This window comes from Triticum urartu, chromosome 2 (genome assembly GCF_003073215.2).
Source record: "Triticum urartu cultivar G1812 chromosome 2, Tu2.1, whole genome shotgun sequence".
Taxonomy (NCBI): domain Eukaryota; kingdom Viridiplantae; phylum Streptophyta; class Magnoliopsida; order Poales; family Poaceae; genus Triticum; species Triticum urartu.
Genome location: NC_053023.1, coordinates 539,035,711 through 539,107,799, shown reverse-complemented (window position 1 = coordinate 539,107,799; position 72,089 = coordinate 539,035,711). Strand labels below are relative to the sequence as shown.

Genomic DNA, 72,089 nt, shown 5'->3' with positions numbered 1-72,089 from the left:
CCGACCACAACAGAAAATAGAAAGAGAATGAAAAGTCATTCCCTATGCCTCAGTCATAGGTTCTATAAAGTATGCTATGCTGTTTACCAGTCCTATGGTATACCTTAGCATGATTCTCGCAAGGGAATACAATAGTGATCTAGGAGTAGATCACTGGACAGCGTTCAAAATTATCCTTAGAGGACTAAGGAAATATTTCTCGGTTATGGAGGTGATAAAAGAGTTCATCGTAAAGAGTTACGTCGATGCAAGATTTTTACATCAATCTAGATGACTCTAAGTCTCGATCTGGATACATATTGAAAGTGCGAGCAATTAGCTAGAGTAGCTCCGTGCAGAGCATTGTAGACATAAAAATTTGCGAAATACACACGGATCTGAATGTTGCAGACCTGTAGACTAAACTTCTCTCACAAGAAAAACATGATCACTCTTTAGGTGTTAATCACACAACGATGTGAACTAGATTATTGACTCTAGTAAACCCTTTGGGTATTAGTCACATGGAGATGTGAAACTAATCACATAAAGATGTGAACTAGATTATTGACTCTAGTGCAAGTGGGAGACTGAAGGAAATATGCCCTAGAGGCAATAATAAAGTTATTATTTATTTCCTTATATCATGATAAATGTTTATTATTCATGCTAGAATTGTATTAACCGGAAACTTAGTACATGTGTGAATACATAGACAAACAAAGTATCACTAGTATGCCTCTACTTGACTAGCTCGTTGAATCAAAGATGGTTAAGTTTCCTAGCCATAGACATGAGTTGTCATTTGATTAACGGGACCACATCATTAGAGAATGATGTGATTGACTTGACCCATTCCGTTAGCTTAGCACGATGATCGTTTAGTTTGTTGCTACTGCTTTCTTCATGACTTATACATGTTCCTCTGACTATGAGATTATGCAACTCCCGAATACCGGAGTAACACTTTGTGTGCTACCAAACATCACAAGTAACTGCGTGATTATAAAGGTGCTCTACAGGTGTCTCAGATGGTACTTGTTGAGTTGGCATAGATCGAGATTAGGATTTGTCACTCCGATTGTCGAAGAGGTATCTCTGGGCCCTCTCGGTAATGCATATCACTATAAGCCTTGCAAGCAATGTGACTAATGAGTTAGTTGCGGGATGATACATTACAGAACGAGTAAAGAGACTTGCCGGTAACGAGATTGAACTAGGTATTGAGATACCGACGATTGAATCTCGGGCAAGTAACATACCGATGACAAAGGGAACAACGTATGTTGTTATGCGGTTTGACCGATAAAGATCTTCGTAGAATATGTAGGAGCCAATATGAACATCCAGTTTCCGCTATTGGTTATTGACTGGAGACGTGTCTCGGTCATGTCTACAAAGTTCTCGAACCCGTAGGGTCCGCATGCTTAATGTTCGGTGACGATCGGTATTATGAGTTTGTGTGATTTGATGAACCTAAGGTAGTTTGGAGTCCCGGATGAGACCGGTACATGACGAGGAGTCTCAAAATGGTCGAGACGTAAATATCGATATATTGGTCAACTATATTCGGACATCGAAAAGGTTCTGAGTGATTCGGGTATTTTTCGAAGTACCGAGGAGTTACGGGAATACGGGGAAGAAGTATTGGGCCTCATGGGCCAAGTGGTGGAAGAGAGGAGGCAGGGCGCGCGGCCCCCTAGCCCAAACCGAATTGGACTAGGGGGCCGACCCCCTTTCCTCCTCTCCTTCCTTCTCCTCTTCCCCTTCCTTTCCTCCTCCTAGTAGGAGTAGGAAAGGGGAGTCCTACTCCTACTAGGAGGAGGACTCCTCTTCCTGGCACGCCCTACACGGGCCGACCGGCCTCCCCCTACCTTGCTCCTTTATATACGGGGGCATGGGGCACCCTAGAACACACAAGTTGATTGTTCCAAGCCGTGTGCGGTGCCCCCCTCCACCATAATCCACCTCGATCATATCGTAGCGGTGCTTAGGCGAAGCCCTGCGTCGGTCGCAATATCATCACCGTCATCATGCCGTCGTGCTGAAGGAACTCTCCTGTGAAGCTTTGCTGGATCAGAGTTCGTGGGACGTCATCGAGCTGAACGTGTGCTGAACTCGGAGGTGCCATACGTTTGGTACTTGGATCGGTCGGATCGTGAAGATGTACGACTACATCAACCGCGTTCTCATAACGCTTCCACGTACGGTCTATGAGGGTACGTGGATGATACTCTTCCCTCTCATTGCTATGCATCACCATGATCTTGTGTGTGCATAGGAAAGTTTTGAAATTACTGTGTTCCCCAACATAATGAATACATGAGCTCCTCAAATTACAATCATCACCGGGAGTGGTCCCGATTATTGTCACTTCGGGGTTACCAGATCATAACACATAATAGGTGAGTATTGACTTGCAAGATAGGATAAATAACTCACATATATTCATGAAAACATAATAGGTTCAGATCTGAAATCATGGCACTCGGGCCCTAGTGACAAGCATTAAGCATAGCAAAGTCAAAGCAACATCAATCTCAGAACATAGTGGATACTAGGGATCAAACCCTAACAAAACTAACTTGATTACATGATAAATCTCATCCTACCCATCACTGTCTAGCTAACATACGATGGAATTACTCACGCATGGCGGTGAGCATCATGAAATTGGTGATGGAGGAAGGTTGATGATGACGACGGCGACAAATTCCCCTCTCAGGAGCCCCGAACGGACTCCATATCAGCCCTCTAAAGAGAGATTAGGGCTTGATACGTCCATTTTGCATCATGCTTTTATATCGATATCTATTGCATTATGGGCTGTTATTACACATTATGTCACAATACTTATGCCCATTCTCTCTTATTTTACAAGGTTTACATGAAGAGGGGGAATGCTGACAGCTGGAATTCTGGGCTGGAAAAGGAGCAAATATTAGAGACCTATTCTGCACATCTCCGAAAGTCCTGAAACTCCACGGGAGTTATTTTCAAAATATATAAAAAATACTGAGCGAAGAAAGTACCAAAGGGGGTCCACCCACCATCCACGAGGGTGGGGGCGCGCCCTACCCCCCTGGGCGCGCCCCCTGCCTCGTGGGCCCCCTGTTGGCCCTCTAATGCCCATCTTTGGCTATATGGAGTCTTTCATCGAGGGAAAAATCATAAGCAAGCTTTCAAGAAGAAACTCCGCCGCCACGAGGCGGAACCTTGCCGAAACCAATCTAGGGCTCCGGCAGAGCTGTTCTGCCGGGGAAACTTCCCTCCGGGAGGGGGAAATCATCACCATCGTCATCACCAACGATCCTCTCATTGGGAGGGGGTCAATCTCCATCGACATCTTCACCAGCACCATCTCATATCAAACCCTAGTTCATCTCTTGTATCCAATCTTTGTATCCAAACCTCAGATTGGTACCTGTGGGTTGCTAGTAGTGTTGATTACTCCTTGTAGTTGATGCTAGTTGGTTTTCTTGGTGGAAGATCATATGTTCAGATCCATTATGCATATTAATACCCCTCTGATTATGAACATGAATATGCTTTGTGGGTAGTTACGTTTGTTTCTGAGGACATGGGAGAAGTCTTGCTATAAGTAGTCATGTGAATTTGGTATTCGTTCGATATTATGATGAGATGTATGTTGTCATCCCTCTAGTGGTGTCATGTGAACGTCGACTACATGAAACTTCACCATTAGTTGGGCCTAGAGGGAGGTATTAGGAAGTAATAAGTAGATGATGGGTTTCTAGAGTGACAGAAGCTTAAACCCTAGTTTATGCGTTGCTTCGTAAGGGGCTGATTTGGATCCATATGTTTCATGCTATGGTTAGGATTACCTTAATACTTCTATTGTAGTTGCGAATGCTTGCAATGGGGGTTAATAATAAGTGGGATGCTTGTCCAAGTAAGGACAGTACCCAAGCACCGGTCCACCCACATATCAAATTATCAAAGTACCGAACACGAATCATATGAACATGATGAAAACTAGCTTGACGATAATTCCCATGTGTCCTCGAGAGTGCTTTCCTTCATATAAGAGTTCGTACAGGCTTGTCCTTTGCTACAAAAAGGATTGGGCCATCTTGCTGCACCTTATTTACTTTTATTACTTGCTACTCGTTACAAATTACCTTATCACAAAACTATCTGTTACCGATAATTTCAGTGCTTGCAGAGAATACCTTACTGAAAACTGCTTATCATTTCCTTCTGCTCCTCGTTGGGTTCGACACTCTTACTTATTGAAAAGGCTACTATAGACCCCCTACACTTGTGGGTCATCAAGACTCTTTTCTGGCGCCGTTGCCGGGGAGTGAAGCGCCTTTGGTAGGTGGAATTTGGTAAGGAAACTTTATATAGTATGCTGAAATTTACTGTCACTTGTTACCATGGAACATAATCCTTTGAGGGGCTTGTTCGGGGTATCTTCACCCCGACCAGTAGAGCAAATAGTTGCTCCTCAACCTACTGAACCTACTAAAAATGTTTACTTTGAAATTCCTTCGGGTATGATAGAGAAACTGCTAGCTAATCCTTTTGCAGGAGATGGAACATTGCATCCCGATTTACACTTAATCTATGTGGATGAAGTTTGTGGATTATTTAAGCTTGCAGGTATGCCCGATGATGTTATCAAGAAGAAGGTCTTCCCTTTATCTTTGAAGGGAGAGGCATCGACATGGTATAGGCTATGTGATGATATTGGATCATGGAATTACCAACGATTGAAATTGGAATTTCATCAGAAGTTTTATCCTATGCATCTTGTTCACCGTGATCGTAATTATATATATAATTTTTGGCCTCACGAAGGAGAAAGCATCTCTAAAGCTTGGGGGAGGCTTAAGTCAATGTTATATTCATGCCCCAATCATGAGCTCTCAAAAGAAATGATCATTCAAAATTTTTATGCTCGGCTTTCTCTCAGTAATCGCTCCATGCTCGATACTTCTTGTACTGGATCTTTTATGATGAAGACTATTGAATTCAAATGGGATTTATTGGAAAGAATTAAATGCAACTCTGAAGATTGGGACCTCGACAAAGGTAAGGAGTCAGGAATAACACCTAAGGTTGATTGTGTTAAATCTTTTATGGATACCGACGCTTTCCGTGAATTTAGCACTAAATATGGACTTGACTCTGAGATAATAGCTTCTTTCTGTGAATTCTTTGCTACTCATGTTAATCTCCCTAAGGAGAAGTTGTTTAAATATAATCCTCCCATTGAATTAAAAGTAGTTTCACCTATTAAAGTTGAAGAAAATACTATCACTTATAATGATCCTGTTGTTCCTACTGCTTATATTGAGAAACCACCTTTCCCTGTTAGAATAAAGGATCATGCTAAAGCTTCAACTGTAGTCAACAAAAGTAATATTAAGACACCTAAACCCCCTGAGCAAATTAAAGTTGAACCTAGTATTGCTATGCTTAAAGGTCTCTTGGCCGATAATATTGATGGGCATGTTATTTACTTCTGCAATGAATCTGCTAGAATTGCTAGACCTAATACTAAAAATAAACATAGACCTGTTGTAGGCATGCTTGTTATTTCTGTTAAAATAGGATATCATTGCTATCATGGCTTATGTGATATGGTTGCTAGTGCGAGTGCAATACCTCATTCCTTATACCAAGAAATTATGCATGATATTGCACCTTCTGAGATAGAAGAGATTGCTGTTACAATTAAGCTTGCCAATAGAGATACTATTTCACCAGTTGGGATTGTTAGAGATGTTGAAGTCTTGTGTGGGAAAGTTAAATACCCTACTGATTTTCTTGTTCTCGGTTCCCCACAAGATGACTTTTGTCCCATTATATTTGGTAGCCCCTTCTTGAATACTGTTAATGCTAAGATAGACTGCAATAAGGATATTGTTTCTGTTGGTTTAGGGGATATGTCTCATGAGTTTAATTTTCCTAAATTTCATAGACAACCCCATGATAAAGAATTTCCTAGTAAAAATGAAATTATTGGTCTTGCTTCTATTGTCGTGCCTCCTACTGACCCTTTAGAACAATATTTGCTAGACCATGAAAATGACATGTTCATGAATGAAAGAAGGGAAATAGATGGAGTATTCTTTAAATAGGGACCTATTTTGAAACACAACTTGCCTGTTGAAATCCTAGGGGATCCTCCTCCACCCAAGGGTGATCCCGTGTTAGAGCTTAAACCGTTGCCTGATACTCTTAAATATGCTTATCTTGATGAAAAGAAGATATATTCTGTTATTATTAGTGCTACTCTTGATAATCTTAAGGGCATTAGTCCCACTCTATGTCAACACAAAATAAATTTGGAGAAAGACGCCAAACCAGTTATTGATCACCAACTACGGCTAAATTCTAAGATGAAAGAAGTGGTAAGAAAAGAAATATTAAAGCTCCTTGAAGCAGGTATAATTTATCCCGTTGCTGATAGTCAGTGGGTAAGCCCTGTCCATTGTGTCCCTAAGAAGGGAGGTATTACTGTCGTTCCTAATGATAAAGATGAATTGATTCCGTAAAGAATTATTACAGGTAATAGTATGGTGATTGATTTCCGCAAATTAAATAAAGCTACTAAAAAAGATCATTACCCTTTGCCTTTCATTGATCAAATGCTAGAAAGATTATCCAAACATACACATTTTTGCTTTCTAGATGGTTACTCTGGTTTCTCTCAAATACCTATGTCAGCTGATGATCAAGAAAAGACTACTTCTACTTTCCCTTTCGGTACCTTTGCTTATAGACGTATGCCTTTTGGTTTATGTAATGCACCTGCTACCTTTCAAAGATGCATGATGGCTATATTCTCTGACTTTTGTGAAAAGATTTGTGAAGTTTTCATGGATGATTTCTCTATTTATGGATCCTCTTTTGATGATTGCTTGAGCAACCTTGATTGAGTTTTGCAGAGATGTGAAGAAACTAACCTTGTCTTGAATTGGGAGAAGTGCCACTTTATGGTTAATGAAGGTATTGTCTTGGGGCATAAAATTTCTGAAAGAGGTATTGAAGTTGACAAAGCTAAAGTTGATGCTACTGAAAAGATGTCGTGTCCCAAGAATATCAAAGGTATAAGAAGTTTCCTTGGTCATGCCGGTTTTTATAGGAGGTTCATTAAGGACTTCTAAAAAATTTCCCGGCCTCTGACTAACCTATTACAAAAAGATATTCCTTTTGTCTTTGATGGTGATTGTGTAGAAGCATTTGAAATACTTAAGAAAGCCTTGATTTCTGCACCTATTGTTCAGCCACCTGATTGGAATTTACCCTTTGAAATCATATGTGATGCTAGTGACTATGCTGTAGGTGTTGTTATAGGACAAAGAGTTGATAAAAAATTAAATGTTATTCAATATGCTAGTAAAACTCTAGACAATGCCCAGAGAAATTATGCTACTACTGAACAGGAATTCTTAGCAGTTGTATTTGCTTGTGATAAGTTCAGACCTTATATTGTTGATTCTAAAGTAACTATTCACACTGATCATGCTGCTATTAAATATCTTATGGAAAAGAAAGATGCTAAACCTAAACTTACTAGATGGGTTCTCCTGCTACAAGAATTTGATTTGCATATTATTGATAGAAAGGGAGCTGAGAATCCCGTTGCAGACAACTTATCTAGGTTAGAGAATGTTCTTGATGACCCACTACCTATTGATGATAGCTTTCCTGATGAACAATTAGCTATGATAAATGCTTCTTGTACTGCTCCATGGTATGCTGATTATGCTAATTACATTGTTGCTAAATTTATACCACCTAGTTTCACATACCAGCAAAATAAAAAGTTTTTCTATGATTTAAGACATTACTTATGGGATGTCCCACATCTTTACAAAGAAGGAGTAGATGGTGTTATTACACGTTGTGTACCTGAGCATGAACAGGAACAGATCCTACGCAAGTGTCACTCCGAGGCTTATGGAGGACACCATGCTGGAGATAGAACTGCACATACGGTATTGCAATCCGGTTTTTATTGGCCTACTATCTTCAAGGATGCCCATAAGTTTGTCTTATCTTGTGATGAATGTCAAGGAATTGGTAATATTAGTAGACATCAAGAAATGCCTATGAATTATTCACTTGTTATTGAACCATTTGATGTTTGGGGCTTTGATTATATGGGACCTTTTCCTTCCTCTAATGGGTATACACATATTTTAGTTGTTGTTGATTACGTTACTAAGTGGGTAGAAGTTATTCCAACTAGTAGTGCTGATCATAACACCTCTATTAAGATTCTTAAAGAAGTTATTTCTCCGAGGTTTGGAGTCCCTAGATATTTAATGACAGATGGTGGTTCATATTTTATTCATGGCGCCTTTCGTAAAATGCTTGCTAAGTATGAAATCATAGAATTGCATCTCCATATCATCCACGGTCTAGTGGTCAAGTAGAACTTAGAAATAAAGTGCTTAAATTAATTTTGCAAAAGACTGTTAATAGATCTAGAAAGAATTGGTCCAAGAAACTTGATGATGCATTATGGGCTTATAGAACTGCATATAAAAATCCTATGGGTATGTCTCCGTACAAAACGGTTTATGTAAAAGCATGTAACTTACCTCTCGAATTAGAACATAAGGCATATTGGGACATCAAAGAGCTCAATTATGATTTCAAACTTGCCGGTGAGAAGAGGCTTTTTGACATTAGTTCACTCGATGAATGGAGAACCCAGGCCTATGAGAATGCCAAACTGTTTAAAGAAAAAGTTAAAAGATGGCATGACAAAAGGATACAGAAGTGTGAGTTTAATGTAGGTGATTATGTATTGCTATACAACTCTCGTTTAAGATTTTTTGCCGGCAAACTTCTCTCTAAATGGGAAGGTCCTTACGTCATCGAGAAGGTCTATCGTTCCGGTGCCATAAAAATCAACAACTTCAGAGGCACAAATCTGAGGGTGGTGAACGGTCAAAGAATAAACATCATATCTCAGGTAATCCTATAAATTTTGAAACTAATGTTATTGAAACCGTAACCCCGGGGGAATACATAAGGGACACTTTCCGAAACATTTCAGACTCCAAAAAGGAATAGGTACGTGGTACGGTAAGTAAACCGACTCCAAAACAGTTCTAATGGCAATTTTTCTCCGTTTTGGAATGTTTAAGAAAATAGGAAAATAAGAAGCAGACCGGAAAGGACACGAGGCTTCCACGAGGGTGGAGGGCGCGCCCTACGCCCTGGGCGCGCCCCCTACCTCGTGGTCACCTCGTGTGCTCTCCGGACTCTGTTTTCTTGCATGATACTTCTTTTGGTCCGTAAAAATTCATTATATAATCTCCAGAAGGTTTTGACCACCATATCACGCAAATATCTCATGTCTTTGTTTTGAGCTGGCCAGCTGCAGAATTGAGCAACATGTCGTCCCATGATTCAGAAAGAGAAAGCTATGTGGCTGACTATCTTGCTGATCATAAGGTCTATGGGGATGTGGAGCATTGTGGTTGGTCTACGGAAGAAGAAGAGGACTATGAACCTAAGGGAAAGGAGGAGACGAGCTCAGATGAAGATGAAGTCCCATTACCTAAACCTGGGGACATGCATGTGGAGTTCAAAAAGTCAAGCCTCCCCAATAGAGCAAAGAAACCTAAGATCGAGTTTATCCCTTTTCGTCTCTTGCAGGAGAACAAACAAGAACTATGCAAATAGGTATTAAGCCTTGAGCGGGAGATCGAGGACTTAAGGGAGCAAAATTCTATCCTCAAGCGCAAATTAAGAAAGAAGCACATGCCATCAAAAACTCCATCATCACCAACCCCGAAGAAGGAGACATAAACACATGGGTATGGGCACTCCCGTTGGCAACTGCCAAGCTTGGGGGAGTGCCCCGGTATCGTATCACCATCACTTTTATCTTTACCGTTTTTCTTAGCTCGATCCTTTTGATAATATCTTGATTTAGTAGAATAAAGTTTTAGTATGATCTATTTGTGAGTTATGCTTTATGATCTTCCTATGTAATCGAGTCCGTGAGCTATATATATAATAAAGATTAGTGTTGAGTCAAGGGCTTGATTATTTTGCTATGATCTTGAGGGAATAAAATAAAAGAGAAGAAATAAAAAGAAATAAAGAGATCATATGGATCTTATGGAGAGTAATGAGCTCACATATATCCTTGGGGATTCCCCGGAAGGCATCCCCTCTTTCATCTTCGTCCATCGGTAACTTGGAGCTATATTTTTATTCACCACATGATATGTGTTTTGCTTGGAGCGTCTTGTTTTATTTGAGTCTTTGCTTTTTAGTTTACCACAATCATCCTGTAGCGACCAGACCTCAAACAGTCTGATCTCTGTGCTTCAGTGTCATCCCTGGATCAGTAATGCTGACACGCACAGTACTTGAAGGATTTATAACACAGTAGCAATCACACACTTATTACATCGAGTGTCTCAAAAGAGAACTTAATATAAATAACATGGCTGAAGGCCATCTAATATCGATAACAGCGGAAGGCTTGGAAGATAAGTGAGTCCATCAACTCCAACGACATCACCGAGTATAGAACCACGACCTAAGGCTCCTTATTCGTCCTCTGAAAAGTCTGCAACATGAACATTGCAGCCCAAAAACGGGTCAGCACATGGAATATGCTGGCAATGTAACACATAGAGAGTAGTGAACAGAAACATGCTATACTACATGCATATATGGCTGGTGGAAAGCTCTATGGTTATAGTTTTGCGTAAAGCCAATTTTTCCCTACTGCAAAGGAATACATTTTATTTAACTATCATGGTGGTTGTTAAACATTGAGAGTGTAGACACCCTCTCAATCCCAATTAAACATCATCATTAAAACCCAACAAAATTAATTGAAGTCACATGATGAGATTCACATGAAAATCCAAGTACTAGATACTCAAGACGTCCACAACCGGGGACACGGCTAACCATGATTAGTTTATACACTCTACAGAGGTTTGCGCACTTTTCCCCACAAGACTCGATCTCCTCCGTTGGGATTCTCACACTACATGGTGTTTGAGAAACGGATGACCGAGACATAGTCTTTCAGAAGTGCTAGCACCTTACGATCGGGTAGACCGTTACACCTACTTTCCCCTACATCTGCTAGTCTACCACTGTAAGAGTTCACACGACCTAATCCTAGAGCCCATAGTAGCTTGTGGCTGCACATGGAAGTTTCTAGCATGAATAATCTCATGATCCCTTTGAGCCTGGGTGGCGGTCCATAAAGAAAAACAGGCAATCGCTGGAATACCCAGGTGCCTCAATCCACCCAGATGTGTATTAAAGTTGCCACCTTAAGTTTAACCATTAATTAACAATCTCACATCTGTCATGAATACTCTCAAACCCAATCCACGTCTACAAGCATAGCATGGCATAAGCAAACGTAGAAGTAACTCCCAGGGTTTGATAAATAAACAGGTAATAGGTACTACCTCAACTACTTCCCAAAACCCACATATTAATCAGATCCTATTCATGCAATTGTGTGAGGATTGATCTAATGCAATAAAACTGGGTAGTAGGAGGTATGATCAAAGTGTTACTTTCCTTGCTGATGATCCGTGAAACCTAGAGATTCGAAGTAGCAAGTGGCACACTCTGGTACTTTATCGCAAACAAACTAGCACACAATAAGCACTCATCTAATGCACAGATAAAACTCAAACAAGAGATCTAGCCAGAAAGTTCAACTTAGGAACTCCGGTTTGCAAAAAGAAATAAATCGAACGAAACAACGAAAGTCAAACGGCGAAAGAAACAAGCTTCGATTACTAATCTGGACCTAAGTCAAATTTTATAGAAGCAAAAACTTGTTTGAGTTGGTTAAACGGAAAGAGGGTTTCGAGATGAAACTCTAGGCGCTTGAATCTCCTGATTCCGATAAACGAGCGAAAAGTTAAACTAAAACGAAAATCGGATCAGAAATCGCGATCAGAAATAATCGCGGAAAATCCGAGAAAAAGAAAAAACTGACGAATAGATTTACGAACGAACGTTCGTTAACTGAAACTAAACGGTGAACTCGTCCGTTAAAACGAACGAACGAGCGAACACTAGCTAAATAAGTGAACCGATAAAACTGATCTAATAAAATAAAAAATAAAATAAAACCTAGGGTTTTCAAAAATAACCGAATCGGTTTTCTTCAGAAAACCGGTGACGGACGGCGCGGCTACCTCGTCGGACTTCGGCGGGACTCGGGGCTCCGGCGGGGTGGGGTGGCGTCGGCGGCGGGCGGTGCGATAGCGGCGGCGGCGGCGGCACACGGCGACGAGCGGTAGCTGCGGCGGCGAGCAGCGGCCGCGGAAGGCGGGACGGGTCGAGGTGGCGGGGTGAGGCGGCGGCAGCGGGGTATTTATGAGAGGGGGGCGGCGCGGCTTGGGGAAGGGGGCGCCGGGTCGGGGTGGGCCTCGGGAGGCGTGCCCCGGCTAGACTCGGCGGCGGCGGGTCGGTCTCCCGCGAGGGAAAGCGGCGGCGGTTTGGGCCTGGCCTGGCTCGGTTGGGCCTTCGGCCCAGTCGGGCGCGCGGTACTTTTTTTAGGGCCATTTGCATTTCTGCCCCTAACTCGAACCACCTACTCAGATTTGCCCCTAATTTCAAAGCATGCTCAAATTTGCCCCTCTGCCGTTAAGTCACTACTCAGAAATGCCCTTCCGTCCAGTCAAAGGCCTTTGACCGTCAAAGGCCCATGTGTACTGTAGCAGACGGAAAGTGCTACAGTATTGGACGGAAAGTGCTACAGTACTGTACGGAAGGGCATTTTTGAGTAGTGACTTAACGACGGAGGGGCAAATTTGAGCATGCTTCAAAATTAGGGGCGAATCTGAGTAGTGGGTTCGAGTTAGGGGCACATATGTAAATGTCCCTTTTTTTTAACAAATTCCGCCGAAACTAAGAAAAATTCTAGAAAATAAAATAAAAGTCTAAAAATGCCAAAATAAATTTTCACCGCCTAAATAAAATATTTAAAACGATATGAACATTTTCTGGGCCCTAAAATGCAGTTTTGAAAAACGTGCAATTTTTCCTAAATTCAAATAAACTAGTCAAAAACTCCGAAATAAAAATCTTATTTGATTTTTTTATTAAATCCTCAATATTTCTTTATTTTGGGAAAGTCATTTTATTCCCTCTCTCATATTTTTATAATAAAAATAATTGAGGATAAAATAAATAAAATCAAATGATCATATTTTCAAAATTTGAGAAAACTCAAATATGAAAATAACGAAATCCCCAACTCTCTCCGTGGGTCCTTGAGTTGCGTAGAATTTCTGGATCAGGACAAAGCAAATAAAATATGATATGAAGTGATGATCTAATGTATAACATTCCAAATTGAAAATTTGGGATGTTACAAACCTACCCCCCTTAAGATGAATCTCGCCCTCGAGATTCGGGTTGGCTAGAAAATAGGTGAGGGTGGTCCTTCAGCAGATCTTCCTCTCGCTCCCAGGTGGCTTCATCCTCGGTGTGGTGGCTCCACTGAACTTTGCAAAACTTGATAACCTTGCTGCGAGTGACTCGGCTGGCTTGCTCGAGAATCTTAACTGGTTTCTCCTCATAGGTCAAATCACTATCCAACTGAATCGTTTCCAGTGGCACTGTATCTCTCAGTGGTATATCCGCCATCTCTGCGTGGCACTTCTTCAACTAGGAAACATGGAACACGTCGTGAACTCCCGACAATCCCTCAGGCAATTCCAACTTATAAACAACTTCTCCCATGCGTTCCAAAACTTTGTATGGTCCCACAAAATGTGGCGGTAACTTTCCCTTAACTCCAAAGCGCTTAACTCCTCGAAGTGGAGATACACAAAGATAAACTCTATCTCTGGCTTCGTAAACTGTCTCCTTGCATTTAGAATCTACATAGCTCTTCTGCCTGGACTGGGCTACCTTGAGCCTATCGCGAATCAACTTCACCTTTTGTTCAGACTCTTTAATCAAATCTGGTCCAAACAATTGGCGGTCTCCAACTTCATCCCACGACAATGTTCAAAAGGGGCCATCTTCAAACTGGATTGATAACTGTTGTTGTAAGAGAACTCCGCATATGGCAAGTTGTCGTCCCAACTAGATCCATAATCTAGCGCACAAGCTCTCAGCATATCCTCCAAAATCTGTTTGACTCTCTCAGTCTGTCCATCGGTCTATGGATGAAAAGCTGTACTGAACTCTAGTCTAGTACCCAAAGTTTCGTGTAACTGATTCCAGAACTTTGAGGTAAACTGGGTTCCTCTATCTGATACAATGCTCCTCGGAACTCCATGCAGACATACGATCCTGGTCATGTATATCTTTGCTAACTTAGCACTGGTGTAAGTGGTCTTCACTGGGATGAAATGAGCTACCTTCGTCTTGCGATCGACTGCAACCCATATCGAGTCATAGCCTGAACGGGTCCTGGGTAATCCCGTGATAAAATCCATGCCTAGCTTATCCCACTTCCATTCGGGTATCGGCAATGGCTGTAGCAATCTTGCTGGCTTCTGATGCTCTGCCTTCACTCTCTGACATACATCACAAACTGCTACATACTCCGCAATATCCTTCTTCATTCCGGTCCACCAGAAAGTGTCTTTCAAATCCAAATACATCTTGGTATTTCCTGGGTGAATCGAGTACGGCGAATCATGGGCCTCTTGCAAAATTAGCTTCCTGATCTCCGGGTCATTAGGCACATAAACGCGGTCCTCAAACCATAAGGTATCGTGTTCATCCTCACGAAATCCTTTAACTTATCCCTTGCTCACCTTCTCCTTTATGGTGGCAATCTCCTTGTCGGTCTTCTGTGCTTCTCTTATCTTATCCATCAGAGTAGACTGAATCTCCAATGCTGCTACATAGCCTCTCGGAACTATCTCCAAACATAGCTCACGAAGATCCTCGGCTAACTCCTTTGGTAATTCTCCGGTCATTAGTGTGTTGACATGGCTCTTGCGGCTCAATGCGTCAACTACTACGTTAGCCTTTCCGGGATGATAATGCAATCTCATATCATAATCCTTGATGAGCTCCAACCATCTCCTTGGCCTGAGATTCAACTCCTTCTGCGTGAAGATGTACTTCAAACTCTTGTGATCCGTGTACACCTCACAATGGTTTCCGATGAGAAAATGTCTCCACGTCTTCAAAGCATGCACTACGGCTGCTAACTCCAAGTCGTGTGTAGCATAATTCAACTCATGGGGCTTAAGCTGTCGTGAGGCATATGAAACAACTCTTTCCTCCTGCATAAGCACTGCTCCAAGTCCTCGACGTGAAGCGTCGCAATATACCTCATACTCCTTGCGCTGATCTGGCAGAACCAACACTGGCGAGGTAACCAAACGTTTCTTCAACTCCTGGAAACTGGCCTCACATTCCTCAGTCCATTTGAACTTGGTATCCTTCTTCAACAACTCCGTCATAGGTTTTGCAATTTTCGAGAAATTTTCAATGAACCTCCGGTAGTATCCTCCGAGTCCAAGAAAACTCCAGATCTCTCCAACTATTGTTGGGGCTTCCCAATTTGTCACAGTGACAACTTTGGCGGGATCTACAGCTATTCCTTCTCCGGATATAACATGTCCGAGGAATCCAACTTCCTTCAACCAAAACTCACATTTGCTGAACTTGGCGTATAACTGATGTTCTCTGAGCTTACCAAGTACCAAACGCAAATGTTCTTTATGTTCTTCTTCATTCTTCGAGTAAACCAGAATATCATCAATGAACACTATGACGAACTTATCCAAAAACTCCATAAACACTTTGTTCATCATGTTCATAAAATACGCAGGTGCGTTAGTCAGACCAAATGACATAACGGTATACTCATACAACCCATACCTTGTGGTGAAAGCTATCTTAGGTATGTCTTGCTCTCGAATCTTCAACTGGTGGTATCCTGATCGCAAATCGATCTTGGAAAATACCTTAGCTCCTTGCAATTGGTCAAACAAATCATTGATCATCGGCAGTGGGTACTTATTCTTGATCATCACTTCATTCAATCCTCGATAATCAACAACCATCCTTAACGATCCATCCTTCTTTTCCACTAGAAGTACTGGTGATCCCCAAGGTGACGAACTTGGACGAATATATCCCTTATCTAGTAACTCATTAATCTGCTTCTTAATCTCCTCCAAATCCTTTGCAGGCATTCTATACGGTCTCTTAGATATTGGTCCTGTGCTTGGAAAAAGCTCAATCAAAAACTCAATGTCTCTATCTGGTGGCATGCCTGGCAACTCTTCTGGAAATACATCCAAAAAATCCTTTACCACCGGTACCTCCTCCTGTACAACTCCTGATAAGGAATTTACTTGAGTCCTATTCGGCACATGCCATGATACATACTTGATCCTTCTTCCCTCTGGGGTGGTAAGCAAAATCGACTTACTGGCGCAATCGATGTTTCCTCCATACATTGATAGCCAATCCATACCCAGAATTACATCCAAACCTTGCGATTCCAAAATGATCAAATCCGAGGGAAACACATGCCTACCTATACTCAATGGCACTTGAAAACATCCTTTACTAGCCATATACTCCGCTCCTGGTGAGCTTACTAACATAGGTGTTCTAAGAACCTTGGTGGGCAGTTTATACTTATCCACGAATCCCCTTGATATGTATGAATGCGATGCACCAGTATCAAAAAGAACGATTGCAGTAAATGACTTAACCAAAAACTTACCTATTACTGCATCTGGCTGGGCTTCAACCTCCTCCACATTAACGTGGTTCACCTGTCCCCTGATGAAAGGGTTCGGCTTCTTCCCAGAGCTTCCATTGCCATTTCCATTCCGGGCTTCAGGACATTCATTGGCATAGTGTCCGGTCTTCTGACACTTATAACAAGTGACTTGGCTCAGGTCTCTCTTAGCTGGGGTTGATGGGTTGGTACGGTTCTGACCGTTGCTTCCCCCATTCCCATTACCATTCTTGGGGCTATTATGATTATGCGAACTCCCTCCTCCATGGGTATGCTGAAAATGTCCACCCAATTTCGGGGTAAAACGTGGCTTCTGCTGAGCTCCCGAATTGTATTTCCCTTGTCCATACTTCCTCTCATGGTTCTCAATCTGTTGCCGCTTCCCTTCAATCATAAGAGCATGATCTACCAACTCCTGGTAGTTGTTCAAAGTTGCTGCCATCAATTGCATACTCAACTCATCATTCAGTCCTTCCAGAAACTTCTCCTGCTTAGCTGCATCCGTAGCAACGTCATCCAGGGCATAACGTGCTAACTTACTAAAGTCATCCACTTATTGGCCAACTGTCCGTCCTCCTTGGCGCACGTTTCGAAACTCACGCTTCTTCATGGCCATAGCTCCTGCTGAAACATGGGAAGTACGGAAAGCTTGCTGAAACTGATCCCATGTGACAGTGTCGATAGGATAGGTGGCTGTGAAATTCTCCCACCATGATGCTGCGGGTCCTTCAAGCTGATGTGCGGCAAAACACACCTTTTCCGCATCTGTGCATCCTGCTATGGTCAATTCTCTCCCTGTCTTGCGGAGCCAATCATCTACCACTATCGGCTCGGTGCAACTAGAGAACACCGACGGATTCAGTCTAAGGAAACGGGTTAAGTGATCAACATGTGGTGGTGGTGGTGGGTTGTTGTTATTGTTCCCCTGATTCTGATTCTGGACTAGCAACTGCATCAATGCATTCTGCTGCTGGATCAACTGAGTGAGCTCCGGTGGGAAAGCAAATCCATTGTCACGTCTCGGAGGCATCTGAGGGTTTAGAAAAGATGAGAATATAGAATAGATTGAGGCCTAGAGATAAAACACTACCCATATGCACATGAGGCAAAAGCAAACAAAATCACTTCATTCAAATCAACCAAGGGCATACAAACGGTCTAGAACTATCGTTACAAAAGTGCTTGGACTATGCTATACACATGGTGGAATTCTACTACTGTGATGGTGGTCTACTAGAAAAACTGCTCCGATGAAGACTCCATGATATCCACTCTAGCTTCATTAACATAGTCATCATCGCTATCGTCTCGGTCCGAGTCGGTGTCGTCAATGATGATGTAGTTCTTCGGGCAAGTGGAATCGTCATCTTCTCCTCCTGGCGCGAGATCTCCCATGAAAACTCCTAGCTTCCTAGTGAGGTCGTCATTCTTCTCCACAAATACTTCGATTTCCTCCATATAGTCTTTGCGGGTAGCCTTGAGTTCTTCCTCCAACTCCGTGATTCTTGTCATCGCCTTATTTAGATCTATCATGCCTGCGCACATCCGGTTCTCCCGACGTCGAATGTGCTGGTTTAACTCCTGGATAAAAGCTGTGATTGATCTATCCTTCCTGGTGCTGATCATCTCCCATTGCTCATCTCGGTGCCCACAAATCTGGTAGATAGTATCCTTGAGATCATTGCGGCAAACTTCTCCAATACGTCCCATGGTGATGTGGGCTGCCATGCTCTTTCCTAGACTCCAGGTTGGTGCATCAAAGGAAAACTCTATGGGCTCGGTGACTGGCGCGAGCATCCTTCCTGGAACTTGAACTTGAATCATCCAGCGCTCCTTATCGGGTAAAGTGGCGTTGTAGGTCCCAGTGAAGCTTGGTACTCCGATGTTCAGGTACTTAGTGACTTCCTTCAGGTGGCTTCCAAAGAGTGTATCTTCATCTGGTTGCATGAACTTGTTCCTTGCATCCGCCATCCTAAAAGAGTAGAAAAGATGAGAAGTCATAAATGAGAAGAGAGTGGTGATCTAGGTCTTTATCTTAGTGGTCGTGTCCTACAGTCAGCGTGTGCTCTGATACCATCTTGTAGCGACCAAACCTCAAACAGTATGATCTCTGTGCTTCAGTGTCATCCCTGGATCAGTAATGCTGACACGCACAGTACTTGAAGGATTTATAACACAGTAGAAATCACACACTTATTACATCGAGTGTCTCAAAAGAGAACTTAATATAAATAACATGGCTTAAGGCCATCTAATATCGATAACAACGGAAGGCTTGGAAGACAAGTGAGTCCATCAACTCCAACAACATCACTGAGTATAGAACCACGACCTAAGGCTCCCTATTCGTCGTCTGAAAAGTCTGCAACATGAACGTTGCAGCCCGAAAACGGGCCAGCACATGGAATATGCTGGCAATGTAACACATAGAGAGTAGTGAACAGAAACATGCTATACTACATGCATATATGGCTTGTGGAAAGCTCTATGGTTACAGTTTTGCGTAAAGCCAAATTTTCCCTACTGCAAAGGAATACATTTTATTTAACTATCATGGTGGTTGTTAAACATTGAGAGTGTAGACACCCTCTCAATCCCAATTAAACATCATCATTAAAACCCAACAAAATTAATTAAAGTCACATGATGAGATTCACATGAAAATCCAAGTACTAGATACTCAAGACGTCCATAACCGGGAACACGGCTAACCATGATTAGTTTGTACACTCTGCAGAGGTTTGCGCACTTTTCCCCACAAGACTCGATCTCCTCCGTTGGGATTCTCGCACTACATGGTGTTTGAGAAACGGATGACCGAGACATAGTCTTTCAGAAGCGCTAGCACCTTACGATCGGGTAGACCGTTACACCTACTTTCCCCTACATCTGCTAGTCTACCACTGTAAGAGTTCGCACGACTTAATCAACTATGCTAGAGCCCATAGTAGCTTGTGGCTGCACACGGAAGTTTCTAGCATGAATAATCTCATGATCCCTTTGAGCTTGGGTGGCGGTCCATAAAGAAAAACAGGCAATCGCTGGAATACCTAGGTGCCTGAATCCACCCAGATGTCTATTAAAGTTGCCACCTTAAGTTTAACCATTAATTAAAAATCTCACATCTGTCATGAATACTCTCAAACCCAATCCATGTCTACAAGCATAGCATGGCATAAGCAAACATAGAAGTAACTCCCGGGGTTTGATAAGTAAACTGGTAATAGGTACTACCTCAACTAATTCCCAAAACCCACATATTAATCAGATCCTATTCATGCAATTGTGTGAGGATTGATCTAATGCAATAAAACTGGGTAGTAGGAAGTATGATCAAAGTGTTACTTGCCCTGCTGATGATCCGTGAAACCTAGAGATTCGAAGTGGCAAGCGACACACTCCGGGTACTCTATCGCAAACAAACAGGCACACAATAAGCACTCATCTAATGCACAGGAAAACTCAAACAAGAGATCTAGCCAGAAAGTTCAACTTAGGAACTCCGGTTTGCAAAAAGAAACAAATCGAACGAAACAACAAAAGTCAAACGGTGAAAGAAACAACCTTCGATTACTAATCTGGACCTAAGTCAAATTTTACAGAAGCAAAAACTTGTTTGAGTTGGTTAAACGGAAAGAGGGTCTCGAGACAAAACTCTAGGCGCTTGAATCGCCTGATTCCGATAAACGAGCGAAAAGTTAAACTAAAACGAAAATCGGATCAGAAATAATCGCGGAAAATCTGAGAAAAAGAAAAAAACCGATGAATATATTTACGAACGAACGTTAGTTAACTGAAACTAAACGGTGAACTCGTCCGTTAAAACGAACGAACGAGCGAACGCTCGCTAAATAAGTGAACCGATAAAACCGATCTAATAAAATAAAAAATAAAATAAAACCTAGGGTTTTAAAAAAACCGAATCAGTTTTCTTCAGAAAACCGGCGATGGACGGCACGGCTACCTCGTTGGACTCCGGCGGAACTCGGGGCTCCGGCGGGGTGGGGTGGCGTCGGCGGCGGGCGGTGCGATAGCGGCGGCGGCGGCGGCACACGGCGACGAGCGGTAGCTGCGGCGGCGAGCAGCGGCCGCGGAAGGCGGGACGGGTCGAGGTGGCGGGGTGAGGCGGCGGCAGCGGGGTATTTATGAGAGGGGGGCGCGACTTGGGGAAGGGGGCGCCGGGTCGGGGTCGGCCTCGGGAGGCGTGCCCCGGCCAGACTCGGTGGCGGCGGCGTGTCAGTCTCCCGCGAGGGAAGGCGGCGGCGGCTTGGGACTGGCCTGGCTCGGCTGGGCCTTAGGCCCAGTCGGGCGCGCGGTACTTTTTTTTAACAAATTCCGCCGAAACTAAGAAAAATTCTAGAAAATAAAATAAAAGTCTAAAAATGCCAAAATAAATTTTCACCGCCTAAATATAAAATTTAGAATGAGATGAACATTTGCTGGGCCCTAAAATGCAGTTTTGAAAAGTGTGCATTTTTTCCTAAATTCAAATAAACTAGTCAAAAACTCCGAAATAAAAATCTTATTTGATTTTTTATTAAATCCTCAATATTTCTTTATTTTCGGAAAGTCATTTTATTCCCTCTCTCGTATTTTTATAATGGAAATAATTGAAGATAAAATAAATAAAATCAAATGATCCTATTTTCAAAATTTGAGAAAACTCAAATATGAAAATAACGAAATCCCCAACTCTCTCCGTGGGTCCTTGAGTTGTGTAGAATTTCTGGATCAGGACAAAAGCAAATAAAATATGATATGCAATGATGATCTAATGTATAACATTCCAAATTGAAAATTTGGGATGTTACACATCCTTGCTGTAGACACCTTTTGAGAGAGACACACATGATTCGGAATTTATTAGAATACTCTATGTGCTTCACTTATATCTTTTGAGCTATATAGTTATTGCTCTAGTGGTTCAATTATATCTTTTAGAGCACGATGTGGTTTTTTTATAGAAACTATTGTTCTCTCATGCTTCACTCATACTATTTTGAGAATCCTACAAAACAGCATGGTAATTTTCTTTAATTGGGAAATTAGTCCTAATATGCTAGGTATTGGGAAAAGTTTGAGGCTTGATTATTGTTTTGAGATATGGAGGTAGTGATATTAAAGTTGTGCTAGTTGAGTAGTTGTGAATTTGAGAAATATTTGTGTTGAAGTTTGCAAGTTCCGTAGCATGCACGTATGGTAAACGTTATGTAACAAATTTGAAACATGAGGTGTTCTTTGATTGTCCTCCTTATGAGTGGCGGTCGGGGGCGAGTGATAGTCTTTTCCTACCAATCTATCTCCCTAGGAGCATGCGCGTAGTGCTTGGTTTTTGATGACTTGTAGATTTTTGCAATAAGTATGTGAGTTATTTATGACTAATGTCGAGTCCATGGATTATACGCACTCTTATCTTTCCATCATTGCTAGCCTCTTCGATACCGTGCATTGCCCTTTCTCACCTTGAGAGTTGGTGCAAACTTCGCCCGTGCATCCCAACCCCATGATACGATGCACTCTATCACACATAAACCTCCTTATATCTTCCTCAAAACAGCCACCATACCTACCTATTATGGCATTTCCATAGGCATTCCGAGATATATTGCCATGCAACTTACTGTTGGAAATAAGCCCTAGAGGCAATAATAAATTGGTTATTATTATATTTCCTTGTTCATGATAATCATTTATTATCCATGCTAGAATTGTATTGATAGGAAACTTAGATACATGTGTGGATACATAGACAACAACATGTCCCTAGTAAGACTCTAGTTGACTAGCTCGTTGATCAATAGATGGTTACGGTTTCCTGACCATGGACATTCAATGTCGTTGATAACAGGATCACATCATTAGGAGAATGATGTGATGGACAAGACCCAATCCTAAGCCTAGCACAAAGATCGTGTAGTTCGTATGCTAAAGCTTTTCTAATGTCAAGTGTCATTTCCTTAGACCATGAGATTGTGCAACTCCCAGATACCGTAGGAGTGCTTTGGGTGTGCCAAACGTCACAACGTAACTGGGTGGCTGTAAAGGTACACTACAGGTATCTCCGAAAGTGTCTGTTGGGTTGGCACGAATCGAGACTGGGATTTGTCACTCCGTGTAACGGAGAGGTATCTCTGGGCCCACTCGGTAGGACATCATCATAATGTGCACAATGTGACCAAGGAGTTGATCACGGGATGATGTGTTACGGAACGAGTAAAGAGACTTGCCGGTAACGAGATTGAACAAGGTATCGGGATACCGACGATCGAATCTCGGGCAAGTATCGTACCGCTAGACAAAGGGACTTGTATACGGGATTGATTGAATCCTTGACATCGTGGTTCATCCAATGAGATCATCGTGGAACATGTGGGAGCCAACATGGGTATCCAGATCCCACTGTTGGTTATTGACCGGAGAGTTGTCTCGGTCATGTCTGCATGGTTCCCGAACCCGTAGTGTCTACACACTTAAGGTTTGATGACGCTAGGGTTATAGGGAATAGATATACGTGGTTACTGAATGTTGTTCGGAGTCCCGGATGAGATCCCGGACGTCACGAGGAGTTCCGGAATGGTCCGGAGGTAAAGATTTATATATGGGAAGTCCTGTTTTGGTCGCCGGAAAAGTTTCGGGTTTTATCGGTAATGTACCGGGACCACCGGGAGGGTCCGGTGGTCCACCAAGTGGGGCCACCAGCCCCGGAGGGCTGCATGGGCCAAGTGTGGGAGGGAACCAGCCCCAGGTGGGCTGGTGCACCCCCCCACCAGGGCCCAAGGCGAAGAGAGAAGGGAAAAGGGGGAAACCCTAGGCTCAGATGGGCCTAAGGCCCACCTAGTGGTGCGCCCCCCTCTCTCCCCCCTTGGCCACCCCCTAGATGGGATCTAGGGCTGGCCGCCACCCCTAGGGGTGGAAACCTAGGTGCGGGCGCAGCCCCTCCCTTTCCCCTATATATAGTGGGGGTTTTGGGCTGCCAGAAACACGAGAACATCTCCTTCTTGGCGCAGCCCTACCCCTCTCCCTCCTCGTCTCTTGCGGTGCTTGGCGAAGCCCTGCTGGAGTACCACGCTCCTCCACCACCACCACGCCATCGTGCTACTGCTGGATGGAGTCTTCCCCAACCTCTCCTTCTCCCCTTGCTGGATCAAGGGGTAGGAGACGTCACCGGGCTGTACGTGTGTTGAACATGGAGGTGCCTTCCGTTCGGCACTAGGATCATCGGTGATTTGGATCACGACGAGTACGACTCCATCAACCCCATTCACTTGAATGCTTCCGCTTAACAATCTACAAGGGTATGTAGATGCACTCTCCTTCCCCTTGTTGTTAGATTACTCCATAGATTGATCTTGGTGATGCGTAGAAATTTTTTGAATTTCTGCTACGATCCCCAACAGTGGCATCATGAGCTAGGTCTATGCGTAGTTTCTATGCACGAGTAGAACACAAGTTGTTGTGGGCGTCGATTTTGTCAATTTGCTTGCCGTTACTAGTCTTATCTTGATTCGGCGGCATCGTGGGATGAAGCGGCCCGGACCGACCTTACACGTACTCTTACGTGAGACTGGTTCCACCGACTGACATGCACTAGTTGCATAAGGTGGCTAGCGGGTGTCTGTCTCTCCCACTTTAGTCGGATCAGATTCGATGAAAAGGGTCCTTATGAAGGGTAAATAGAAATTGGCATATCATGTTGTGGTTTTCGCGTAGGTAAGAAACATTCTTGCTAGAAACCTATAGCAGACACGTAAAAACTTGCAACAACAATTAGAGGACGTCTAACTTGTTTTTGCAGCATATGCCTTGTGATGTGATATGGCCAAAAGGATGTGATGAATGATATATGTGATGTATGAGATTGATCATGTTCTTGTAATAGGAATCACGACTTGCATGTCGATGAGTATGACAACCGGCAGGAGCCATAGGAGTTGTCTTAATTTATTTATGACCTGCGTGTCAACTTAAACGTCATGTAATTACTTTACTTTATTGCTAAAGCGTTAGCCATAGTAGTATAAGTAATAGATGACGAGACAACTTCAAGAAGACACGATGATGGAGATCATGATGATGGAGATCATGGTGTCATGCCGGTGACAACGATGATCATGGAGCCCCGAAGATGGAGATCAAAAGGAGCAAAATGATATTGGCCATATCATGTCACTATTTGATTGCATGTGATGTTTATCATGTTTTACATCTTATTTGCATAGAACGACGGTAGCTTAAATAAGATGATCCCTCACTAAAATTTCAAGAAAGGTGTTCCCCCTAAGTATGCACCGTTGCAAAGGTTCGTTGTTTCGAAGCACCACGTGATGATCGGGTGTGATAGATTCTAACGTTCGAATACAACGGGTGTAAGCCAGATTTGCACAGCAAAAACACTTAGGTTGACTTGACAAGCCTAGCATGTACAGACATGGCCTCGGAACACGGAAGACCGAAAGGTCGAGCATGAGTCGTATAGAAGATACGATCAACATGAAGATGTTCACCGATGTTGACTAGTCCATCTCACGTGATGATCGGACACGGCCTAGTTGACTCGGATCAGGTTTCTCTTAGATGACTAGAGGGATGTCTATCTGAGTGGGAGTTCATTAGATGAACTCAATTATCATGAACATAGTCTAAATTGTCTTTGCAAATATGTTGTAGATAAATAGCTCACGTTGTTGCTCCTTGTTTCAATACGTTCCTAGAGAAAGATTAAGTTGAAAGATATTGTAAGCAATGATGCGGACTGGGTCCGTAGTCCGAGGAGTGTCCTCACTGCTACACAGAAGGCTGCCGTCTTTGATGCACCGCTCGATGTGCAAACCCCTACAACGTCGTCTGTGGATGTTGTGAACACCTGGCAGACACATCCTGATGACTACTTGATAGTTTAGTGCACCATACTTTACGGCTTAGAATCGGGATTCCAATGACGTTTTGAACACCATAGAACATATGAGATGTTCCAAGAGCTGAAATTGGGATTTCAGGCTCATGCCCGTGTTGAGAGGTGTGAGACCTCTGACAAGTTCTTTTGCCAACAAGATGGAGGAGAATAGCTCAGCTAGTGAGCATGTGCTCAGAATGTCTGCGTGCTACAATCACTTAAATCAAGTGGGAGTTAAACTTCCAGATAAGATAGTGATTGATAGAGTTCTCTAGACACTATCACTAAGCTACTAGATCTTCATGATGAACTATGACATGCAAGGGATGGAGTTGATCCCGGAGCTGTTCGCGGTGCTTAAGACCGCAAAAGGTAGAAATCAAGAAGGATCATCAAGTGTTGATGGTTTAATAAGACCACTGGTTTCAAGAAGGGCAAGGGCTAGAAGGGAAACTTCATGGATGGCAAACCAGTTGCCGCTCCAGTAGAGGAACCCAAGGTTGAACCCAAACCCGAGACTAAGTGCTTCTACTGTAAAGGGGACGGTCACTGGTAGCGGAATTACCCCAAATGCATGGTAGATAAGAAGGCTAGCAACTTCAACAAAGTATATACGTGTTATTAATGTGTACCTCGCTAGTACTCCTGGTAGCACCTGGGTATTGGATACCGGTTCAGTTGCTATTACCAGTGACTTGAAGAAAAAGCTACAGACTAAACGGAGACTGGCTAAGGGCGAGGTGACGATGTGTGTTGGAAGTATTTCCAAAGTTGATGAGATCACCATTGCATGCTCCATCTGCCTTCGGGATTAGTATTGAACCTAGATAAATGTTATCAGGTGTCTACGTTGAGCATGAATATGATTAGATCATGTTCATTGCAATACGGCCATTCATTTAAGTTAGAGAATAATGGTTATTCTGTTTACATGAATGATACCTTTCATGGTCATGCACCCTATGTGAATGGTTCATTGAATCTCGGTCGTGGTAATACACATGTTCACGCCAAAAGATGTAGAGTTAATAATGATAGTACCACTTTCTCGTGGCACTGCCGCTTAAGTCATATTGGCGTAAGATGCATGAAGAAACTCCATGGATGTTTGGAGTCACTTGATTTCGAATCGCTTGACACATGCGAGCCATGCCTCATGGGCAGGATGACTAAGACCCCGTTTTTAGGTACAATGAAACGGGCAAGTGACTTGTTCGAGATCATGCATGCTGATGCGTGTGATCCAATGAGAATTGAAGCGTGCAGTGGATATCTCTATTTTCTCATCTTCACTGACGATTTGAGTAGATATAGGTATATCTACTTAATGAAGCACAAAGTCTGAAATGTTTGAAGAGTTCAAGCGATTTCAGAGCGAGGTTAAGAATCATCATAACAAAGAAGATCATGTTCCTACGATCTGATCAAAAGGGGATTTTCTGAGTTATGAGTCTGGCAATCACTTAAGACATTGTGTAATTGTTCGTAGTTGAAGCCACCTGAACACCACAAGGTAATGGTGAGTCCGGACGTCGTAATCGAACCTTATGAGATATGGTGCGATCTATGATGTCTCTTACCAATCTACCGTTTTCATTTTGAGGTTATGCGTTAAAGACAGCTGCATTCACTTTAGATAGGACACCATCTAAGTCCGTTGAGACGACGTCGTATGAACATTGGTCTGGCAAGAAACCAAAGTTGTCGTTTCTTAATGTTTGGGGCTGCGATGCTTAAGGCTTTAGCAGGAGAAGCTCAAACCCAAAAGCGGACAAACACATCTTCATAGGATACCCAAAGGTGACAGTTGGGTATACCTTCTATCCCAGATCCGAGGGCAAATTGTTTGTCGCTAAGAACGGGTCCTTTCTCGAGGAGTTTCTCTCGAAAGAATTGAGTGGGAGGAAGATAGAACTTGATGAGGTTGTCAAACCTTTACTTCAACCAGAGAGTGATGCAACACAGAAAGATGTTTTCTGCGGCGCCTACGTCTGTTGAATAGGAAGTTAATGATAGTGATCATGAAGCTTCAGATCAAGTTGCTATCGAACATCGTAGGTCGACAAGGATATGTACTACTCCTGAGTGGTAGGGTAGTCCTGTCTTAGATATCATGTTGTTAGACAACAATGAACCTACGAGTTATGGAGAAGCGATGGTGGGCCCGTATTCCGACAAATGGTTAGAAGCCATGAAATCCGAGATAGGATCCATGTATGGACTTTGGTGGACTTGCCCGATGATCGGCAAGCCATTGAGATAAATGGATCTTTAAGAAGAATACGGACGTGGGCGGTAATGTTACCGTCTATGAAGCTCGACTTGTGGGAAAGAGTCTTTTCACAAGTTCAAGGAGTTGACTACGATGAGAATTTCTCACCCGTAGCGATGCTTAAGTCCGTCGGAATCATGTTAGCATTAGCTGTATTTTTCGATTATGCAATCTTACAAATGGATGTCAAAACAAGTTTTCTTACCAAGTTTTTGTAAGAAAAGCTGTATGTGATACAATAAAAGTTTTTGACGATCCTAAGGATGCTAAAAGGTATGCTGGCTCAAGCAATCCTTCTATGGACTAGAGCAAGCATCTCGGAGTCGGAATATATGCTTTGATGGAGTAATCAAAGCTTTTAGGTTTATACAATGTTTGTTAGAAACTTGTATTTACAAGAAAGTGAGTGGGAGCACTACAACATTTCTGATAAGTATATGTGGATGACATATTGTTGATCCGAAATAATGTAGAATTTCTGGAAAGCATAAACGGTTTGTTTGAAGAGTGATTTTCAAAGGAAGACCTGGATAAAGCTGCTTACATATTGGGCATCAAGATCTATAGAGATAGATCAAGACACCTGATGATACTTTCAAAGAACGCACACCTTGACATGTTTTTGAAGGAGTTCAAAATAGATCAGTCAAGGAAGGGGTTCTTACCTGAGTTGTAAGGTGTGAAGTTGAGTAAGACTCAAAGATTGACCACGGCAGAAGAAAGAGGAAGGACGAAGGTCGTCCCCTATGATCTTGTCATAGGCTCTATACGGTATGCCATGCTGAGTACCACACCTGATGTGTGCCTTGCCACATGTCTGGCAAGAGGGTACAAAGGTGATCTAGGAGTAGATCACCAGATAGCGGTCAAAATTATCCTTAGAGGAATAAGGAAATGTTTCTCGGTTATGGAGGTGATAAAGAGTTCGACGTAAAGAGTTACGTCGATGCAAGCTTAACACCTATCCGGATAGCTCTGAGTAGAGATACCGAATACGTATAATGGAGCAACAATTTGGAATAGCTCCATGTGGAACGTGGTAGCAGCATCTATGATATAAAGTTTTGCGAAATACATAGGGATCTGAATATGGCAAGACCCGTTGACTACAACCTCTCTCACAAGCATAACATGATCAAACCCAGAACTCTTTGAGTGTTTATCACATAGTGATGTGAACTAGATCATTGAGTCTAGTAGACTCTTGGATGTTGGTCACATGGCGATGTGACCTGTGAGTGTTAATCACATGGCGATGTGAACTAGATTATTGACTCTAGTGCAAGTGCGAGACTGTTGGAAATATGCCCTAGAGGCAATAATAAATTGGTTATTATTATATTTCCTTGTTCATGATAATCATTTATTATCCATGCTAGAATTGTATTGATAGGAAACTCAGATACATGTGTGGATGCATAGACAACAACATGTCCCTAGTAAGCCTCTAGTTGACTAGCTCGTTGATCAATAGATGGTTACGGTTTCCTGACCATGGATATTGGATGTCGTTGATAACGGGATCACATCATTAGGAGAATGATGTGATGGACAAGACCCAATCCTAAGCCTAGCACAAAGATCGTGTAGTTCGTATGCTAAAGCTTTTCTAATGTCAAGTGTCATTTCCTTAGACCATGAGATTGTGCAACTCCCGGATACCATAGGAGTGCTTTGGGTGTGCCAAACGTCACAACGTAACTGGGTGGCTATAAAGGTACACTACAGGTATCTCTGAAAGTGTCTGTTGGGTTGGCACAAATCGAGACTGGGATTTGTCACTCCGTGTAATGGAGAGGTATCTCTGGGCCCACTCGGTAGGACATCATCATAATGTGCACAATGTGACCAAGGAGTTGATCACGGGATGATGTTTTACGGAACGAGTAAAGAGACTTGCCGGTAACGAGATTGAACAAGGTATCGGGATACCGACGATCGAATCTCGGGCAAGTATCATACCGCTAGACAAAGGGAATTGTATACGGGATTGATTGAATCCTTGACATCGTGGTTCATCTGATGAGATCATCGTGGAACATGTGGGAGCCAACATGGGTATCCAGATCCCGCTGTTGGTTATTGACAGGAGAGTTGTCTCGGTCATGTCTGCATGGTTCCCGAACCCGTAGGGTCTACACACTTAAGGTTCGATGACGCTAGGGTTATAGGGAATAGATATATGTGGTTACCGAATGTTGTTCGGAGTCCCGGATGAGATCCCGGACGTCACGAGGAGTTCCGGAATGGTCTGGAGGTAAAGATTTATATATGGGAAGTCCTGTTTTGGTCGCCGGAAAAGTTTCGGGTTTTATCGGTAATGTACCAGGACCACCGGGAGGGTCCGGTGGTCCACCAAGTGGGGCCACCAGCCCTGGAGGGCTGCATGGGCCAAGTGTGGGAGGGGACCAGCCCCAGGTGGACTGGTGCGCCCCCCACCAGGGCCCAAGGCGAAGAGAGAAGGGAAAAGGGGGAAACCCTAGGCTCAGATGGGCCTAAGGCCCACCTAGTGGTGCGCCCCCCTCTCTCCCCCCTTGGCCGCCCCCTAGATGGGATCTAGGGCTGGACGCCACCCCTAGGGGTGGAAACCTAGGTGGGGGCGCAGCCCCTCCCTTTCCCCTATATATAGTGGGGGTTTTGGGTTGCCAGAAACACGAGAACATCTCCTTCTTGGCGTAGCCCTACCCCTCTCCCTCCTCGTCTCTTGCGGTGCTTGGCGAAGCCCTGCTGGAGTACCACGCTCCTCCACCACCACCACGTCGTCGTGCTGCTGCTGGATGGAGTCTTCCCCAACCTCTCCTTCTCCCCTTGCTGGATCAAGTCGTAGGAGACGTCACCGGGCTGTACGTGTGTTGAACACGGAGGTGCCATCCGTTCGGCACTAGGATCATCGGTGATTTGGATCACAACGAGTACGACTCCATCAACCCCGTTCACTTGAACGCTTCCTCTTAGCGATCTACAAGGGTATGTAGATGCACTCTCCTTCCCCTCGTTGCTAGATTAGTCCATAGATTGATCTTGGTGATGCGTCGAATTTTTTGAATTTCTGCTACGATCCCCAACACTTTCCACCGTTCCGTTCATCATTGTCATATTGCCTTGCATGATCATGTAGTTTACATCTCATTTGTCGCAAATCCACCATTCATAATTTTTCATACATGTCACTCTTGATTCATTGCCCATCCCGGTACACCGCCGGAGGCATTCATATAGAGTCATACTTTGTTCTAGTATCGAGTTGTAATCATTGAGTTGTAAATAAATAGAAGTGTGATGATCATCATTCATAGAGCATCCCCCCAAAGAGAGAAAGGCCAAAGAAAAAAAAGGAGGCCAAAAAAATAAATAAAAATAATAATAAAAAGGGGCAATGCTACTATCCTTTTTTCCACACTTGTGCTTCAAAGTAGCACCATGATCTCCATGATAGAGATTCTTCTGTTTTGTCACTTTCATATACTAGTGGGAATTTTTTATTATAGAACTTGGCTTGTATATTCCAACAATGGACTTCCTCAAATGCCCTACGTCTTCGTGAGCAAGCAAGTTGGATGCACACCCACTTAGTTTCTTTTTTGAGCTTTCATGCATTTATAGCTCTAGTGCATCTGTTGCATGGCAATCCCTACTCCTCACATTAAAATCAATTGATGGGCATCTCCATAGCCTGTTGACTAGCCGCGTTGATGTGAGAATTTCTCCCTTTTTGTCTTCTCCACATAACCCCCATCATTATATTCTATTCCACTCATAGTGCTATATCCATGGCTCACGCTCATGTATTGCGTGAAAGTTGAAAAAAGTTTGAGGTTACTAAAGTAAGAAACAATTGCTTGGCTTGTCATCGGCATTGTGCATGATGAGAGCATTCTTGTGTGACAAAAATGGAGCATGACCAAACTATATGATTTTGTAGGGATGAACTTTCTTTGGCCATGTTATTTTGAGAAGACATAATTGCTTAGTTAGCATGCTTGAAGTATTATTAGTTTTATGTCAATATTAAACTTTTATCTTGAATCTTTTGGATCTGAATATTCATACCACAATTAAGAGGGTTACATTGAAAATTCTGTTTTTATCATTTACATACTCGAGGACGAGCAGGAATTAAGCTTAGGGATGCTTGATACATCTCCAACGTATCTATAATTTTTAATTGTTCCATGCTATATTATGTTCTATTTTGGATAATAAATGGGCTTTGTTATACACTTTTATATTATTTTTTGGACTAACCTATTAACTGGAGGCCCAGCCCAAATTGCTGTTTTTTTGTCTATTTCAGTGTTTCGCAGAAAAAGAATATCAAATGGAGTCCAAAGGGAATGAAACCTTCGGGAACGTGATTTTCGGAACAAACGTGATCCAGAGGACTTGGAGTCCATGTAAAGCAATCAACGAAGAGAGCACGAGGTAGGGGGCGCGCCTACCCCCCAGGCGCGCCCTCCACCCTCATGGGCCCACGTTGCTCCACCGACGTACTTCTTCCTCCTATATATACCTATGTACCCCCAAACCATCAGGGGCATCCAGGAAAACCTAATTCCACCGCCGCAACCTTCTGTACCCGTGAGATCCCATCTTGGGGCCTTTTCCGGCATCCTGCCGGAGGGGGCATTGATCACGGAGGGCTTCTAGCTCAACACCATAGCCTCTCCGATGATGTGTGAGTAGTTTACCTCAGACCTTCGGGTCCATAGTTATTAGCTAGATGGCTTATTCTCTCTCTTTGGATCTCAATACAAAGTTCTCCTCAATTCTCTTAGAGATCTATTTGATGTAACTCTTCTTTTTGCGGTGTGTTTGTCGAGATCCGATGAATTGTGGCTTTTAAGATCAAGTTTATCTATGAACAATATTTGAATCTCCTCTGAATTCTTTCATGTATGATTGGTTATCTTTGCAAGTCTCTTTGAATTATTAGTTTGGTTTGGCCTACTAGATTGATCTTTCTTGCAATGGGAGAAGTGCTTAGCTTTGGGTTCAATCTCGCGGTGCTCGATCCCAGTGACAGAAAGGGAACCGACACATATTGTATTGTAGCCATCAAGGATAAAAAGATCGGGTTTATATCATATTGCATGAGTTTATCCCTGTACATCATGTCATCTTACTTAAAGCATTACTCTATTCTTATGAACTTAATACTGTAGATGCATGCTGGATAGCGGTCGATGTGTGGAGTAATAGTGGTAGATGCAGAATCGTTTTGGTCTACTTGTCGCGGACGTGATGCCTATATACATGATCATACCTAGATATTCTCATAACTATGCTCAATTCTATCAATTGCTCGACAATAATTCGTTTACCCACTGTAATACTTATGCTATCTTGAGAGAAGCCACTAGTGAAACCTATGGCCCCCGGGTCTATTTTCATCATATTAATCTTTCATCACTTAGCTATTTATATTGCCATTTATTTTACTTTGCATCTTTATTTCTCTTTATCATGAAAATACCAAAAATATTATCTTATCATATCTATCAGATCTCACTCTCGTAAGTGACCGTGAAGGGATTGACAACCCCTTTATCGCATTGGTTGTGAGGTTCTTATTTGTTTGTGTAGGTGCGTGGGACTCGAGCATGATCTCCTACTGGATTGATACCTTGGTTCTCAAAAACTGAGGGAAATACTTACGCTACTTTACTGCATCACCCTTTCCTATTCAAGGGAAAACCAACGCAGTGCTCAAGAGGTAGCAAGAAGGATTTCTGGCACCGTTGCCGGGGAGATTCGCGCCAAGTCAAATCAAGATTTGACTCTCAACAATGAGCCATTTCTGGCACCGTTGCCGGGGAGTCTACGCACAAGTCAAGACATACCAAGTACACATCACAAACTCTTATCCCTCGCATTACATTATTTGTCATTTGCCTCTCATTTTCCTCTCCCCCACTTCACCGTTGTCGTTTTATTCGCCCTCTCATTTTCCGTTCGCCTCTTTTTCGCTTGCCTTTTTGTGTCCAGTGTGCCGTCATGGCTAGTCCTTTATCTACTCCTTTGTCTCCTGAGTATGAAGTTCTTCACTTCAAACAAAGACAAGGAGAAAACTTAAAAGATGTTCGGTTCAGAATAATGGAATCTTATCATAATTGTACCCTAGAAGTGACCTTTAGAATTTTGCTTCGCAATTTTTATGTTGGACTGAATATGTGTCATAGACAACTCTTGGATTGCGTTGCCAAAGGCAATTTTATTGAAATTGATCCCAGTATTGCATATGAAATTATGGAAGGCATAGTGGGAACACTACCTCAACAAAAGGGGCCTCATCATACCCAGGAAGAAATGCAAGTTTTTGAGAAAATTTGTGAAGTGACGAAAATTTTACAAAAATCTCTTGAACCTCTTAAGAGTGTTAGCGGAAATCTCCACCACATGAATATGTTGATTACCCTTTGCAATAAGCGGTTGGATTCTTTAGATCTAAAAATTTCCAATTATGAAGGGAAACGTAAAGAACCTCCCGGATTCGAGCATAACTCCGTTGAAAAATTAAAGATCAAAGATGGCAATACCTAGATCTATCCTTACTTTTATGCCTAGCTAGGGGCGTTAAATGATAGCGCTTGTTGGGAGGCAACCCAATTTTATTTTAGTTTTTTGCTTTTTGCTTCTATTTAGGAATAAATCTTTGATCTAGCCTCTGGTTCGATTTGTTTTTATGTTTTAATTAGTGTTTGTGCCAAGTTAAACCTATAGGATCTTCTTGGATGATATTTATTTGATCTTGCTGAAAATTCCAGAAACTTTCTGTTCACGAAAACAATTATAACGAATCACCAGAACGTGATAAAATATTGATTCCATTTGCAGAAGATCAATAAACAAATTGTTTAGGTCTTCCTATTTTGGTAGATTTTTTTTAGTTCCAGAAGTTTGCGTTAGTTACATATTACTACAGACCGTTCTGTTTTTGACACATTCTGTTTTTCGTGTGTTGTTTGCTTATTTTGATGAATTTATGGCTAGTAAAATAGTTTATAAACCATAGAGAAGTTGGAATAAAGTAGGTTTAACACCAATGTAAATAAAGAATGAGTTCATTCCAGTACCTTGAAGTGGTGTTTTGTTTTCTTTCGCTAACGGAGCTTACGAGATTTTCTGCTGAGTTTTGTGTTGTGAAGTTTTCAAGTTTTGGGTAAAAGATTTGATGGATTATGGAACAAGGAGTGGCAAGATCCTAAGCTTGGGGATGCCCATGGAACCCCAAGGAAATCTAAGGACACCAAAAAGCCAAAGCTTGGGGATGCCCCGGAAGGCATCCCCTCTTTCGTCTTCGTCCATCGGTAACTTTACTTGGAGCTATATTTTTATTCACCACATGATATGTGTTTTGCTTGGAGCGTCTTGTATGATCTGAGTCTTTTCTTTTTAGTTTACCACAATCATCCTTTCTGTACACACCTTTTGAGAGACACACACATGATTCGGAATTTATTAGAATACTCTATGTGCTTCACTTATATCTTTTGAGCTATATAGTTTTTGCTCTAATGCTTCACTTATATCTTTTAGAGCACGGTGGTGGTTTTGTTTTATAGAAACTATTGTTCTCTCATGCTTCACTTATACTATTTTGATAATCCTACAAAACAGCATGGTAATTTGCTTTAATTGGGAAATTAGTCCTAATATGCTAGGTATTCAAGATTAGTAAAAACTTTCTTATGCGTGTGTTGAATACTAAGAAAAGTTTGATGCTTGATGATTGTTTTGAGATATGGAGGTAGTGATATTAAAGTTGTGCTATTTGAGTCGTTGTGAATTTGAGAAATACTTGTGTTGAAGTTTGCAAGTCCCGTAGCATGCACGTATGGTAAACGTTATGTTACAAATTTGAAACATGAGGTGTTCTTTGATTGTCCTCCTTATGAGTGGCGGTCGGGGATGAGCGCATAGTGCTTAGTTTTTGATGACTTGTAGATTTTTTCAATAAGTATGTGAGTTCTTTATGACTAATGTTGAGTCCATGGATTTTACGCACTCTTATCCTTCCATCATTGCTAGCCTCTTCGGTATCGTGCATTGCCCTTTCTCACCTTGAGAGTTGGTGCAAACTTCGCCCGTGTATCCCAACCCCGTGATACAATGCGCTCTATCACACATAAACCTCCTTATATCTTCCTCAAAACAGCCACCATACCTACCTATTATGGCATTTCCATAGCCATTCCGAGATATATTGCCATGCAACTTTCCACTGTTCTGTTCATCATGACACGTTCATCATTGTCATATTGCCTTGCATGGTCATGTAGTTGACATCGTATTTATGGCAAAGACACCATTCGTAATTTTTCATACATGTCACTCTTGATTCATTGCCCATCCCGGTACACTGCCGGAGGCATTCATATAGAGTCATACTTTGTTCTAGTATCGAGTTGTAATCATTGAGTTGTAAATAAATAGAAGTGTGATGATCATTGTCGGTGTCAAACCGGCGGATCTCGGGTAGGGGGTCCCGAACTGTGCGTCTAGGCTGGATGGTAACAGGAGGCAAGGGACACAAAGTTTTACCCAGGTTCGGGCCCTCTTGATGGAGGTAAAACCCTACGTCCTGCTTGATTAATATTGATGATATGGGTAGTACAAGAGTAGATCTACCACGAGATCGGAGAGGCTAAACCCTAGAAGCTAGCCTATGGTATGATTGTTGTTCTGTATGTTGTCCTACAGACTAAAACCCTCCGATTTATATAGACACCGGAGAGGGTTAGGGTTACAAAAAGTCGGTTACAATGGTAGGAGATCTACATATCCGTATCGCCAAGCTTGCCTTCCACGCCAAGGAAAGTCCCTTCCGGACACGGGACGAAGTCTTCAATCTTGTATCTTCATAGTCCAGGAGTCCGGCTGAAGGTATAGTCCGGCCATCCGGACACCCCCTAATCCAGGACTCCCTCAATCATCATTCATAGAGCATTGTGCCCCCCCCCCAAAAAAGAGAAATGCCAAAGAAAAAAAGGGAGGCCCAAAAAAATAAAAAAAATAAAAAGGGGCAATGCTACTATCCTTTTTTCCACACTTGTGCTTCAAAGTAGCACCATGAGAGAGAGTCTTCTGTTTTGTCACTTTCATATACTAGTGGGAATTTTTCATTATAGAACTTGGCTTGTATATTCCAACAATGGGCTTCCTCAAATGCCCTAGGTCTTCGTGAGCAAGCAAGTTGGATGCACACCCACTTAGTTTCTTTTTTGAGCTTTCATGCATTTATAGCTCTAGTGCATTCGTTGCATGGCAATCCCTACTCCTCACATTAACATCAATTGATGGGCATCTCCATAGCTCGTTGTTTAGCCGCGTTGATGTGAGACTTTATCCTTTTTTGTCTTCTCCACATAACCCCCATCATTATATTCTATTCCACCCATAGTGCTATATCCATGGCTCACGCTCATGTATTGCGTGAAAGTTGAAAAAAGTTTGAGATTACTATAGTACGAAACAATTGCTTGGCTTGTCATCGGGGTTGTGCATGATGAGAACATTCTTGTGTGACAAAAATGGAGCATGACCAAACTATATGATTTTGTAGGGATGAACTTTCTTTGGCCATGTTATTTTGAGAAGACATAATTGCTTAGTTAGCATGCTTGAAGTATTATTACTTTTATGTCAATATTAAACTTTTATCTTGAATCTTTTGGATCTGAATATTCATACCACAATTAAGAGGGTTACATTGAAAATTATGCTAAGTAGCAGTCCACATCAAAAATTCTATTTTTATCATTTACCTACTCGAGGACGAGCAGGAATTAAGCTTGGGGATGCTTGATACGTCTCCAACGTATCTATAATTTTTTATTGTTCCATGCTATATTATATTCTGTTTTGGATGATAAATGGGCTTTGTTATACACTTTTATATTATTTTGGGACTAACCTATTAACCGGAGGCCCAACCAGGTTTAATGAGTGCGAATAGCACGTCATTTGACGAGCCTTTAAAGGCTATAAGAGAAAGGAAGGGGACAAGGAGAGAAATGTAAGACAGACAGTATATAAAAAATGGACAGAGGAAGGAGACGAACACAGAGTCCGGCGCTAGGCATAGAATCTTCGGAGACGGGCTGCGTTCCATGGGTTCGGCTCGAGTCGGATATCTGATGCATCTCGCAGGCGGTACGCTCCACTAGTCAGGACTTGGTCAATTATGAAGGGACCTTCCCACTTGGGCTTGAGTTTGTCCTTTTTCTTATCCGGCAGGCGTAGAACTTATTCGCCAATGTTGTAATTTTTGGCCCGTACTTCTCTGCTTTGGTATATTCGAGCTTGCTGTTGATAGAATGCGGAACAGGCTTTTGCCACGTCACGCTCCTCCTCCAATGCGTCCAAATAGTCCTGCCGATCGAGCTCGGCTTCTCTTTCTTCATACATGCGCACTCGAGGTGAGTCATGAATTATGTCGCAAGGCAAAACTGCCTCTGCGCCGTACACCATAAAGAATGGTGTGTATCCGGTGGTGCGATTCGGCATGGTCCGCAGCCCCCAGAGTGCGCATGACCGCCGAGTCCGCCATGAATTTCAGCCAGGAGGTTCCGCCCTTCCTCTTCGGAGATGCACCTTTGAAGGACTCCGATATGCTTTTCTTATAAAGCTCTCCCTCGTGGACTTTGTAGGCTTTGGATCGCTGCACTATGCAGCGTGCCTCATTTTGGTCCTCGGGGAGTTCTTGCCTAGTAAGGTAGGCGAGGAATGGTTCTGTCCACGGGGCGATGACGGCCATTATTACGTGGGCTGAAGGTGTTATTTCATTGGCAGAGCCTCCGATTGTGTCAGCATGTTCGGTGTCGGGCAGTGCGGTTGGGTCCGGGCTGTTATTGTTCGGATCCCCTTCCCATACTACGGATGGCTTGAACAGCCTTTCCAAGAAGATGTTGGGGGGGACTACATCGCGTTTTGCGCCGATGCGTGCCAGGACATCTGCCGCCTGATTATTTTCCCGGGCTATATGGTGAAATTCAAGCCCTTCGAACCGAGCTGACATTTTTTGGACGGCGTTGCGGTAAGCTGCCATTTTTGGATACTTGGCATCGAAGTCTCCATTTATTTGGGATATTGCGAGGTTCGAGTCCCCGCGCACCTTTAGGCGTTGAATGCCCATGGATACTGCCATCCGGAGACCATGTAAAAGGGCCTCATATTCGGCTGCATTGTTGGAGTCTGTGTACATAATCTGGAGTACGTATTGAACTGTGTCTCCTGTGGGGGACGTCAAAACGACGCCAGACCCTAGTCCGGCCAACATCTTGGAGCCGTCGAAATGCATGATCCAATTTGAATATGTGTCGTACTCTTTAGGGAGTTCAGCCTCCGTTCATTCTGCGATGAAGTCGGCCAAAACTTGTGACTTGATGGCTCGCCGTGGCTTATAAGTTATGTCGAACGGGAGGAGCTCAATGGCCCATTTTGCAATCCAGCCCGTTGCGTCACGGTTGTTTATAATATCGTTAAGTGGTACTTCCGAGGCTACTGTTATTGAACACTCTTGAAAGTAGTGTCGTAGCTTCCGGGATGCCATGAATACTGCGTAAGAAATCTTTTGATAATGCGGGTACCGTGATCTGCACGGAGTGAGGACAGTGGACACATAATAGACCGGCTTTTGAAGGGGGAATTTGTGTCCGTCTGTTTCTCGTTCGACGACGAGCACTGCGCTTACAACCTGATGTGTTGCTGCAATGTACAATAGCATTGGTTCGCCAATGTTTGGCGCGGCCAGGACTGGGTTTGTTGCCAATATGGCTTTTATTTCGTTGAGTCAGGTCGTGGCTGCATCCGTCCATTCGAAGTGTTCGGTGCTCCGAAGGAGGCGGTAAAGGGGTAGGGCCTTTTCTCCCAAGCGGGAGATAAAGCGGCTTAGAACCACCACGCATCCGGTTAACTTTTGTATTTGTTTGAGGTCCTTTGGGATATCCAATTATGACAGAGCTCGGATCTTGGCTGGATTTGCTTCAATTCCTCTACCGGATACAACGAAGCCCAAGAGCTTTCCGGCTGGGACGCCGAAAACGCATTTTTCCGGGTTGAGCTTGATGTCGTATGTTCAGAGGTTATCAAATGCGAGCCTCAAGTCGTCTACTAGAGATTCGACATGTCTTGTTTTGACGACCACATCATCTACATATGCCTCCACTATTTTGGCGATCTGGTTTGCCAGACATGTCTGAATCATGCGCTGATATGTTGCGCCGGCGTTTTTGAGCCCGAAGGGCATTGTGTTGAAGCAGAATGGGCCGTATGGTGTGATAAATGCCGTTGCGGCTTGGTCTGATTCTGCCATCTTGATTTGATGGTAGCCAGAATATGCGTCGAGGAAACACAACGAATCGTGTCCTGCGGTAGCGTCGATAATTTGGTCGATGCGGGGGAGGGGGAAGGGATCCTTTGGGCAAGCCTTGTTAAGGTCTTTAAAATCAACGCACAGGCGCCAGGATTTGTCCTTCTTTGGAACCATCACCAGGTTTGCTAGCCAGTCCGGATGTTTTATATCTCTGATGAATCCGGCCTCCAATAGCTTTGCTAGCTCCTCTCCCATGGCCTGTCTCTTAGGTTCGGAAAAACACCGAAGAGCTTGTTTGACAGGTTTGAATCCTTTTAGGATATTTAAGCTGTGCTCGGCCAGCCTGCGTGGGATTCCTGGCATGTCTGAAGGGTGCCAGGTGAAAATGTCCCAGTTCTCTCATAGGAACTCTCGCAGTGCGGCGTCTACATCAGGGTTTAACTGTGCCCCGATGGAAGCTGTTTTATTGGGGTCCGTTGGATGGACCTGGAATTTGACTATTTCGTCCGCCGGTTTAAAGGAGGTGGACTTGGATCTTTTGTCAAGTACCACATCGTCCCTATTCACTGTGCAGCGCAGCGCAGTCAGTTCCTTAGTCGCTAGGGCTTCGGATAGTGCCTCGAGGGCCAGTGCGGCTGTCTTGTTTTCGGCGCGGAGTGCTATGTCTGGATCACTAGCGAGAGTGATGATCCCGTTAGGCCCGGGCATCTTGAGCTTCATGTACCCGTAATGGGGTATTGCTTGGAAGATTGTAAACGCTTCCCGCCCTAGCAGAGCGTGATAACCGCTGCTGAACGGAGCCACATGGAACGTGACCTCTTCGGACCTGTAATTATCCGGCGTGCCGAACACCACATCTAGTGTGATTTTTCCTGTACAGCACGCTTCCCGACTGGGGATTATTCCTCTAAAGGTTGTGCTGCTTCGCTCAATGCGGTTCCAGTCTATTTCCATTTTTTGAAGGGTTTCCTCATAAATGAGGTTCAATCCGCTGCCGCCGTCCATGAGTACCTTGGTAAGACGAAAGCCGTCCACTATTGGACTGAGGACCAATGCGGCTTGTGCTCGGGCTGTTCGGAATTTAGGTTCATCACTGGCGTTAAAGGTAATAGCCCTGTCACTCCATGGGTTTATTGTTGCTACTTGGTAGACTTCGGCAAGGCTGCGGAGTGTCCTTTTTCGCATATTATTTGATGCGAAAGTCTTGAAGACTATTAATACCGTATTGGTGTCTCTGGGGTGGCTTTCTGTGGCCTCCGGAATTAGGAGATCTTCGCCAATTTTGGCCACCTGCCGGAGTATCCAACATGCTCTAAGGCTGTGAGTTGGTGTGGCATCCTCTGTACTGTGAATTTTACAGGGTCCATTAAGCCATCCTTCCAGTATGGTTCCATGCCCTGTAGAGGGTTTTTGCTTTTTGGTGTTTGACCCGGGTGTCTGGCGAAGATGCACCCTTTTATTTCGGACTGGGTTTGTATTCAGGGCCGGATTGTCCCAGAATTTTATTTCGGTTTTCCAGGCGCTTTCCATCGCACAGTACTTTCGTACAATGGACGCTAAGTCAGTGAAGCGTGTAATATCACGGCGACTTATGGCGTTGAGGATTCCCTTGTCCGTGCAATTATTGCAGAAGATTGAGATTGCGTCTTCCTCGCGGCAGTCCTTTATCCTGTTCCTAACCAGGAGGAATCTGGCCCAATAATGATGTAATGTTTCATCGGGCTCTTGCCTGATTTGGGATAGATCGCTTATGTTCGGGTGGGTGGGTGGAATTAAATCCGAAGCCTCACCCAATCTGAGGCTCAGAGGCCGAGGAATTTCCGAACTCGAAAATTTGGATTCCTGGATGTTGTCCAATGAATCCAGCCCATCGCCTGACTCTAAGTTCAGGTCTTGAGTGATATTCTCCCCTCCACGGGTATCCGACTTGGAGGGATCGGGAATCCGGACGTAGCTAGTCTTTAAGATAGATGAAGGGTCGCCGCACTGTCCCTCTACCACGACAACATGATGGGTGACTTGGGGAGAGTTAATCTCTCTCAGATCGGGTTTAGGCCCAATCTGGTCATAATCCGTAGCGACTCCCAGGGCGGCGATGCGATCCAAGAGCTCGTTTATGGAGGAGAGCTCCATTGGATCTAACTGCTCGGCAAGTTCCGAGCTGACATGAAGATTGTTTTCGATAGCTCAAGAGGTCATCATCGGCGCAGAAGCCAAACAGGCGGTCATAAGAAAACCACCTAGCCGGAGGGTTTGGCCGACATCCAAAGCTCCCTTAGCAACGGTGCCGTTGTTAAAGACGGGGCGAGGCATCCTTCCTCATGGCGACGACACAGAGGAACTCTCAATGAAAGCACCAATGTCGGTGCCAAAACCGGCGGATCTCGGGTAGGGGGTCCCGAACTGTGCGTCTAGGCCGGATGGTAATAGGAGGCAAGGGACACGAAGTTTTACCCAGGTTCGGGCCCTCTTGATGGAGGTAAAACCCTACGTCCTGCTTGATTAATATTGATGATATGGGTAGTACAAGAGTAGATCTACCACGAGATCGGAGAGGCTAAACCCTAGAAGCTAGCCTATGGTATGATTGTTGTTCTGTATGTTGTCCTACGGACTAAAACCCTCCGGTTTATATAGACACCGGAGAGGGTTAGTGTTACACAAAGTCGGTTACAATGGTAGGAGATCTACATATCCGTATCGCCAAGCTTGCCTTCCACGCCAAGGAAAGTCCCCTCCGGACACGGGACGAAGTCTTCAATCTTGTATCTTCATAGTCCAGGAGTCCGGCTGAAGGTATAGTCCGGCCATCCGGACACCCCGTAATCCAGGACTCCCTCAATCATCATTCATAGAGCATTGTGCCGCCCCCCAAAAAAAGAGAAATGCCAAAGAAAAAAAGGGAGGCCCAAAAAAATAAAAAAAATAAAAAGGGGCAATGCTACTATCCTTTTTTCCACACTTGTGCTTCAAAGTAGCACCATGTTCTCCATGAGAGAGAGTCTTCTGTTTTGTCACTTTCATATACTAGTGGGAATTTTTCATTATAGAACTTGGCTTGTATATTCCAACAATGGGCTTCCTCAAATGCCCTAGGTCTTCGTGAGCAAGCAAGTTGGATGCACACCCACTTAGTTTCTTTTTTGAGCTTTCATGCATTTATAGCTCTAGTGCATTCGTTGCATGGCAATCCCTACTCCTCACATTAACATCAATTGATGGGCATCTCCATAGCTCGTTGTTTAGCCGCGTTGATGTGAGACTTTATCCTTTTTTGTCTTCTCCACATAACCCCCATCATTATATTCTATTCCACCCATAGTGCTATATCCATGGCTCACGCTCATGTATTGCGTGAAAGTTGAAAAAAGTTTGAGATTACTATAGTACGAAACAATTGCTTGGCTTGTCATCGGGGTTGTGCATGATGAGAACATTCTTGTGTGACAAAAATGGAGCATGACCAAACTATATGATTTTGTAGGGATGAACTTTCTTTGGCCATGTTATTTTGAGAAGACATAATTGCTTAGTTAGCATGCTTGAAGTATTATTACTTTTATGTCAATATTAAACTTTTATCTTGAATCTTTTGGATCTGAATATTCATACCACAATTAAGAGGGTTACATTGAAAATTATGCTAAGTAGCAGTCCACATCAAAAATTCTATTTTTATCATTTACCTACTCGAGGACGAGCAGGAATTAAGCTTGGGGATGCTTGATACGTCTCCAACGTATCTATAATTTTTTATTGTTCCATGCTATATTATATTCTGTTTTGGATGATAAATGGGCTTTGTTATACACTTTTATATTATTTTGGGACTAACCTATTAACCGGAGGCCCAACCGAAATTGCTGTTTTTTGCCTATTTCAGTGTTTCGCAAAAAAAGAATATCAAACGGAGTCCAAACGGAATGAAACTTTCGGGTACGTGATTTTCGGAACAAACATGATCCAGAGGACTTGGAGTCCACGTAAAGCAATCAACGAGGAGAGCATGAGGTAGGGGGCGCGCCTACCCCCCAAGCGCGCTCTCCACCCGCATGGGGCCCACGTTGCTCCACCGACGTACTTCTTCCTCCTATATATACCTACGTAGCCCCAAACCATCAAGAGCATCCACGAAAACCTAATTCCACCGCCGCAACCTTTTGTACCTGTGAGATCCCATCTTGGGGCCTTTTTCGGTGTCCTGCCGGAGGGGGCATTGATCACGGAGGGCTTCTAGCTCAACACCATAACCTCTCCGATGATGTGTGAGTAGTTTACCTCAGACCTTCGGGTCCATAGTTATTAGCTAGATGGCTTCTTCTCTCTTTGGATCTCAACACAAAGTTCTCCTCGATTCTCTTGTAGATCTATTTGATGTAACTCTTCTTTTTGCGGTGTGTTTGTCGAGATCCGATGAATTGTGGGTTTATGATCAAGTTTATCTATGAACAATATTTGAATCTCCTCTGAATTCTTTTATGTATGATTGGTTATCTTTGCTAGTCTCTTCGAATTATCAGTTTGGTTTGGCCTACTAGATTGATCTTTCTTGCAATGGAAGATGTGCTTAGCTTTGGGTTCAATCTTGCGGTGCTCGATCCCAGTGATAGAAAGAGAACCAATAAGTATTGTATTGTTGCCATCAAGGATAAAAAGATGGGGTTTATATCATATTGCATGAGTTTATCCTTCTACATCATGTCATCTTACTTAAAGCATTACTCTGTTCTTATGAACTTAATACTCTAGATGCATGCTGGATAGCGGTCGATGTGTGGAGTAATAGTAGTAGATGCAGAATCGTTTCGGTCTACTTGTCGCAGACGTGATGCCTATATACATGATCATACCTAGATATTCTCATAACTATGCTCAATTCTATCAATTGCTCGACAGTAATTCGTTTACCCACCGTAATACTTATGCTATCTTGAGAGAAGCCACTAGTGAAACCTATGGCCCCCGGGTCTATTTTCCATCATATTAATCTTTCATCACTTAGCTATTTCTATTGCCGTTTATTTTACTTTGCATCTTTATTTCTCTTTATCATAAAAATACCAAAAATATTATCTTATCATATCTATCAGATCTCACTCTCGTAAGTGACCTGAAGGGATTGACAACTCCTTTATCGCGTTGGTTGTGAGGTTCTTATTTATTTGTGTAGGTGCGTGGGACTCGAGTGTGATCTCCTACTGGATTGATACCTTGGTTCTCAAAAACTGAGGGAAATAATTACGCTACTTTACTGCATCACCCTTTCCTCTTCAAGGGAAAACCAACGCCGTGCTCAAGAGGTAGCAATATGCTAAAGAGTTGACGTTGGACAAGGAAGACAACGTAATGGGTCATGTTTTCTTACATCTAAGATAAATTATATTGTCATGGATCATCCAACATGTTGAGCTTGCCTTTCTCTCTCTTACTAGCCAATTTCTTTGCACCAAGTAGAGATACTACTTGTGCTTCCAAATATCCCTAAACCCAGTTTTGCCATGAGAGTCCACCATATCTACCTATGGATTGAGTAAGATCCATCAAGTAAGTTGTCATCGGTGCATGCAATAAAAATTGCTCTCTAAATATGCATGATCTATTAATGTGGAGAAAATAAGCTTTATACGATCTTGTGATGTGGAAGAAATAAAAGCGACGGACTGCATAATGAAGGTCCATATCACAAGTGGCAATATAAAGTGACATTCTTTTGCATTAAGATTTTGTGCATCCAACCATAAAAGCACATGACAACCTCTGCTTCCCTCTGCGAAGGGCCTATCTTTTACTTTTATCTTCTACCTTATACTTCATGCAAAGAGTCATGTTGATCTTCACCTTTCCTTTTTACATTTTATCCTTCGGCAAGCACAATGTGTTGGAAAGATCCTGATATATATAGCTAATTGGATGTGAGTTTTCATGAACTATTATTGTTGACATTACCCTTGAGGTAAAAAGTTGGGAGGCAAAACTATAAGCCCCTATCTTTCTCTGTGTTCGATTAAAACTTCATACCCATAAATATTGCGTGAGTGCTAGTAATTGTGAAAGACTAAATGATAGTTGAGTATGTGGACTTGCTGAAAATCTCTTATAATGACTCTTTCCTATGTTATGATAAATTGCAATTGCCTCAATGACTGAGATTAGAGTTTGTTGGTTCTCAATGAAGTTTATGATTCATACTTGAAATTGTGATTGAATTGTTACTTTAGCATAAGAGATCATATGACAATATATATATGTTCATGTTCTAAGAATGATCATGATGCCCTCATGTCCGTATTTTATTTTTATCGACACCTCTATCTCCAAACATGTGGACATATTTTTCGATTTCGGCTTTCGCTTGAGGACAAGCGAGGTCTCAGCTTGGGGGAGTTGATACGTGCATTTTGCATCATGCTTTTATATCGATATTTATTGCATTATGGGCTGTTATTACACATTATGTCACAATACTTATGCCTATTCTCTCTTATTTTACAAGGTTTACATGAAGAGGGGGAATGCCGGCAGTTGAAATTCTGGGATGGAAAAGGAGCAAATATTAGAGACCTATTCTGCACATCTCCAAAAGTCCTGAAATTCCATGGGAGTTATTTTCAGAATATATAAAAAATACTGAGCGAAGAAAGTACCAGAGGGGGGCCACCAAGCATCCACGAGGGTGGGAGGCGCGCCCCCTGCCTCGTGGGCCCCCTGGTGGCCCTCTGATGCCCATCTTTGGCTATATGGAGTCTTTCGTTGAGGGACAAATCATAAGCAAGCTTTCGAAAAGAAACTCCGTCGCCACGAGGCGGAACCTTGGCGGAACCAATCTAGGGCTCCGGCAGAGCTGTTCTGCCGGGGAAACTTCCCTCCGGGAGGGGGAAATCATCACCATCGTCATCACCAATGATCCTCTCATCGGGAGGGGGTCAATCTCCATCAACATCTTCACTAGCACCATCTCATCTCAAACCCTAGTTCATCTCTTGTATCCAATCTTTGTATCCAAACCTCAGATTGGTACCTGTGGGTTGCTAGTAGTGTTGATTACTCCTTGTAGTTGATGCTAATTGGTTTACTTGGTGGAAGATCATATGTTAAAATCCATTATGCATATTAATACCCCTCTGATTATGAACGTGAATATTCTTTGTGAGTAGTTACGTTTGTTCCTGAGGACATGGGAGAAGTCTTGCTATAAGTAGTCATGTGAATTTGGTATTCGTTCGATATTATGATGAGATGTATGTTGTCATCCCTCTAGTGGTGTCATGTGAAAGTCGAATACATGACACTTCACCATTGTTTGGGCCTAGAGGGAGGCATTGGGAAGTAATAAGTAGATGATGGGTTGCTAGAGTGACAGAAACTTAAACATTAGTTTATGTGTTGCTTCGTAAGGGGCTGATTTGGATCCATATGTTTCATGCTATGGTTAGGTTTACCTTAATACTTCTGTTGTAGTTGCGGATGCTTGCAATGGGGGTTAATCATAAGTGGGATGCTTGTCCAAGTAAGGACAGTACCCAAGAACCGGTCCACCCACATATCAAATTATCAAAGTACCGAACGCGAATCATATGAACGTGATGAAAACTAGCTTGACGATAATTCCCATGTGTCCTCAGGAGCGCTTTCCTTCATATAAGAGTTTGTCCAGGCTTGTCCTTTGCTACAAAAAGGATTGGGCCATCTTGCTGCACCTCATTTACTTTTATTACTTGCTACTCGTTACAAATTACCTTATCACAAAACTATCTTTTACCGATAATTTCAGTGCTTGCAGAGAATACCTTACTGAAAACTGCTTATCATTTCCTTCTGCTCCTCGTTGGGTTCGACACTCTTACTTATCGAAAAGGCTACGATAGATCCCCTACACGTGTGGGTCATCAGGGCTTGGCGGCGGCTCCGTATCGTAAAACGCGATGAATCCTTCTCTCCTATTTTTTCTCCCCGAACGTCAATATATAGAGTTGGAGTTGAGGTCGGTGGAGCCTTAGGGGGCCCATGAGACAGTGGGCGCGCCCCCCACCCTTGTGGACAGGGTGTGGGCCCCCTGTTGTTGATTCTTTCGCCAGTATTTTTTTATAAATTCCAAAAATATTCTTCGTGAAGTTTCAGGTCATTCCGAGAACTTTTATTTCTGCACAAAAATAATAGCATGGCAATTCTACTGAAAACAACATCATCCCGGGTTAGTTCCATTCAAATCATGCGAGTTAGAGTCCAAAACAAGGTCAAAAGTGTTTCGAAAAGTAGATACAATGGAGACGTATCATGGCTGAAGAGCCCCAAACCCATGAACCGGAGCAGAAAACTCTAGCCTCTGACACCTCCATGCCACAACCTCAAGAGCCCGTCCATGATGTTCCACCAGAAATTCCTGACCTTTCCAGTGACCCTACAAATGTCAACCCTTTGGGCACTGAATCATCAAGCCCCATTAAACCGTCAGCAACATCCACTGACGATGTTGAGATTACTGGGACCAGCTTTCAAGAACCGGGACAACCCACCGTTTTGGGCAAGCACTCTGCCAAGGAGGAGTTCATCGAAAGGCAAAAAGGGAGATTTGATATTGCTGATTACTCTCAACTAAGCGTCAGTGAGGTACTCTCTGGTTATCTCAATCAAGTCCATACCAGCCGCGATCTTGAGATTGACATGGTGAAACAGATGCACCAGAAGTATGAGGTATGAATTCCGGCTTAATACAATATGCATATCATGTTAGCCCCCATGTCTAATGCGTATGATATGATTGAATATGCTGTAGACTTAGAGTAGCCATGAGTATAAAAAACATCTTTGGTAGAATCCTTGCAAGGCTGGTTTTCACCATTAGAGTTAAACCGGATTTTGAATGATTAACCTTGCATCTATAGCCCCCAAGGGCCGGTTTAATCAGCATGAGTGAACCGGTACTTGTGCATCATTGTTTATAAATCAGAACTTACTTGTGTAGTCCCCATGAGCCGGCTGTGGTCATTTGCAGCGCAACCGGGTCATCATAAAATAGTAAGAAGACGTGCAACGTACATTAGTCCCCAAGTGTCAAGTACTCTTGCTTGCAAAGTGCTTGGGACTTATTTATAAAAGCCATTTGCATGAAAAAAAATTCGACAGGCATTAGCCCCCAAGCGCCAAGTGTTGTTGCTTGCAAAATGCTTGGGACTTTATTCATATAAGCTGATTTATGAATATGGTTTTAAATCTGTGCCTATATACACTCCTCAACTTCAATTAGAATTGGCTGATGTGAAGACCTGGCTAGAGGTTCAAGAATATGAGACCCGGAAAGCCAAATCAAAGTTCAAATTTAGTCTAGAGGAGACAGAGAAGCTGAAGACCGGTTTTGATGCTGAAAGAACCACCTCGGCTGAGGCGAAAACTGCTCTAATGCAGTGGGCCGAAAAAGCGGAAGTTGGTCTTCAAAAGGTGACCATTGAGCTTACCAGTTTAAAACACTGTGTATCCCAGATGGTTTCTACTATCTTTGGTGAGCCGCCTTGCCAGCATCAAATTGAATCTCTTCTTTTTATATCATAAACCGCCGCTGATCACTTCCATGATTGTTACACATGTCCAAGGAGCAGCAACCTTAGTCAAGATACACTGGTGAAGCTTAAAGCCGTATATACGCTTATTGAACAACTATATACCAGAACTCAGCGCACGCTAGCCACAATTTCTCCAACAAATCAAGGACCCAATCTACTGAATGATGTCTTGAAAAAATTGTCAATTCTGCCTGCGAGGATTCAAGAGATAAAACGGTCATGTGCAAGAGTCGGTGCCGTGATGGCTTTGAGCCATGCTAAAGCATGGTTACCAGAGCTAGACCCGGCCGAGGTAGCTACTGGGTATCCAAGCGTGAAAGAAGATGGCACTTCTTTTGACCAGAAAGAGCTCGCCGCCTGTGTTAAAGAGATACGTCCTCTGGCGACTCTGATTGCCGATGAAACAAATCTCTCAAAATATCAGCCGACTTATGATGTAGAAAACCAGAAGATACCCACGTCGGCTTATAAAGTGATTGATCTGATTCCCCCGATCTATAAGCATACTTTCGCCCTGAAGTTGATCCGTCCGACCTTATAGATGACGAAGCTGAATTGCAAGCCTTGTGTGGCATTGGCTGGTCATCGCCCAACTTCCAGACGGCGGAGGACGAAGAACCGGAGAAGGATGAACTGAAAGCTTCAAGTCATCAAGGCCAAGAAGATTGATCCGTTGGGCGGTTTAAACATTTGATCTCCCAAAAAAACTTGTCTTTTTGGCTCATTAAGTCATGTAGTAGGCTAGTGAAACTTTGATCTATCGTGTCATCGTGCACATTTTGTCCTGCGCAAACTGCTGATCCGTCAGTTGAAACACGACCACTTTATGTTTATGATAATGTTGATTTATGCAGCTTAGATTTAACAATACCCTGGACACAAAAAGATCACAAGTGCCCCGGCGGTTTACCGCGGGGCGGGTCATAATACCCTATATAAACCACTGGTGACTAAAACAGGTCATAACGAGGGCCGGTTTAATCATAATCATATAGAATAAAAGAATATCATACCTGTGATATTTAATCACACTGTCGGCTTACCATACCAGTGCAGTAAGGGTGTTAGCCCAGAAAGACTGGACACATAATGTCCTGTTTAAGCATGATCCATAAGGATGAAGACTTCATGTGTGATGCCCCGAGAACGTTGCGCCAAGTGTCTTCCAGTTATTCGCCAACGTTGCCATGTCATTTGCTTGCGTGGCACATCTTGTCATGTCATCATGTGCATTGCATCATCATGTTTTCAAAACCTGCATCCGTCCGGGTTCCCCCAGTTCCGTCCGTTGTCCGTTCTGAGTCCAACCACACTTGCATGCGCCCACGGCATGTCCGTAATATTATTTTATAAGTGGCCGGAGAATGTTCTCGGAATGGGATGATAGTTGGCGTGTGGCCTTATTATAGTGTAGATAGACCGCTTGTCAAGTTTCATCGCATTCAGAGTTTGTTTGATAGCCCAACCGTTAAACTATAGCAGCAGTATAGCCGGTCTAACGTCAGACGTTTTCGGTCTCCGAAAACAGTCGCCGGGCCTCCCTCTCTTGTCTTCTCTCAGCTCGAGACCGTCTACACAGCTCACTACCTACCGCCAGGTCCAACCTAACCTCTCTCGTCAGCCCGCAGCCCCTCCCCCCCCCTCGCGCGCGTCCGAAAATTGTCCCGGGCCTGACCCGGGCAGTCGTCACTGTTGGATCCGGATCATCCCTAAACATCTACAAAATATCACTATTTTATTATTTGGACCCCCTAGCCTATTCTTTCTGAACCGTCTTATTTCAATCGGATGATCCAAACTCCCTCTTTTCCTTATATATATATAGTCCAACCCCTACCAAATCAAGCCAACCCTAATTTCTAGGGGGTTTGTCCCATCGCCGCCGCCCCTCCACCGAATCCCTCTCGGGATCCTCTCATTCCCCTGCACCAACCATCACCCACACCCAGATCCAATCGAACCAGCACACAGCCCCCCACTCCTCTCGTTCCCGAGAGCGAGGAGTTCCTCAGCCCCGATCGAGCGCCTTATCCGCGCCTCCTCGCACCTCCCTGCAACGCCGGCGGCAACAGCTACCGCTGAACCAGCAGCAAATGCCGTCGCCCTTCCGGTTGGTTCTGCTTCCCTTCCTCCTCCTTTCTCTTTTCCTTCTTCCCGCCTCTCAACTCTCCCCTGCTGCTCTTGACAGGGAGCCGACATCCATGGAGCTTGCCGTTGCTTCGTCCGAGCCGCGTCCTCAAGCCGGAGCTCGCCAGCCGCATCGATCCGCCGTGAGCAGCAGCACCAGCAGAGGAGCTCTGCTCATGTTCTCTCCTTCCTCCTGCCTCGTCTCTGGCCTCCCCGTCGCCCCGCTGTCCGACGACCGGCAACGTGCCGACAGCCACCAACAGGCCAGGCTGGACTCCCCATCGCGTCCCTATCTTCTTTCTTCCCTTCTTCTCGAACTCACCTCATCTCTCCACTTCCCTCCTCTGCTTCTTACCGCAGGAGATGGTCGCAGCCTCGAACGCCATGGATTGGCGCCAAGAGCTCCTATGGAACACGAGAACCTCGCATTGGGAGCCACCTCCTGCCGTCGTTCACCTCGTCCTGCGCCCGACCTCCCCTGACCTGAGGCCGTCGCCCTCGATCGTGCCAAGGCCGCCCACTCGTTTTCCCCTGCTTCGAGGGACAGGAGGGAGCCGCACCCGCGTTGACTGCTCGTCGCGTGGATCCACCGCAGCCGCTCGCCCCGTTGACCGTGTCTGCTCGACCGCGCCCCCTGGGCCGCCTCCACCGTCTAGCGCCAAGGCCCATCGCGCCTACCTTGTTCACCGTCGAACTGGGCCAGGGCCCAAAGTGAGCAGCGCCCAACCCCCTCTCCTGTGCCTGTTGGGCCAGCCAATTCGACCCGCGTATATTTTTTTCTAGCGTCTGTGATTTGTCTATTTATTCCAGAGACTGCAGTTTTTGCAGAAAACCCCCTGCTGTTCATGCATTTAATAACTCTCAAACCGTGCATCCAAATTAAACAAACTTAATATGAAAGTTGCTTAGAATTTTCTCTAGTTTCATAATATGCCACTTTCATCCGTGTTTAAAATGTTTAAAATGATGTTTGGTTAAATTTGCTCCTATGCCATGTTAAAATGCTTTAATTCACAACTAAATAACCGTAGCTCCATTTTAAATAAACTTTATATGTAAATGGGGTAGAAAATGCCTAGTTTAACATGGTGGCTTTACTTTTCATGGTTAACAACTCTAAAATTATGTTTAGTGCAGACCAGTACCAAACCTTAAAATATGCGTATGGGGTTTTTCCGGACTTGTTGTTTGTTGTTCCGGCCTCATTTAAACTTGCCTAGGTAGATAGTTTCATTATGCTTCACCTCCTGCCATGCTAACAACATTTAATATTGTTGGGTACATAAACGAGAGAGAACTAAATAAGTCATGTGGTGTTTTCTTCAATATGCAACTCCGTTGCATAATGAGCTCCACTTAATTTGTAGGGTTGTTTGTGCACTTTTCCATGCCATGCCTCATTAAACCGGACATGCATCATACTTGGTTGTGCATCATGCCATGTTTATGTGGTGGTTGTTTACTATGTTGTTTGCTTCTTTCCGGTGTTGCTTCTTCGGGTAGTTCCGATAACGTCGCGTTTGTGAGGATTCGTTCAACTACGTCCGTTTGTCTTCTTCATGGACTCGTTCTTCTTCCTTGCGGGATCTCAGGCAAGATGACCATACCCTCGAAATCACTTCTATCTTTGCTTGCTAGTTGCTCGCTCTTTTGCTATGCCTATGCTACGATACCTACCACTTGCTTATCATGCCTCCCATATTGTTGAGCCAAGCCTCTAACCCACCTTGTCCTAGCAAACCGTTGTTTGGCTATGTTACCGCTTTGCTCAGCCCCTCTTATAGCGTTGTTAGTTGCAGGTGAAGATTGGAGTTTGTTCCTTGTTGGAACATGGATATTTTGTTGGGATATCACAATATCTCTTATTTAATTAATGCATCTATATACTTGGTAAAGGGTGGAAGGCTCGGCCTTATGCCTGGTGTTTTGTTCCACTCTTGCCGCCCTAGTTTCCGTCATATCGGTGTTATGTTCCCGGATTTTGTGTTCCTTACGCGGTTGGGTTATAATGGGAACCCCTTGGCAGTTCGCCTTGAATAAAACTCCTCCAGCAAGGCCCAACCTTGGTTTTACCATTCGTCACCTAGCCTTTTTCCCTTGGGAGTCGCGCATCCCGAGGGTCATCTTTATTTTAACCCCCCGGGCCAGTGCTTGTCTAAGTGTTGGTCCAAACTAGAGCCCCTTGCAGCGCCACCTCGGGGAAACTCGAGGGCTGGTTTTAGTTGTACGGATTGCTTATCCGGTGTTGCCCTGAGAACGAGATATGTGCAGCTCCTATCGGGATGTTGGCGCATCGGGTGGTCTTGCTGGACTTGTTTTACCATTGTCGAGGATGTCATGTAACCGAGATGCCTAGTCTGATCGGATTGTCTTGGGAGAAGGAATATCCTTCGTTGAACGTGAGAGCTTGTGATGGGCTAAGTTGGGACACCCCTGCAGGGTTTTGAACTTTCGAAAGCCGTGCCCGCGGTTATGGGCAGATGGGAATTTGTTAATGTTCGGTTGTAGAAAACCTGAAGTTGATCTTAATTAAAATACATCAACCGCGTGTGTAACCGTGATGGTCTCTTCTCGGCAGAGTCCGGGAAGTGAACACGGTGTTGGAGTAATGCTTGACGTAGGTTGTTCTAGGATCACTTCTTGATCATAGTTGTTCGATCGTGCTTTTGCCTTCTCTTCTCGCTCTCATTTGCGTATGTTAGCCACCAAATATGCTAGTCGCTTGCTGCAGCTCCACCTCATACCTTTTACCCTTTCTATAAGCTTAAATAGTCTTGATCGCGAGGGTGTGAGATTGCTGAGTCCCTGTGACTCACAAATACTTTCAAAACCAGCTTGCAGGTGCTGTTGAACCGTGCAGATGACGCAACCAAGCTTAAGGAGGAGCTCGATGAAGATCTTGTCCCTTGTGTTGTTTCGTTCTAGTTGATCAGTAGTGGAGCCCAGTTGGGGTCGATCGGGGATCTGTGTAGCATTGGGGTAGTCTTCTTTTATTTTGGTTCCGTAGTCGGACCTTGTTTGTATCTGGATGATGTAATGCTTTATTCATGTATTGTGTGAAGTGGCGATTGTAAGCCAACTATGTATTTTTTCCCTTATGTATTACATGGGTTGTGTGAAGATTACCTCACTTGCGACATTGCTTTCAATGCGGTTATGCCTCTAAGTCGTGCTTCTACACGTGGGAGATATAGCCGCATCGAGGGCGTTACATCATGGCCTGAATTGTCTAAAGCCATATGTTAATATGGCATAAATACATGACTCAAAAAATACTCAGAAAAAGACAATGAACTAAAATCAAGAAAATGAGGCTTTCATAAGCCGCCAAGCCTAAAGCTCCGAGGCTTTCATGGGCCGCCAAGCCACTGAGTTAACCTTTTACACTTTGTGAATCCGGCCTCACATGACCACCGGTTTAACCTTGACAAGTTCATGGTCTATGTAAAATTGACTGTCAAGAGTTCTGCTTGTCATTCCAGGATTATCCGAGCGAAGTAGCAGTTTCTACAAAGCAGGAGAACCTGGAAAATTTTGGTGAATACACCTGGTGTTCCAAACCAGTTCATGAGGGAAGTAATGCTATGTTCTCTTTGGTGAATACACCTATGTTTGAACAGGAAGCCCCCATGTGCTTTAGGTCATATAAGCCGAACCGTGAGGGATAGCTATGCTTCAAATATGAGCAGGAAGCCCCCAAGTGGCTTGTGGCATTGAGCCGATCAAGAGGGATATTCATAGCTATGGTTCAAATATGAGCAGGAAGCCCCCAAGTGACCATAAGGGTGGCATTGCGCCGATCAAGAGGGATATTCACAGCTATGCTTCAAATATGAGCAGGAAGCCCCCAAGTGACCATAAGGGTGGCATTGCGCCGATCAAGAGGGATATTCACAGCTATGCTTAAAATATGAGCAGGAAGCCCCCAAGTGACCATTTGTAGTGAAGAAGACTCATTATTCTTTGAGATGAAACAAACAGAGGCCCTATATTAGCAGGGGTGCCATCTTTATTATAAGCATCATAATATATACATTGTCAAAATATGTACATTGTAAGATCCGATGGCTCAAGTGTAGTAAGGCCAAAGATGAGCAATATTCCACGGCCGACGGGTCTCCTCCGCCGATGTGCGTGAGTCCTTGTGGTCTCGAACATCGACAAGGTAGTATGATCCATTGTTCAGATTCTGATCATAGAAGGCCCTTCCCAAGGTGGGGATAGTTTATGCATATCAGTTTGATCCTGAATAAGCCAGAGCACTAAGTCACCTTCTTGAAAGGTTTTGGTCTTAACCCGGCGACTGTGATAACGACGCAGATCTTGCTGATAAATCGCTGATCGAGCCGCTGCGAGGTCACGCTCCTCATCTAACAGGTCAAGTGCATCTTGACGTGCTTTTTCATTATCAGTTTCAACATAAGCCACCACACGGGTTGAGTCATGACGGATGTCACTAGGGAGAACCGCCTCTGCTCCGTAAACCATGAAGAAAGGCGTGTAACCCATAGATATGTTGGGGGTAGTATTAATACTCCATAATACCGAGGGTAACTCCTCCACCCAACAACCTGGCGTCCTCTGCAAAGGAACCATAAGCCGGGGCTTGATGCCTCTCAGGATCTCTTGATTAGCTCTCTCCACTTGACCATTAGATTGGGGGTGAGCCACTGATGATACATCAAGCAGGATATGCTCACGTTGGCAAAATTCCTCCATGGCACCCTTGGATAGATTAGTGCCATTATCAGTTATAATACTATGGGGAAAACCAAAATGGAAAATCACCTTTTTCATGAATTGAACCGCCGCTGCCGCGTCACATTTACTGAACGGCTCTGCTTCAACCCACTTTGTAAACTTATCAACCGCCGCCAGGAGGTGCGTCTTTTTGTCTTTGGACCTTTTGAAAGGCCCAACCATATCAAGCCCCCCAGACTGCAAATGGCCAAGTAATTGGAATCATCCTCAATTCTTGAGCTGGCACATGAGTGCGCCATGAGAACTTCTGACAACCATCACATCTACTGACTAGATCCTCCGCATGAGCGTGCGCCGTTAGCAAATAGAACCCATGACAAAAAGCCTTGGCTACGAGATATTTAGACCCAACATGATGACCACAATCCCCTTCATGAACCTCTCGTAGAATCTACAGCCTTCTTCAGGAGAAACACAACGTTGAAATGCTCCTGTGACACTACGATGATGCAATTCTCCATTGACAATAGTCATTGACTTAGACCACTGGGTTATCTGTCTGGCCAAAGTTTCATCCTCAAACAACTCGCCCCGGGTCATATAAGCCAAATACGGAACTGTCCAATCAGGAATATCATGAAGAGCTGCCACCAGTTGTGCCTTCGGGTCGGGAATAGCAAGATCCTCCTCTGTAGGCAATTTGACAGAAGGGTTATGCAAAATATCCAGGAAAGTGTTAGGTGGCACCGGCTTACGCTGAGACCGTAACCGGCTTAAAGCATCAACCACCTCATTTTTCCTGCGATCAACATGTTCAACTTGATAACCCTTGAAGTGACCTGCGATAGCATCGACCTCTTGATGATAAGCCACCATGAGTGGATCTTTAGAATCACAAGTGCCAGAAACTTGCTGAGCTACCAGATCTGAGTCACTGAAGCATCTCACCTGGCTTAAGTTCATTTCCTTAGCCATCCGAAGACCATGGAGCAAGGCCTCATACTCAGCTGCATTGTTAGTACAAGGGAACATCAACCGGAGAACATAAGAAAATTTATCACCTCGCGGGGAAGTCAAGACAACTCTAGCCCCCGAGCCCTCCAATTTCCTGGACCCATAAAAGTGGATAGTCCAATATGTGCTATCTGGCTTCTCCTCAGGCATTTGCAACTCTCTGTCCAATCATTGATAAAATCCACAAGTGCTTGAGACTTGATGGCTGTACGAGGCACATATTTTAAACCGTGAGGTCCAACTCAATGGCCCACTTGGCTATGCGACCTGTGGCATCTCATTTTTGAATGATATCCCCTAAAGGGGCAGAACTAACCACAATGATAGGATGACCTAGAAAATACTGTTTCAACTTCCGGCTAGCCATAAAACCCCCATATATAAGCTTCTGCCAATGTGGATACCTCTGTTTGGACTCAATAAGGACCTCACTGATGTAATAAACCGGCCGTTGAACCGGAGATTCTTTGCCTGCTTCCTTCCTTTGTACCATAATGGCTACACTAACAACTCGGCTATTGGCAGCCAAATATAACAGCAAAGGCTCCTTGTCAATGGGAGCAGCAAGAACCGGCGGCTCAGCCAATTGTTTCTTCAAGGCCTAAAATGCCTGATCGGCAGCATCATTCCAGACAAAGTGATATGTCTTCTTCATAATCTGGTACAGAGGGATAGCCTTCTCACTCAACCGGCTTATGAACCAGCTTAAGGCCACAATACGACCCGCCAAATGCTGAATTGATACAGGCCAGCTTAGCCAGAGAGGTGATAGCTTTTATCTTCTCCAAATTAGCCTCAATACCCTGTTCTGAAACCAGAACACCCAAAAGCTTACCAGCTAGCACACCAAAAACATACTTGGCCGGGTTAAGCATCATCTTATAGACCCGGAGGTCGTCAAAGGTTTCCTTCAAATCATCAATCAGGGTCTCCTTCTTCCTAGACTTCACCACAATATCATCCACATAGGAATGAACATTGCGCCCAATCTGATTATGAAGACAATTTTGCACACATCGCTGGTAAGACGCCTGGGCGCTCTTGAGCCCAAAAGGCATAGACACATAGCAGAAGGCTCCAAACGGAGTGATAAAAGTTGTCTTCTCCTGGTCCTTAACTGCCATCTTGCTCTGATGATAACCAGAATAAGCATCCAGAAAGCTCAAACGCTCACAACCCTCCGTAGCATCAATAATTTGATCAATACGAGGGAGAGCAAAGGCATCATCCGGACAAGCTTTTTTTAAGTCCGTGTAGTCCACACACGTACGCCAAGTGTCGTTCTTCTTAAGCACCAACACCGGGTTAGCCAACCACTCAGGATGAAAAACTTCAACAATAAACCCAGCTGCCAAGAGCCGGGCCACTTCCTCACCAATAGCCTTACACCTTTCTCCATTGAAACGACGAAGAAATTGCTTGACCGGTTTAAACTTTGGATCAATATTAAGAGTGTGCTCAGCGAGTCCCCTCGATACACCTGGCATGTCAGAAGGTTTCCATGCAAAGATGTCCCGGTTTTCACGGATGAACTCGATGAGCACGCTTTCCTATTTCGGATCCAAATTGGCACTAATGCTGAACTGCTTGGATGAATAAATCAACTAGTTTAGTGTTATCAGCCGACTTAAACTTCAAGACTGGATCATGCTCCATAGTTGGCCTTTTCAAAGACGTCATATCTGCCGGGTCAACATTGTCCTTGTAGAACTTCAACTCTTCTGTCGCACAAACAGACTCAGCATAAGCAGCATCACCTTCCTCACACTCCAAGGCTATCTTGCGACTCCCATGTACTGTTATAGTGCCCTTGTGACCCGACATTTTGAGCTATAGATAAACATAACAAGGCCGTGCCATGAATTTAGCATAAGCCGACCGTCCGAACAGAGCATGATAAGGGCTTTTGATTTTAACCACTTCAAAGGTCGACGTCTCAGATCTGGAATCATATTCATCTCCAAAAGCAACTTCCAAAGATATCTTACCCACCGGATATGCCGACTTACCAGGAACCACACCGTGAAAACAATGTTTGACGGCTTAAGGTTTTTATCAGTCAACCCCATATGACGGAAAGTATCATAGTAGAGGATATTAATACTACTGCCTCCATCCATGAGTACCTTACTGAACTTGTAACCTCCAACCTGAGGCACCAAATGACCCAGATTATCAACCCGGGGCGGGTGATCATCACAGTTCCAAACAATGGGCTGCTCAGACCATCGTAAATAATGGGGAACCACAGGCTCAACGACATTTACTGCCCTTTTATGAAGCTTCTGATTCCTCTTACATAAACTTGTGGTGAAGAGATGGTACTGCCCACTATTCAACTGCTTTGGGTTACTCTGATAACCAGATTGCTACTTTTGATTCCCCTGACATGACTTTTGATGATAACCACCCTGATTGCCTGGATAGCTTGGGCGACCCTAGAAGCCGGAATTAGAACCACCACTGCCGTAACCCAGACCATGAGAACCGGAACCTGAGCCGCCACACGACCCATGATTGTTTTGAAACAAATTTGAAATTTTGAATTCCTTCATAATTTGGCAGTCTTTCTAGAGGTGACTGGACGGTCTTTCCCGTGTACCATGCTTTGGGCAAGGCTCATTCATCATCTGCTCAAGATTGATAGCTGCCCCTCTTGTCCGAGGAGGTGGCTTTCCTTTAGGACGCTGACCATTATTCTGCGTGTTGGTGTTTCCCACAAAATCTGCATAGCCATCGGCCTTGCGCTTACCATTGCCCCCCCTGATTCACCGGGTTATGATGCTGGCCCTTGGTGTTGCCACTCTTCTTTCCCTTTCCCGTCTTTTCATCATCAGACTCGGGGTCCTTGGTACTGTCAGAGTCGGCATACTTAATCAGAGCTGCCATTAGCTCCCCCATGTCATTGTAGTGACGCTTGAGTCGCCCTAGCTTCTGTTTAAGAGCCAAAATGACACTTTTTCTCCAACATTAGGACTGCTGAGCTGATGTTAATGTTATCTGATGAGTGTAGGATGGCTTTGACCTGGCGCACCCAATGGGTCGTTGACTCGCCCTCTTCTTGGGCACATGCATCCAAATCCACAACCGACATGGGCTGCTTGCACGTATCTTTAAAATTCTAGATGAACCGGGCCTTTAACTCGACCCACGACCTAATGGAATTGGCAGGCAGTCCCTTTAGCCAAGTACGGGCCGTCATATCTAGCATCATTCTGAAGTACTTGGCAAACGCAGCATCGCTGACGTCCAACAGCTCCATGGCCATCTCGTAACTCTCAATCCACGCCTCAGGGGGTAAGTCGGCTGTATAGTTAGGCACCTTACAAGGTCCTTTGAAATCCTTGGGCAAACACTCATTCCGCAGAGCTGGTACTAAACATGGTACGCCCGTGGCTCTGGAGGTTACGCCTGCCTCCACCGAAGTTTTCGTATAAACCGGGGGAGGCGGATGAGCGGCTTGCTGAACCGCCAGTTTAGCCTCATGACGTGCTCCGTCCTGGCCCACAAATTCCGAGCACCGTCACGCGCCAGGTCATGCCCACGAGGCTGGTTACGGTGCTTGTCACTACTTGAAACGGCCGGGGAGTCTGTGTGTCTACTGTAACTCCGGCTCGGGCGAGGGGTTGAGTGAATCCTTTCACGACTGTAAGAATAAGCCTCCTGCTGCACCAATGCTGTCTGAAGAAGCTCTCTAGCCCTCCTTATTTCAACCGTAGCCGGAGACTCGCCTTCAACTGGGAGAGCTGCCAGTCGTGTCGCTGCCGCGATCATATTATCCAACGGGTTAGAATAATGACCCGGTGGCGTCGATACATACTGTGGCGGGTTATTCAGACGAGGTGGATCTGCCGTGCGCGGTTGAGCCGGTGCTCTGGTCCTGGGTATGGCCACCGCCCGGTTTACCTCTAGCGGGTTACTAGTCCGTGCACCAGCTAGAGTCTGTGTGCCTTCTTCTCATAACTTCATTTGAAGCGTTTTGATCCAACGAGAGCCGGAAGGAATCGACCTGGATCTGTTGTGCCTGAGCATCCAAAGCAGCTCGCTCCGCAATCATCCACGTGTTCTCAGCTGCCAGATCTTCCTTGGCTTGGGCTATCTCATCTCTCAGTTTTGCGACTTCCGCATTATGCTGAACTTGATTTGCCGAATTAACCTCTGATGTCAACAATGTTGTCAAAGTGTCCAATAAGTCAGACAAGACCTGAGCCGGCGGGCGCACAGGGCCTCCTACCCCGGCCGCCGTCACCGCTGCTGACCCAGAAATCATTACCACTATAGTTGAAGAATTCTACACTAGTTATGTACCAGCCTTGAAAATCGCAACCCAGTTTAGCGGCTCATAGGGGTCTGGAATACTATCGCCATCGGAACAACCCCCAAGCCTGTCGTCTTGCAGTTGATACAATGAAGTAGTCTCGCCTGTGGATGACTCACCATCAGAATAGATGGCCGTCTCACCGCCAGACACAGATCCTTCTTCGAATTCCGCCCCATGTATGAATCTAACGAAGGCTTGCTTCACGGCGGGTTGAACCCGGGAGGGTCGTGCACGCTGAGCAGTCTCGATGATGTTGGTGCAGATGTCCGGATCAGGGCCCGGTTCGCCGATCTTGCCGATGAAAACATGAATTCCGCCGAAGGGGACCCGATATCCATACCCAATTGAGTTGGCCTCGGGGCCCGAGCCTGCATCGTCGATGTAGAGCTTGCCGTGGCGACTCTTGGTCATCTGGCCCACAGCGTATCCCTTGATCCCTTCAAAGTTGCCCTTTAAGAACTCAAAACCGCCGTGCGCTGGCCCCACGGTGGGCGCCAACTGTCGTGGAATTGTCACGACAGATGTCCTAGCAGAAGGACTTAGTCATGGAGCCATCGCAACAGGGTTGGCTTAAAGGGGTTAAACGGGATAAAAGACAGAAGGAGTTTATACTGGTTCGGCCCCTTGCGGTGAAGGTAAAGGCCTAATCCAGTTTGAGGTGGTATTGCTTATGTCTTGATTACCAGGGAGCGAATACGCCTGACCAAGCTTTCTTTGTTGTCTCTTGCCCTAAGCCGCCTCCAGGTCGCCCCTTTATATACACACGTTGACGCCCGGCGACCTATAGAGTCCCAGCCGGCTCATAAACGTGTCTGGTCCGGTGACTAATTACACTTCCCTTATAATACAAGTTATATATATATATATATGACAGTTTTATCCCTATGGGCCTTAAGCCGCCCTTGGGCCTTGGGCCCTTTAGCGACTCTGCTTCATGAACTGACATCGTTAACATCTTCATGGGCTTCAGTTTGATGAACCGCCACTGGGATAACCCGACCCCTCCTGGGAAGGTCATGCCCAATAATCATATCCCCAATAGACGACATGGCGACCGTGTTGGTGATGCGATCCGCGCAGGGCTTCGCCTAAGCACTACGACAACATGACCGAGGTGGTAAACCATGGAGGAGGCACCGCACACGGCGAAGAAACAATTGTTGTTCTTTGGGGTGCCCCCTTCCCCTGTATATAAAGGAGGGGAAGAGGAGGCCGGCCACCAAGGGGTACGCCAGGGAGAGGGGAGTCCTACTAGGACTCCTGTCCTAGTAGGATTCGCCCCCTTTTTTTCCTTCTTCCGAAGGGGGAAAGGGGGAAAGGAGAGGGAGTAGGAGAAGGAAAGGGGGGCGCCGCTCCCTTCCCTAATCCAATTCGGCCTCCTACCTTGTGGGGGGTCCACCAGCCCCTTGTGGGCTGGTTAGCCTCCCTCCTATGGCCCATATCTTTCCCCGAGGTGTTCCGGTAACCCCTCCGATACTCCGGTATGTACCCAATACACTCCGGAACCCTGCCGGTTTCCGAATACTACCTTCCAATATATCAATCTTTACCTCTCGACCATTTCGAGACTCCTCGTCATGTCCGTGATCTCATCTGGGACTCTAAACAAACTTCGGTCACCAAAACGCATAACTCATAATACAAATCTTCATCGAGCGTTAAGCGTGCGGACCCTACGGGTTCAAGAACTATGTAGACATGACCGAGGCACATCTCCGACAATATGACCGAGATGATCGAACTCTAGATCCAACTGAGGCCAAAGGAGAGTTCGTCAGCACAACGGCGTGGTGACAGTGATGATGAAGTTACCGACGCAGGGCCTAAGCACTACGACAATATGACCGAGATGGAAATCTATGGAGGGGGCACCGCACACGGCTAAGAGATCAACTTGTGTGTCTATGGGGTGCCCCCCTCCCCCGTATATAAAGGAGTGGAGGAGGGGCCGGCCGGCCTCATAGGGCGCGCCCTAAGGGGGAATCCTACTCCTACTAGGAGTAGGTTCCCCCCTTTCCTAGTCCAACTAGGAGGGGGAAAGAAGGGAAGAAGGAAAGGGGGCCTGGCCCCCCTCCCCAATTTGGATTGGGCTTGGGGGGCGCGGCCCTCCTCTTGGCGGCCTCCTCTCTTTTCAACTAAAGCCCATGAAGGCCCATTAACCCCACCGGGTGGTTCCGGTAACCCCCCCGGTACTCCAGAAAATGCCCGAACCAATCTGAAACCTTTCCGGTGTCCAAACATAACCTTCCAATATATCAATCTTCATGTCTCGACAATTTCGAGACTCCTTGTCATGTTTGTGATCACATCCGGGACTCTGAACAACCTTCGGTACATCAATCACATAACTACCAATACATATCGTCATCGAACATTAAGTGTGCGGATCCTACGGGTTCGAGAACTATGTAGACATGACCGAGACTCATCTCCGGTCAATAACCATGATAGCACACAAAGTGTTCCTCCAGTATTCGGGATTTACATAATCTCATAGTCATAGGAACATGTGTAAGTTATGAAGAAAGCATTAGCAATAAACTAAACGATCATAGTGCTAAGCTAACGGATGGGTCATGTCAATCACATCATCCTCTAATGATGTGATACCATTTATCAAATGAAAACTCATGTCTATGGTTAGGAAACTTAACCATCTTTGATTAACGAGCTAGTCAAGTAGAGGCATACTAGTGACACTCTGTTTGTCTATGTATTCACACATGTACTAAGTTTCCGGTTAATACAATTCTAGCATGAATAATAAAAAATTATCATGATATAAGGAAATATAAATAACAACTTTATTATTGCCTCTAGGGCATATTTCCTTTAAATAGTGCTCCCTAGTTGGTGTTGTATAAGAGAAGATGGAGACTCAATAAAAATAAAAATGCATAAATGTAAATAGATAGGCCCTTCGCAAAGGGAAGCAGGGATTTGTCGAGGTGCTAGAGCTCAAAGCTTAAATTAAGAGATAAAATTGTTTTGAGAGGTATGATTTTTCGTCAGCGAAAACGACCGATAATTCCCAATACTTTCCATGCTAGGTACATCATAGGCGGTTCCCAAACATAAAATAAAGTTTATTCCTTTTTCCACCATTCTATCACAATCCATGGCTAGATGTATCCATGGGTGCCTTCCATACCAACACTTTCCAATGAATTTATTATTTATAATATAAAGTAAATTCCTTTTTTATTTCGAGACCAGGCATCCCTATTACCGGCTACACTCTCATGCAATGACAAGTGAATAAGCACTCATCTTGAATAACACATCTAGCATGGAAAAATATTGGCCACCCCCTGCCGCTTCATGAGCGGTACGAACACACAAAAAGGAAATTCATTTTGAAAATTAGACTTGGCACATACAAATTTACTTGGACTCCTTTGGAACAACTTGGTTTAAGGAGTTTGGATTCACAAGCACTATTTCCGCTTAGTACAAGGGAAGGCTAGAAAATAGATTGAGAAGCAACCAACCAAGAAACGAAGACGATCATAAACAAGCATTAAACATAACTAACATCGAATAATGCACCACAAGTAGGATATAACTTCATTGCATAACTATTGAATTCCATGCTTGCATAGGGAATCACAAACTTTAACACCAATATTCTTACTAAAGCATAATTACTCACCAACATGACTCACATATTACTATCTCCATATCGCAAAACTATTGCAAGGAATCAAGTTTTAATATGCAATGATCTTCATGATAGTTTTTATTATCCCACTTGAATATCTATCACTTTGGGACTAGTTTCATATATTACCATTGCTTATAACAAGCTCTCAAACAAATTTAAGTGAAGAACAAGAGCATAAATATTTCTTCAAAATTTTCATCTCTCAAAATAATATAAGTGAAGCATGAGGGGATATTTCTCCAAAATTCTACTAACTCTCAAAATAATCTAAGTGAAACATGAGATCATGTCTTCAAAAATTAAACAACCAACATGCTCAAAAGAATATAAGTGAAGCACTAGAGAAATTCCATAGCTCAAAAATTTAAGTGAAGCACATAGAGTAATTCTAACAAATCATGGCATCATTATGGCTCTCTCAAATAGGTGTGTCCAGCAAGGATGAATGTGAAAAACTAAGAAGAAAAACAAGCAAAGACTCATATAATACAAGACGCTCCAAGCAAAACTCCTGATATGTGACAAATTAAAATATAGCTCCAAGTAAAATTACCGATGGTCGTTAGAAGAAAAGAGGGGATGCCTTCAGGGGCATACCCAAGCTTAGTTTCTTGGTTCTCCTTGAATATTACCTTGGGGTGCCATGGGCATCCCCAATTTTAGGATCTTTTCACTACTTATTCCTTCATCCTTCGTGATCTCACCCAAAACCTGAAAACTTCAATCACACAGAACTTAACAAAAACTTCATGAGATCCGTTAGTATAATAAAGAAAATCACCACTTTAAGTACTGTTGCGAACACACTCATATTTTATTATTGCATTATATCTACTGTATTCCAACTTTAAAATGGCTTATACCCTCTCATTCAATCCATAGATTCGTCAAAATAAGCACACAATGCAACAAAAACGGAATCTGTCAAAAACAGAATAGTCAATCTAGACTTTGACCATACTTCTGTAACTCCAAAATTTCTGAACAAATAGCACAACATAGGCAATTTGTATATCAAACGTTTGTAAAAAAATTCAAGATTTTATCATGCTTCTATGATTTTAACAATTCTGCTACTGGGCGCAAAAGTTTCTGTTTTCCAACAAGATCAAATCAACTATCACCCAACATGATCCTAAAGTCTTTACTTGGCACAAACACTAATTAAAATATAAAAACACAATCATAACAGTAGTATAATTTTGTCAGCACACAAAAACAGAAAGAAAAAGAGAAAAAAATATTTTATTCATTGGGTTGCCTCCCAACCAGCGCTATCGTTTTATGCCCCTAGCTACGCATAATGCATAGGTTCAAGTATTGTCACCTTTCTTCTTATTTTCCATAGATGTGTTTTTGTCGGGAGGTTTTTCAAATATAACTTGAAACACGTTATATATAGAAATTTTAGCATTATCAAGTTGCCCATTTGCAAATCCCCTTTGATTTCCGGCTATGATCCAAGAATTTTGTAGATTAACATCATTGAAAATTGTTGGATCATATCCAAAATGAGAACTTCCTTTTTAAGGTTCTCATCAAAGATACGATCATTGCAAAGCAAATGTCTTAAAACATAACCACTATTGTAAATAATCTCATCTATCACCGGTTTTTCACGGTTCATACCATAAAAATCAAAGATCTCCCTAGCTTCCCGCATTATAGGATCAAATTCATTCATAAAGACAAGGGTGGCTATCTTTTTAGCCCTAGGATATCATAAAACAATCTTTGCAAGGTAGGATGAGTATGAATAAATCTATTCTCAAGTTTAAGAATAAGAAGTAGTGCTGAAATAGCTCCTACATAAGTTTTAGTTCTTTTAAGTATAGGGGAATCATCACAAGTCAAAGTTCCAACACAATTAAAGAATTCTTAGATGGCACCTTTTCCTATAACATTCCCTTGTCCCAAAACAAAAGCTTTGGCATCCAGATTACAAGAACGCCCAATTTTAGGAGTTCTGCCATCATCTGTTTTAGCCATACCAAAATCACTCATGATGATGGGTTCAAAGCAAGCAAGGAAGCAAACAAAAAAGACATATGAAAAATTATTTTTGTATTTTTGCAAAAACGTTTTAGAAGTAGGGGAGATGAAAACGAGAGGCAAATGGAAAATAAAGTAATTACAAGGAGATGAGAGTTTGTGCACACGAACCTCATAGATGTTGATGATATCTCCCCGGCAACAGCGCTAGAAATTCTTCCTGATTGCTTGTATCTACGTTGGTAATTCCCCGAAGAGGAGAGGATGATGCATCACAACAACGACAATTATTTCCCTTAGTAATGAAACCAAGGTTATCAATCCAGTAGGAGAACCAAACAACACTATGTAAACAACACCTGCACACACACACAACAAATACTCGCAACCCAACGCGTAAGAGGGGTTGTCAATCCCTCCTTAGTATTGTGATAGATTAAATTGTATGAGATTGGATAAATAGATCTAGCAAAACACACAAAAATAAGTAAATAAAAAGTGCAGCAATGTATTTTTGGATGCTTGGATTAATAGATGTGAAAATAATATGACTGAAAATATACCTGGGGGCCATATATTTCACTAGAGGCCTCTCTCAAGAAAATAGCATATGATGGGTAACCAAATTGCTGTTGGGCAATTGATAGAAGAGCAAATAATTATGACGATATCCAAGGCAATGATCATGTATATAGGCATCACGTCCAAGATTAGTAAACCGACTCCTGCCTGCATCTACTACTATTACTCCACACATCGATCGCTATCCAGCATGCATCTAGTATATTAAGTTCATGAAAAAATGGAGTAATGCAATAAGAACGATGACATGATGTAGACAGGATCTATTCATGTAGGAATTGACCCCGTCTTTTTATCCCTATTGGCACCAATACATGCGTGTCATGTCTCTTTCTATCACTAAAATTGAGCACCGCAAGATAGAACCCATCACAAAGCACCTCTTTCCATGGCAAGAAAAATCAATCTAGTTGTCCAAACCAAACCAAAGTTTCGGAGAAGAAATACAAGGCTATAATAATCATGTATTAGAGAGTTAAACAAAGACTCCAATAATATTCATCGATAGATCTGATCATAAACTCACAATTCATCGAATCCCAACAAACACACCACAAAAAAGTGTTACATCTAATAGATCTCCAAGAACATCATGGAGAACATTGTATTGAAGATCAAAAGAGATAAGAAGCAATCTAGCTACTGCCTACAGACCCGTAGGTCCGTGGTAAACTACTCACACATCATCAGAGGGGCAAGGGTGATGATGAAGAACCCCTCCGTGATCGTTGACCCCTCCGGCAGAGCGCCGAAGAAGGCCTCTAGATTGGATCTCGTGGTTTTGGAACTTTCAGCAGCTGGAATTGTGTTTCACCGTCTCCCTGGGGTTTGGGGGATTTTAGAGTATTTATAGAGGCAGAGGTTGGTGGAGGGGTGCCTGTGGGCCCAACTACCCACCAGGGCATGCCTGTGGGCCCTGACATGCCTTGGTGCCTAGTGGCCCCATAGGCCCCGTTTGGTGCACTTCTTGGGCCTCCTGGGTGTCTTCTAGATGGAAAAAATTCTCCAAAAAGTTTCGCGGCATTTGGACTCCGTTTGGTATTGATATTCTGCGAAGTAAAAAACAAGCAAAAAAAAACAGCAACTTCCAGTGGGCACTATGTCAATAGGTTAGTCCCAAAAATGATATAAAGTAGCTAGTAAATGAGTATAAAACATCCTAGAGTGATACTTTAATAGCATGGAACAATCAAAAATTATAGGTACGTTGGAGACGTATCAACAAGTAGTATTCCACTTAGTACAAATGAAGGCTAGCAAATAGATTGAGAAGCGACCAACCAAGAAACAAAAATGATCATTAAACATAATTAACACTGAATAATGCACCACAAGTAGGATGTAACTTCATTGCATAACTATTGGCTTTCATGCTTGCATAGGGAATCACAAACCTTAACACCAATATTCTTACTAAAGCATACCTTAACACCAATATTCTTACTAAAGCATAATTACTCACCAACATGACTCACATATTACTATCTCCATATCTCCAAACTATTACAAGGAGTCAAGTTTATAATATCCAATGATCGTCATGAAAGTTTTTATTATATCCCCCTTGAATATCTTTCACTTTGGGACTAAATTCATATATTACCATTGCTACTTTCAAGCTCTAAATTTAAATTGAAGTACAGAGCATAAATTTCTTCAAAATAATTTCCTTTTTCAACTCTCAAAATAATATAAGTGAAGCATGAGAGCATATTTCTTCAAAAATTCACTAACTCTCAAAATAATCTAAGTGAAGCATGAGAGCATTTCTTCAAAAATTAAACCACCACCGTGCTCAAAAAGGTATAAGTGAATTACTAAAGCAACTCCCTAGCTCAAGAACTTTAAGTGAATCACATCGAGCAATTCTAACAAATCATATCATCATTATGGCTCACTCAAATAGGTGTGTCTAGCAAGGATGATTGTGACAAACTAAAAAGAAAAACAAGAAAAGACTCATATAATACAAGACACTCCAAGAAAAACTCATGATATGTGATGAATAAAAATATAGCTCGAAGTAAAATTACCGATGGTCATTAGAAGAAAGAGGGTATGCCTTCCGAGGCATCCCCAAGCTTAATTGCTTGGGAGTCCTTGAATATTTCCTTGGGGTGCCATGGGCATCCCCAAGCTTAGGCTCTTTCCACTCCTTATTCCTTCATCCATTGTGATCTCACCCTAAACTTGAAAACTTCAATCACACAAAACTTAACAAAACCTTCGTGAGATCCGTTAGTATAATAAAGCAAATCACCACTTTAAGTACTACTGCAAACCCATTCATATTTTATTATTGCATTATACCTACTGTATTCTAACTTTACCATGGCTTATACCCCTCGATACAGTCCGTAGATTCATCAAAATAACCGCACAATGCAACGGAAACAGAATCTGTCAAAAACAGAACAGTCTGTAGTAATCTGTACTTTAACCATACATCTACAACTCGAAAAATTCTAAAAACTTAGGAAAAAGTAGGAAATTTGTATAACAATCTTGTGTAAAAATCAGAACTTTTCATTGCTCCAGTTTGTTTTAACAACAACAACAACAAAGCCTTTAATCCCAAACAAGTTGGGGTAGGCTAGAGGGCTCTAGTTAGTTTTAACTTTTCTGAAAAAGTTTTTGTTCTCCAACAGGATCAAATCAACTATCACCCAAGCCATCCTAAAGGACTTACTTGGCACAAACACTAACTAAACCATAAAAAGCACAATCAAAACAGAAGCATAATTTTGTATTTGTTGAAAAACAGAAAAGAAACAAAAATTTAAAGGATAGCTATTGGGTTGCCTCCCAACTAGCACTATTGTTTTACGCCCATAGCTAGGCATAATGCATAGATTCAAGTATTGTCATGTTTAGTTTTTGCTCCATAGGTTGCCCTCATGATTGACTCATATGGTGGCTTAATTCTAGTTCTAGGGAAGTGTTCCATACCCTTTCTCAACGAAAACTGAAATTTAATATTCCCTTCTTTCATATGAATCACGGCACCTATAGTTCGTAAAAACGGTCTACCAAGTATTCTGGGACAAGTTATATTGCAATCAATATCAAGAACAATAAAACCAATGGGCACATAATTCCTATTTGCAATAATAAGAACATCATTAATTCTTCCCAATGGCTTTTTACTAGTAGAACCTGCCAAGTGCAAATTAAGACAACATTCTTCCAACTTGGTAAAACCTAGCACATCACATAGAGATTTCAGAATTGTGGAAACACTAGCACCCAAATCACATAAAGCATTGCACTCATAATTTTTTATCTTGACTTTAATGGTGGGTTCCCATTCATTATATAATTTTCTAGGAACCGAAATCACTAATTCTAGCTTTTCTTCTAAATCTTTCATCACCGCTTCTACAATATGTTTAGCAAAAGCTTTATTTTGTTCATATGCAGTGGGTTTTGGAATGGATTGCAACAAAGAAATACACTCAATCAACGAGCAATTATCATAATTAAAATCTTTGTAATCCAAAAGAGTGGGCACATCACTAGTTAAAGTTTTACCTCTCCAAACCTACTTTTATCAATTTTTCAACAAGATTTTCACCCTCTGAATTATGAGGACGCCTTCTAGATAAAGTTGACTCTTCTTCAGTCCTATTTTCATCAATTTTAACATTACTAAAAAAGGAATCAATAGAAGAAACACCAGTCATTTTAAAATCTTCATCATTGCTGTCCTCTAAAGATTCCGGCTTAGTTGCCATTTGATTTACTAGTGTAGCTTGTGCATCGGAGATTTTTCCTAGCAAATTTTCAGTATTAGCAAACTGAGATTGAAGATTAGAAACCCCTCCATTGACACGATCAAATTATTTTGTGATAGCATCAAGTAAAATAGAGTGTTCTCTAAGTTCTTCGGTAAAAAAATTGTAGTGCTCAAATTGCATGGCCATATAAGCCTTAGTACTTTCTCGATTTCTACCAATATAG

The 72,089-nt window shown here is 43.4% G+C and overlaps 1 protein-coding gene across 2 annotated transcripts; it reads left to right on the top strand.

Annotated features, from left to right (window-relative positions):
- Window positions 1–51,578: 51,578 nt before the first annotated feature.
- Window positions 51,579–53,395, top strand: LOC125541801. Of its 2 annotated transcripts, XR_007297661.1 has the most exons (3): window positions 51,579–51,838; window positions 51,917–52,566; window positions 53,359–53,395. XR_007297661.1 is itself a non-coding variant. In XM_048705114.1 (2 exons), the coding sequence occupies exons 1-2, from the start codon at window positions 51,822–51,824 to the stop codon at window positions 52,335–52,337; spliced, it is 438 nt and encodes a 145-aa protein (XP_048561071.1). In that variant the 5' UTR covers window positions 51,579–51,821; the 3' UTR covers window positions 52,338–52,659. The 2 variants fall into 2 exon arrangements, 1 of the variants encoding a protein (XP_048561071.1); XM_048705114.1 differs by lacking the exon at window positions 53,359–53,395 and having other exon boundaries at window positions 51,917–52,659.
- Window positions 53,396–72,089: the final 18,694 nt, after the last annotated feature.